General features: G+C 51.6%; 2 protein-coding genes and 2 long non-coding RNA genes across 4 annotated transcripts; 2 read left to right on the top strand and 2 right to left on the bottom strand.

Annotated features, from left to right (window-relative positions):
* Positions 1 to 2388: 2388 nt before the first annotated feature.
* LOC106628508 (uncharacterized) lies at positions 2389 to 15418 on the bottom strand. The gene is made up of 3 exons (XR_001331903.2): positions 12388 to 15418; positions 9791 to 9896; positions 2389 to 4902 (listed from the first exon to the last, which is right to left on the bottom strand). It is a non-coding gene; the product is annotated as an uncharacterized LOC106628508 (long non-coding RNA).
* LOC148182575 (uncharacterized) lies at positions 4913 to 12374 on the top strand. Its single transcript, XR_015774534.1, has 3 exons — positions 4913 to 9725; positions 10217 to 10476; positions 11879 to 12374. It is a non-coding gene; the product is annotated as an uncharacterized LOC148182575 (long non-coding RNA).
* Positions 15419 to 26577: 11159 nt separating the features above from the next.
* Positions 26578 to 27984, top strand: LOC148182576 (uncharacterized). The gene is made up of 2 exons (XM_088067214.1): positions 26578 to 27765; positions 27845 to 27984. Exon 1 carries the CDS (start codon positions 26578 to 26580, stop codon positions 27139 to 27141), a length of 564 nt encoding a protein of 187 aa, XP_087923340.1. The 3' UTR covers positions 27142 to 27765; positions 27845 to 27984.
* Positions 27985 to 32786: 4802 nt separating this feature from the next.
* On the bottom strand, positions 32787 to 47547 carry CD34 (CD34 molecule). Its single transcript, XM_005529293.3, has 8 exons — positions 47301 to 47547; positions 41962 to 42084; positions 40815 to 41104; positions 40150 to 40239; positions 38126 to 38273; positions 36323 to 36369; positions 35396 to 35560; positions 32787 to 34216 (listed from the first exon to the last, which is right to left on the bottom strand). Exons 1-8 carry the CDS (start codon positions 47350 to 47352, stop codon positions 34022 to 34024), a joined length of 1110 nt encoding a protein of 369 aa, XP_005529350.2. The 5' UTR covers positions 47353 to 47547; the 3' UTR covers positions 32787 to 34021.
* Positions 47548 to 54967: the final 7420 nt, after the last annotated feature.

Genomic DNA, 54967 nt, shown 5'->3' on the forward strand with positions numbered 1-54967 from the left:
ATAATGTGAAGTGACAGTGCTTGGTGGGTTCTTGGCGTCACACTTAAAATCAGTATAAATTAAACCCTGCCCATGGCAGGGGTTGGAACTGGATGATTTTAAGGTCCCTTCCAAGCCAAACCATTCTGATTCTCTGAATCTAAATATTTCTGAGGGTGGTGAGAATGGAGCTGGGGGCTGAAATGAAGAGACTTGCAGCACTTGGGTGTTGTCCAGCAGGGAATCAAATGATTTCTCTACCTGAGACAGAGCCCAGGAGCACAGAGCACACAGTTTTATTTGAAAGGAAAAAATAAAGTATCTGTGTAAAGAACAGGTCAAGGCAAGCAAACAGCCCATGGAGTAGGAGTGCTCAGAAGGTTGGGTGGCTGTGTTGTCACACCCAGGCCCTGGCTTGCTTGAGTTGAAGAAGCTGAGTTATGTTTGAGGAGATGCTCCTCTGTGTCTGGAAGCATCCCATCCCCACTTGAAGGGACTGTCCTCCTTTTGTGCAGGATGCTTGGCCTGTTGGGGGGAGTTCAGGTCAGGGAACAGCAAAGCTGTTTGAATGGCCAGCTCGTGCTCTGGATGGTGTTTGGGAGGCCAGGTCATGCTCTGGATGGTGTTTGGGAGGCCAGGTCACGCTCTGGATGGTGTTTGGGAGGCCAGGTCATGCTCTGGATGGTGTTTGGGAGGCCAGGTCATGCTCTGGATGGTGTTTGGGAGGCCAGGTCACGCTCTGGATGGTGTTTGGGAGGCCAGGTCATGCTCTGGATGGTGTTTGGGAGGCCAGCTCGTGCTCTGGATGGTGTTTGGGAGGCCAGGTCACGCTCTGGATGGTGTTTGGGAGGCCAGCTCGTGCTCTGGATGGTGTTTGAGAGGCCAGCTCGTGCTCTGGATGGTGTTTAAGAGGCCAGGTCACGCTCTGGATGGTGTTTGGGAGGCCAGGTCACACTCTGGATGGTGTTTGAGAGGCCAGCTCGTGCTCTGGGTGGTGTTTGGGAGGCCAGGCCATGCTCTCGATCATGTTTGGGAGGCCAGCTCGTGCTCTGGATGGTGTTTGGGAGGCCAGCTCGTGCTCTGGATGGTGTTTGGGAGGCCAGCTCGTGCTCTGGGTGGTGTTTGAGTGGCCAGGTCACGCTCTGGATGGTGTTTGGGAGGCCAGGCCATGCTCTCGATCATGTTTGGGAGGCCAGCTCGTGCTCTGGATGTTTGTTTGTGACTTGGGGGGTGAGGGAAGGAAGTTTCCCATTACTGTTGCTTTTCCCCCTACATCATAACCGATTTCAAATGGTGCTAGACAAAAACTGAGACTCTGAACACCAAGAGAAATCGGTCAGCCTGTGTAAGAGATGTTTTCCTGGCTCAGAGAAGGATCCTCTTGTAGATGACAGCTATGCATTCTTTAGAGGTGACTACTCAGTGCTCTGGTCAAACCTTCATCCACACCAGGATCGGCTTTTCCATGTCTGGGAACACGCTGGACATCAGGGAGGGCAAAAAAAGAGTTCAGCTTCAGTTTTAGTGGTTGGGATGCAGGGCTGGAGAAGTGAAATATTGCTAGGAGGTACCAGCAGCAAGCTGGAAAGCGATTCTACAAAAAGGAGTGGGTTCTGTGCGTGCTGGAAAATGGTTCTGGAGAAAGGAGTGGGTTCTGTGCGTGCTGTGAGGCATCTTGATGATGCCCGTGGCAGGGGCTTGGTACAGGATGATCTTTAAGGTCCTTTCCAACCCCAGCCAGTCTGGATTCTGTGATTGCTGGAGGCACTTCTGTGTTTGACTGCTGAGGTGAAATTGTTGGAGGGAATTCCTGTTTGCAGAGCTATGGAGTGAGAATCCTGTGGTGATGGAGTCCCCAAGCAGAGAGTGGAAATCCTTTTGCTCTGAGGCAATAAATAAAGTGTTGATCGTGGTTTTTGGGTGCCTGTCAAGGTACAAGAGGTACCACGTTGGTTTTCATGCAACTTGTGGATCACTTTACTCTGGAAAAGTTGAACTCATATCCACTGTTTATTAGGCAGAAGTACACGAGCAGGAGGCTGTGCTGCTGTGGCCCTGGCTTGGGAGGGTGCATACAGTGGTTGGAGAAGTCTCTAGAAATCAGATGATGTTACAAAGTGGATGGCTGGCAATACAAAACAACAACAACAAAAAAAAGACCTTTGGGAAAGGGGCTGCTTTGAGGAGCAGAGGATGTTGCTGAAGTGAGCAGGTGCTTGGTCTCCTCCCACGCTGTAATTCTTGCTCCTAGAACACTGATTTCAAATGGTGCTAGATACAAAGTGGGAAAATCTAAGCCACCATGTGAAACCAGCTTCCAGAGGAAGACACATCTTGTGCATGGCTGCAGGCTGAGGGAGAAAATCCTTCATCTCCACTGTACCTAGAGAAAAATTCATTTATTTAGTTTTATTAGACAGCAAGACAGTTACCTTGGGCTTAGCTACTTTATGGATAACGCTTTTTTTGTGGCATCTTGTGGATGGTTGAGGCTGGTGTAGGAGAAATGAAATTTATGTGGTGAGGAAAGCCCCCAGCCTGGCAGTGAGTGTTGTTTCCTGCCCTAGCCAGGTGGAATGCGCTCAAGTTCTTCCCAGCAAGTGATGATTAAGGTTTTATTTCTTGCTAGTGCCGAGCATGATGCTGATGGGGTGAGTGTGGGAAGTTTGTGTGGTACAGGAAGACTTTTTCCATTTCACTGCAGATGAAACCAGGCTATAAACCTCATTCTGTCCAAGACACAGAGAGTTCTGGCTTTGTGTCACTCACTGATCAGAGAGCACAGGACACATCAGCTGCTTTTTGTGACAGGGAAAGGAAATGTGAGTGTCCTGATGGAACTTCCTCTATCAGCAATCCCTGGGCTGTAAATAAGCCAGGACTCGCAGATTTTTGTGAGACAACTTTTAAATTCTGCAGGCAGGATGAAAACAAATTGGATTGCAAGTCCTTTGAGTGTGGGTCAGAACAGAAAGGTTGATAAATTGAGGTGTAAGCGGTTCAGTGGAAGTTGTCGAGGAAGGGGAGTGTGAAAATGAGTGGCTGATGGTTCCTGGAACTGCAGCAGGGCTGAGCAGTGCACTTAACCTGCAGTGGCTCGGAGCAGAGGGAATGGAGGGGGTGTTGAGAAGCCTCTGAACTGCTCCACACATGCATAATTCAGGAGCTATCAACCCTTGGATAAGTGTCTGACCTGTGCTGGAGCAGAGGCCGATGTGAAATGGAACAAAGCACAACTGGAGGCAGCAGTTTCACTTATGGATGGCCTGGCTTTTTGGCAACCCTGTGTATTCCTGTTGTAACCACATCCAAAACCCTGCTCCAGTGCCTCCATCCTAATGCACACTCCCAGGCAGCAGAGGGAAAGCTCAGAGACAAGAGCTCGTCCTTCCAAGAAAGAGGGGTGGAGGAAAGGGGAATAACTGGACTAGATTCCTGTGTCTGGATATTTACTGTCGTTTCTAAATCCATTATCTGGGGCAACAGGGTGAAAGACGAGTGGAAAGCAGGTTCCCTCCCCAGTGCCTGCCGTGCTGGCACAGTTATTGTGAGGCACCCTCTATTACCAGGTGAGAATTACTCCTGAAAAGATGCACAAGAGTTGCTGCTGAGGAGAGGCAGGTGCAGCACAGATCCCAGAACCTGAGAAACAGGCTCACAGTGAGGTTTGCTCTGCTTTCTCCTTGCCTCAAGTAGGAAGCACTACACAGAAATCTTCATTAGGGTTTTGGAAAACAGTTGGAGGAAATGACACTTGATTTTCTTCTGCTGAAAATGGGAACTTGTGTTCAAAGTATGAGACTTAGAAGGGCTGAACACCTCTGCACATCTTCCCCTCTGCAAAGGAGACCAGCCTTTCCAGAAATATCATGCAGCAGATGAAGACCAATGGCTCATTTATTATTTATAGTTTTGATAAAACCGGGTTTCACTTCAGCATAATTAAGATGCTGCTGCCCCTCCTCCAGGCTACCTGGAGTTTGTCCTGTTGCCTTCACAAGCTCACCAGAAGGTGTCAGCCCTTCTTGGCAGGGTGCAGGTTTTGGGAAGGGTGCATCTGTGCTCTCCTTTCCAAGGCTCCCAGTGTGTCTGGGCATGAGGGAGGAGCAGTTCAGGATGCTGAGATCCACAAAGCAGGAGCACAGGATGGTTTGGGTCGGAAGGGACCTTAAAGCTCACCCCTGCCATGGGCAGGGACATCTCCTGCTGTCCCAGGCTGCTCCAGCCTGGCCTTGGGCACTGCCAGGGATGGGGCAGCCACAGCTTCCCTGGGAATTCCATCCCAGCCCCTCCCCACCCTCACAGGGAAGGAAAGGAAGCAGTGCTGGTCTCAAACATTTGCTGTGTGGAGACCAGCAAATGCTGTCACCTGTCCTCGGCCTTGTCACAGTGGTCTGGACTTCCCAATAAAGAGCAGTAGGGAAAGTACAATGTCATTCTGTGGTTTTCCTCCTTTTCAGATGTTTTAGTGGCAGTGCTGTTCTGTAGCTTCTTCCAGAGGAACAACTCAAAGCCTTTCATGGACTTCACACTGCTTTATACATTCCATAGGAGACAAAGACAAAAAGGGAATCCCTGGCTTTCCCGAGAAAGGGAATTTCCTCTTTACCCTGAGACTTTCAGTCTGCAAGGAGCAAGGCAAGCCTGGATGCCACAGACCTGGTTTTTCACAACCTACACCTTCTGTATAGAAAGGCTTTTACAGAAAGCCAAACAGAGCTCAGTGTGCATCATAAATGTTTTTCTCCATTTTCACATCACGGGGTGAAGGTCGTGGTTCATCAGGCTCTGGTCTCCCCTGGAGAAAATAATCCCTGTTTTACATGCTGAGAATCTGAGCTTGATGCATCATCCTCCCAGTGAAGGAATGAATCAGCCCAGGGCCAGGTGCAGGACAAGGGGTGTGACAGTACAAGTGGTGACCTGTAAGGGGAATGGAAATGAGTGAACTTCTAAGGTTTCAAAAAAAGCCTCCTCGGCGTGGGGAGCCTGTAACTGCATCTCTTTGTTGTGCAGGTCTGGTGCTGCGTGGGTCAGCTATGGACAAATGTGCTCTGGCTTGCACTGGGAGCCAGTCTGGAGCCCTCGGTGTGTCAGCAGCATTGCCTGGGGGCACGCAGGGTGGGGGCTGCACTGCTTAGGAAAATTGATATTTGTGCCTAGGAGATGGCTCTGGAGATGCCACTGGCAGCAGAAACAGGTACTTCCTTCACGAGTTTAAAGCATAAGGGAGATTTTTTTTTTTTTTCCTTTATTAAGACCACAATAAAAACTCCACATTACAATCCTGAATTGAACACAGCCTGTTCCTTCAGTCCTGCTCTGGCAGCCTTACAGCTGCAGCACAAATGGAGTTAAAAGCCAGACACTCTGTGTCTGAAACCCCCCAAAACCCCAAGGCAGGCTGAACACTGGGACAGGATGGGGGTGAAAGCCTGTGGAGCTTTGTGTGCCATTGAACTGTGAGCAATGGGACGGTCAGGCTTGATTTGAGTCACTGATTTCAATTCCTGTTGGGGGGAATCTGTCAGAGCACTCTGCAGTGTCTGTTTTAGCATGGTGACCATTAGAGGTGTGCTCAGATATTCCTGCTGTGGTTCCCCCGCCTGTGATCCCCCTCTGCTCGGCTGAAATTGCTTTCACTTGCCTGGAGTCACCCAGTTTTCCTCCACCTTTGCTCCCAGGAGAGTTCCTGGGCCAAGCCCCAGCCTGTTTGTGGGGCACAGGAACTGCTGAAGGCCTGGATCCTATGGGGGGTTCCAGATTTCACAGGGAACAGTGGGGTGAAGCTGGGCAAACTCCCACAGGGGAAGAAAAGCTCTGCATTTACGTGGCTGAGGTCAGGGAAGGGCAGTAGGAACAAAAACTCCTCAGATTTAGCGAGCAGCACATTGCAAAACTCGCTCCACTCGAACAAATGATCCACCTAAGCAGCTGCAACCTGAAAGGCCATTTTCTGTTCCTAACTCCTGTACCTAAGCATCCCTTTAGAATGTAAAGTACTGATTGCAGGGCTGGAAAGCTCTCACAGGGAGATGATTGTTGTGATTTGTACAGTCAGTTCAGGAACACGGTGTTCCCCCAACACCACCGCTCCAGCTCCTCCAGGTAATGGCAAGGGAAGCCATATTTTCCTTTTGTGTCATTCAAGAGACAAAAGAATGTCCTGAGCCAGGGAGGAGCATGAGGAAACAAACCCAGCCAGATGTTCACTGAAGTATAACCTGCCTTTAAACCAGACAAACCAACAAACCTTGGGTTTAACACTACCTGCAGTACAAGGACCTGGCAAAACAGGCTGGAATAAAAACACTGACCAAGCACTTCTGGCTGGCTCCCCCAGGCACACGAGCTGCTGGTCTGTCCCTGTTCCCAGGATTTCCATCATCCCATCCCTGGAACACCACTGTGTGTCCAAGAGCCACTGCCAGTGTTTGGGAAGGCTTTGAGCTGGGTTCCCAAATGCAAACCCAGGGGCTGCTGTCGGACTCCTGAGCACCCTGTTTGTGGGGGGAGCTGGAGAGATGAGCTTCCCTCAGAAATAGCTCTTCCTTGGAAAGCTGGAGGGCTGAATCACAGTGTGTTGGCTCGGTTCTGAGCAGACGAGCCATCACATCTGCCTCCCTGCAGGCGAGGAGGTGGCACTGGCATGGGGATTGGCAGCCAGGCTCTGTCCCTTTGGGAGAGCAGGGAATGATGATGATGATGATGATGGGGGAAGGTGAACAGGGTCAGGCTGCCCAGGGCTGGGGGCTCTGGCTCTGCTCTCCCTGTGGACACAGAACATGCCCCAAGCTTTGGGGACTGAATAAGTTCTTTTGCTCAGAGGCATTAACCACTGCCAGAGCCAGCCCAGAGCATTTCCGTGGCTGGGCTTGTCCTGAGACAGCTGAAAATACCGGTGAGATGGGCAAAGAGGAGCACCAGGGGAAAATGGGGAAACCTGGGAGGGGACAAGGCAGCTCCTGAGCTGAGCTATCTGAAACTGAAAGCACCTGAGAGACAGCCCTGGCTTGACAGGCCCTGGGGAGCCTGCAGAGTCCACCTGATAGCTACAGAAATGCAAATATTCACAGAGGTTTTCTTCCTAGAACAGAGTGTGAGTCCTTAAATACACATTCCTAGCAGTCCAGAGGAAGTCTTGGGGGAAAAGGGGATGAGGGAACTAGTGGAAAGTTTTTGGAGCCAGCAAGGAAACAAATGATGGATTTTAAAATTATTTCAGAGACACAGGATTTTTTTGGAGCTGCAGTTTTGGGCTCAGTGCCCCCGCTGCTGCAGTAATGTTAATTCTCAAGCCTCCCCTCCAGGTTCAGGCATGGGCACAGTTGCAAGAGAAGTAGATTGGGAGTTCCTGAACCAACTGGTTGCTGACCATGAGTCAGGGGAATGACCTTGCAGCAGGCGGCTCGCGGTGCCGCTCTCGGAGCCGAGCCAGGATAAACGGCACTGGCATCTCTGAGTGCTGGTGGAACCATTTTGTGACATTCCAGCTTGGCCTTTTCTACTGCTGCCTTTGCACCGAAATTGTTTGGGTGGGTGGGAATGGGATAGAGTATTCCCTTTTTTCCTCACAGCCTGGGCTTGGGTCTGTCTGTAAACAGAGATAAAGGGGCTGTGGACAACTCCTATCTCTTGCCTTCATCCTTGTCCATTAAAATCAGCATTACAGATATTTAACCAAATTAAATCTTACTCTCCCCCCCCAGCCATACCCATATTAAACTGTAAGAAAACACCATGATAAAGTTTTAAAAATCCTAACCAGCAGCACTGAATTTTCTGGATAGGTCTGGGAGAGATTTGTCGGAGGAGAGAGGGTAGAACACTTGGCATTTTGACGTTTTAATGAATGTTCCCAAATAAGAAAAGAAAAACATTTGCTTGTAGACTTTAAGCTTCTCACAGCACCAGAAAGCTCCTGACACAGAGCCCAATGCTGTATTTGTATAACATGGAAATGAACAGCAGCAGCAGCAGCAGCGCTGCAGGCTCCGAGTCTGCTCTGCGAGCAGCAAAATGGCCAGGGGTGCTGGGGCTCATCCGAATTCCTTCATCATTTGGGGAGGTCACTAGGTGGATCTGATACCCCTGACCCTCCAGGTGTGGTTCAAACTCTAACATCAATGTGAAATGAATGTTTCTAACCATATTCAAGCTTGTGCTCCCATCAGCTCCACTCCCTAAAGCACCGACAGGAACCAACAGCAAAATTCGTCTGCGTCACAGATGTAACATGACCATCGGCAAAACAAGTGCAGGGGGAGATCACGGCTGTCTCGTCCCTCACAGAGCCTTCCTTCTCCAGCAGACAACAAGAGGTAATGCTTTCAAATTTATATTATGGGCATGTGAAATCCTACCCTTCCTTCCCCGAGTGCCACGGTCCCCGGAACGCCCGAGAAAACTGCGCGTGTTTTGTCGGCGTGGTAGCGAACGCTGCGTCACGATGCTGCACCAAGGCCGAGGCAGAGCAAACCCCACTCCCCAGAGCAGGGAAACCCAGATACAGGAAAATGAATCAGCTCACACGGTGTCACACACATACAAGTGGCAGAAGGAGGGAGAAATCACAGCTTTCCCCAGTCCTTTTGCGGCACCGTGCAGGAAACGAGCCCGGAGCAGTTACCCAGGTACAGCTCACAGTGACAGTGGCACCCCTGTGCACACAAGCACTGCTGTCCTACAGAAATATGCCATGTCCCCTTCTTAGCCTTGTTTCCTGCCAGTTCTGCAGATTTACCTGCTGCCAGTAACCTCAATTCCTGAGTAATGAGATTTACAGCTGAAGTTTAACATTGAAATAACTCCTCTTTTATCCGTCTCCTTACCCTCCCTGCGTTTGGGCGCAGTTTGGCCAAAACATGGTGGCAAAAGGAATCAAATCCATGCTGAACACGTTCAGCAGCCAGTGGCACCTCCTTGAAAGCCATGAAACAGCACTAGCTTTACAAAGTAAGGGCTTCTCCACCCCAGAGCTGTGGTGGGGAAAACTGCAAAGAGCTGTCCACACAACCAACGCTCAGGAAAACAGACACAACCCACCCATCATCCGCACAACCCAGCACCGTGCCTTAGTCCAGCTCCTGGCTGTACAAAACCCCCTCCACAGCTGCCTGGGACTGTTCTCATGTGTGTGTGTGTGTGTATTTATGCCTGTCTGTCTGGCTGCAGGGACCACCTTCGTCGCTGCTGTTCCCGTTGTTCCCCTGCTCTGCGGATCTGGCGCTGCGGGAGGCGAGGATGCTCCGAGGGAGCCAGCCACAGCCAGCGGAGGCTCAGTGAGTCAGGAGGGGTTGTGATGACTGCAGTAAGAGGCTGAAATTCCCTATGGAATCTGGCAGCAAAGGAGGGGAAGGAGGAGAGATGGAGATGGGAAAGAGGGAAAGAAAGTGGGGAGTGGCACGTACAGTCTGTTGGGTTCTTCCCTGCACCGCACTGCCGGTGGAAATGGCGGCCCTGCGCAAAGGACGGAGTCGTGAAAAATCCGCAGCGCCTGCGGCCTTCGCGACCAAAGCACCGAAATTCCGTCCAGGGTGTGAATCCAGCCCTTTCCTCTCTCCCTGTCTCCCAGAGCACCCTGCAGAGGCCAGGCTGCAGCCCAGGCGATGGGGACGGTGGCCACGCTGTGCCCGAGCCGGTGCTGAGCCCAGCGGTTGTTGCTAAACAACCAGCCCTGACTCTGGAGATGTCAGCCAGCGAGTAACAGAGATTAAACACTCCTGCTAGCACATCCTGAAACTTGGGTAAGCCTCAGAATGATGAAAGACTATGGAATAATGGTCCCTGTTGTATGAGAAAGCAAAGTTACCACTCCACTGCATAATCGGGAGACTTCCTCGGCCAGAAGGACCAAGCTCAAGGCTGGCTGTGTCCTCAGCACTTCCCGGCAGAGCTGCCATCTTCATTGCTGGTCGCTTTAAGAAGAGAGGTGAAAAAATAGTATAGTGAATGGTTAAGAGGGAAAAGTGTTCTCCACTTCCCCATCCTCTCTCTGGAGCTGATCTCTGCCCTCAGTCTCCCGTTTATCCTTAACCAGTCCTTCCCAATCCTTCCGTCCGTGCTTTCTAGCGCTGTTACTCCATTGCAAACCTTTACAGACCCATCACCGAGGGCAGTCTCCATCTCTCTGTGAGGTTACAGAGCCCGTGGCAAACTCACACTTGTGCCAACAAAAGCTGAGTTTGGGTAAGAGTCAATTTCATTTCTTTAACTATTCCCACAACACAATTTCCAGGTGCAGTCCCTGCCCCAAGCAGCTCACAGTGCTGCCAACACTCCAGCACCTCACAAGGGAGGAGGAAGCGAGGAGAAAAGCCCCGAAGGCCAGTGCTGTCCCCCGCACCGAGAGCTGCAGCTCTGACACGTCATCGTCACGACCGGACGGCGGAACGAGACCCCCCGTGAGCACCCATGGGCCAGGGGCTGCACCCAGCACAGGCAGCAGGGACCAGCTCCTGTCCTGCCCGAGGGACGCCTGGCATCCCGGGATCCCAGGTGGGCACGGAGCGAGCGGCGGGCAGGGAGGGGCAGGCAGGGAACGGAGTGGGAAGGGAGCAGGGAGCAGGCAGGGAACAGGCCGTGGAATGGGCAGGGAGAACTTAGGGAACGGGCAGGGAGCAGGCAGAGAAGGGCAGGGAGCAGGGAAACACACAGGGAACAGACAAGGAGGAGGCAGGGAATAGGCAGCAGTGGGCAGAGGGCAGCTCAGTGCTGGCAATGCCACATGCACACTCTGGCTGACACCCCCAGGCAGGGAGCAGGCAGGGAACAGGGAGCAGGCAGGGAACAGGGAGCAGGCAGGGAACAGGGAGCAGGCAGGGAACAGGGAGCAGGCAGGGAACAGGGAGCAGGCAGTGGCAGAGGGCAGCCTGGCGCTCACACGACCCCTGTGCTGACACTTGCAGGCAGGGAATGGGAAGCAGGGAATAGGGAGCAGGCAGTGGCAGTGGCAGTGGCAGTGGCAGTGGCAGTATCACGGGCAGGAGAAGGGGCAGTGGCAGTGTCACGGGCAGTAGCAGCAGCAAGGCCAGCCCTGCTCACACAGTCACAGCTGACACCTGAGAGCAGGGAGCAGTGTCAGGGGCAGAAGGGGCAGTGCCCCTGTCACTATCACGGGCAGTGTCAGGAGCAGGAGAAGGAGCAGTGTCCCTGTCCCTGTCAGTGCCAGGCCAGCCCCGCTGACACCCACGGGCAGGGAGCAGGGGCAGTGTCAGGAGCAGTGTCCCTGTCCCTGTCAGTGTCACGGGCAGTGTCAGGAGCAGGAGAAGGGGCAGTGTCCCTGTCAGGGGCAGTGTCAGGGGCAGTGTCAGGGGCAATGTCCCTGTTCCTGTCAGTGTCACAGGCAGTGTCCCTGTCCCAGGCAGTGTCACGGGCAGTGTCAGGAGCAGGAGAAGGGGCAGTGTCCCTGTCCCTGTCAGTGTCACAGGCAGTGTCCCTGTCCCAGGCAGTGTCACAGGCAGTGTCCCTGTCACGGGCAGTGTCCCTGTCCCTGTCAGTGTCACAGGCAGTGTCCCTGTCCCAGGCAGTGTCACGGGCAGTGTCAGGAGCAGGAGAAGGGGCAGTGTCCCTGTCAGGGGCAGTGTCCCTGTCCCTGTCAGTGCCAGGCCAGCCTCCTGGCACCCTGTCACGGCCAATGGGCTCTGGCGCTCCACCTGCCATCCCCGGCGCGCCCAATGGTGGCGCGGCCCCGGCGCTGCGCCCTCCCCGGCCAATGGGAGCCGGCGCTGGCTCTCGTTAATGATGCAGCAGTCCAGGGAAGACTATCACATGTGAGCTGGCCGCCTGCCAGCATGGAGACACCGAGAGAGCAAGGTAAACAACTTTCCAACGCCAAAATGATGACATTTAATCCCTAAATGCTCGCTTCCCGGCTCGACTCATCTTTAACCCCTTTCAGCTGGCGTGGAAGCGTCTGGAAGGCACCCGTCTACCTGTCCCCAGTGCTTTTAAAAACTGGACGACGTGCCCTGCAATGATCACTGCGTCACCGTTTGCCACTTTGCGAACTACGCAGTGACAGAGCTGCGAGCTCCGGATCTCAGGGTGCCCGTTAACCCCTGCACCGACCCCTCGCTGGCATGCCAGCCCCCAGGGACACGGGGGGGGATAAAAAGCTCAGACAAACCGGGAAAACAGCAGTCTTTGCAAAGTTGTCATCTCTCTCCCACGGCTACTACCCTCCTCTGCAGTACAGCAATGCCGGCAGGAGTGACATTAGTACAACCTGTGCTGTCGCTCCATTGAGAAAACAGCTCTGACGCAGAACAGAGCAATCCTGCCCAGCCAAAATAATAATAAAGGCACTTTGGGATCCCAACTTAGGGACGCCGGGGGAAAGGGACGCCCTGCAAATAATCCGAATACGCGGCCGCAGCTCCAGCCCCATCCTGATCAAAGGGTACGTACGTGAGGGAGACGAACCGGACCGAGGAGCCGTGCCCGTGCACCATCTGCGCAGTCCTCAGCCCTCCGCTCGCTCTGGAGCGCCGCAGAAGAGAAGCTTCCAGAAATTTCCTTCCCGTTAACCCTTTCGGTGTCTGCCCACTCTCCCTCCCCGTGGGATTAAGCGCGCAGGGTCTCCGGCATCGTCAATGGGCGAAGCCTCCTACGCCGAGCGAGCCCGAGTACGGGGTACAAATGGCAGTGGATGGTGGCAGGAGCCCAGTCTTGGTGTTGGTGCCACTTCTCTTCCTGGAGCCCTCTCTGCCTCTCTTGCTGCCTCTCTCCCCTCTTGCTGCAGCAGGGCTGTTGCTGGTAGACCTATCGACGGAGCTTGCTCTCTCACTCTCTCGCTGAGCTCTGTGACGCAGCTCTAAATTCTCCAGCCTGCTCCTTGTGTTATAAGAGCGGAACTGCAGCTTTCCAGGGAGCCCGTGCCAGCGGTGCCAGGGCCAGGCAGACCGGAGGGAACGTCACTCCTGGACTCTGCACCTTTTTTTGGCAGTTATTCTGTTCCTCACCTCTGTTTCTGCGCTTCCTCCCCGGCTCTCAGCCTCGCATCTCCTTCTCTGCTTCTGAGTCATACTTACCAGGTTAACTCTTTTAGGATTGCTAGTCAGCAGTACAAATCTCCAGCGATAGCAGCTGAAGCCACAGCCAACTTTTTTGGTGTTTTCTGCTTTAAAAAAGCCAAAGCAAATCTTGCTGGCTCTAAAAAACAAAAACACGTGCACACACACACACGTTGCAGTAGAGAGTTGGTGCTTTCTGATTAACTGTTTCGGTGACGGGAACCACTGCTTGACTTCCTGAAATAAAATATTTTAGGCCCAGGTCCTGCAAATCCTCAGCAGGCAGATCCCCTGAAGCACAAGGCAGCTTAAGAGGAGCTGCTGCTGTGAGCAAATGCAGGACTTCTGGCCACGGGGCTACTGCTGGCCCCTGCTCTGCTGGCCACAGGACACTGATCTGAGCGTGGTTCAGCTGCTGGGCAGGTGCGTGGTGTGAGATAAGGTGCTGAAAGTGCTGGAAAGCCATAGGATCTTCTTAATCTGAGCAGCATTAATAAGTGTTATCACACACACGGATTCAAAACGCTCGGCGTAGGCAGGGGAACTAATAACCGCGCTCCTGGAGTCCCCAGAATCCAATAATCCCCGACAGAGACGGTCCACAGGCAGCTCTGCATTTCAGCACAGCAGGCATCATCCCCAGGCAAGCAGCCTTTTGCAGCTGCTCGCTCTCTCCTCGCCTCTGCCCCCCAAATCCCTGGAATAACTCCGGTGCCTCCGGCCGGCCCCGGCACCCGGCAGGGGAAGCAGAGCTCTGCCGGCACCGGGAAGTGTGGAGGAGGATCCGTGGTAGGTGCAGCTCCTGGGAATCAGGGGAGCTGCTGGAGAGGCAGCAGTGTGAGGGAGTTGATGTGCACACACGGAGCAGCGAGGAGCAGTCCGTCAGGAAACGGGGAATGCAGAGAGAGCCCTGCTCCGCTCCTCCGTCTGCCATTTTAATTCCGACTCCAGAGCCGGCTGCCGGCGTTGGGTTTTTCACTACAACCAAAGCTGAAGTAACCACGATTTTTTTCTCCTCGCAGCGTCTGAAGAGCCTGAGCTATTTTGGGATTTGTCTGTACTACACTGAAAATGACACCTGTTACGCACAGACACAAATGAGAAAAATTACAAGTTCCTCTTCCAGGATCCTACAAAAAATGGGGTGAGATCCCGTGGGTCAGGGCGGGGTGAGCAGCACAGGCTCTGCTGTGGGGTGAAGGGGATGACCCCGATGAACTGAGCAAATAGCTGTACCAGAAATGTAAAAAGTCTGTAGTAGCTGATGCAAGGGGAAATCAAGCCTCCATGTGACCAGAAGAAGTAGTGCATGATCAACTAAATGCCACAATACATGGTTTCTTATGCAATCGAGCCCATGGGACTCCAGGCCTTACACATCCACTTTGTGGCCAAAGCTGCAGGGATTAACTCCTTCCTTAATGACTGGGAGCGAGCTCAGGCTCCCGAAATGAGTCATCCCCCCGAAGCAGGCCGGGTTTTGCTGAGACACGGAGCTGCCTGTGCTGCTTTCAGTCCCCCCCGTTCTCTCGGGAGCCCCGGCACGCGGCACCGGGGCGGATTTTCCGCGTTCCCGCTTTTCCCCGGCGGTTTGCGCCGCGCCGTGCAGGCAGCAGAGGCCACCTCGAGATCCACGGAGCTCCAGAGCGAGATGAAACGCTGGGAGCCTCAGAAATGGGGCAGTTCACCGATGCTTTCAGCTCACACCGCTTCTGTCCTGCGGTGCGTTAAGGAGGTGAAACCAACTTTGATTTATTTCAAATGACTCGTTCTGGTTGCTTTCAGGGGAAATGCAGCGTTTATTTGATGGTTTGCTTTCCTTTGAAAATCAGCAGCCCTGGAATGTTTCTATCTTTACCTGTCTCTAGGTTCTTGCTGGTGACACTCAGGCTCCCAAGAGCTCAGAGCTGTGCTGCTCTGGGGAACAATCAACCGTGTAAGAAATCTTGGGGCAATGGAAAACTTCAGCTCTCAGGCCTGAGTGAAGAGGCCTAAAAACATAAAGTCATTTTCTGACACTCTTGGCCAGGATTCGGCATTTTCTGGTTCAAACATCTTTGACATTCCATATATTTCCATATAAAAATCTAGGCTGCATTTCTGGTTTCACTGGAGCCCATTTCCATGTGTTGCTACTGGTTTGAATTTGGTTTTTTTTATTTTTCTTTTCCTCACAGAATTTGAAAGTAGGAGACAGAGCTGTGGTTTTGTAAGAACCAACTATGAGGGTGTGAAGTCCTGGGCTAGAAAGAAGGCTTGGAAAATAATGGTGAATAATGGAGAATAATCCATGGCCATGGTCTGAGACAGGGGAGATGGGTGTCACCATCGGAATGGCAGGGCAGGAATCTCTTCCCAAACTGGATGTGAGCCTGTGGCTGATCACAGCTGGGCTCTGAGTGCTTACTGTGCTGATTAATAAAATAAACAGTTTTTACAGTGCTGGACATTGTAACAAGATCTCAGGACTTGCAACTGGGCTGCTTTGGGCTGGATGTTTGGGGAAAATACCAGTTTTTGAGGAGGGAGGGAGGGGATTGACCCTCCACTGGCAGTTCCCCCAGCACCACGAAAGGGTCAGGGAGTGATTCCTCAACCTCCAGAGGAAGCCTAAAGGTTCATCCTCGGTTCTCCAGCGTCTCCCGTGCGAGTTTCTGCTGCCATGACCTGAACAGCGACAGCATATGGAGCCTGACACCCCCCAAATCTCACCCTCATGCCCATCATTATTGCTGCTGGGGGTGATAAAATAACCTGAGAGAGGCCCTTGGTGTTTTGAGTGCTGAAGGAAGCCCTCGTGGTTCTGCCGGGGAAGCCTTGGCTCAGCTTTGGGTTTAAATGCCATCGGCCACACCTTCCCCCAGCGCAGGAAGCACGATTGTTAAAATCAGGGCATGTTCCTGTTGAGCTGAAAGGCTGAGATAAATAATCCAAAGGCCTCGTTTATGCCAAGTGAATTCCTGCCCGGGCCGGAGCAAGTCCGGGCAGCTGTAAATCTGTAACCCCTCGACCTCGGCAGCCTCGCGAGGGGAGGCTTGGCACATCCCCTCGGGAGTGGCTGGGCACAAACGGAAGGAGCAAAGAATCGGGCAAAGGTGGACAGGGCAATGGAAAAGTTTCTTCACTTTACCGACCCAGAGGCTTAAAAGCTGCTTTAAAATGCAGAATAGTCAGGTTTTCGAGTGCTGATGTGGGGTAGGGATACCTCATCCTTACAAAGGATCATCCCTCACTGAGGGACAGAGTCACAACAAATATTCAGCTTTTGGTTTTTTTCCAAAAGCTTTATTGTTTTCCAGAGAAGCTTCTTTAGTGAATTCCAGAGAAATTGCCAGTGAGTCCTTTCTTTACCAGCCCAGCAGAATCCCAGAATGGTTTGGGTTAGAAGGGACCTTAGAGCTCACCGTGTGCCACCCCTGCCATGGCAGGGACACCTCCCGCTGCCCCAGGCTGCTCCAAACCCCATCCAAGCTGGCCTGGGACACTTCCAGGGATCCAGGGGCAGCCCCAGCTGCTCTGGGCACCCCGTTATATCTGGAACACCCTGCTGCTCTCCCTGGAGTCCCAAGAAAGCAGGAGGAAGAGCAGCAGGCAGGTGAAGAGCAATAAACCCCTTGGCAAACAGTTTTAAAGGCGATTCCGTGCGTCTGTTTGGGTGTGCACAGCTGGCAGTCCCACAGAGAGCGGGCTGGGGGGCTCAGGGTTCCCCTCGGGAATTGTTGAAGGGAATTGTGTGGAGCAGCTGGTGCCGAGATCCAAAGCCGGCAGTGCCAGAGGTGCGGGGTCCTCGCCGGGAGCTGTCGGGGATGTGTTGGCTGTGCTGGCACTGGGCAGTCACATTGGCATTCTCGGTGCGAGCCCAGCCCGCGGCACAGAGCAGGCACCGAACTGGGAGCCCGCAGGTGAAAACCTGCCCCTCCCTCTGGAAACCTGCAATTTTTCCTGTGCAGTCTAAGAAACCCAGCCGGGAGAGCCGGGATCCTTTTCCAAAAGGAGCATGAACATCCCAGCTGCTTCAGAGAGCCTCGCTGGACGGGCCGTGGTGGGGTCGGGCTGCGATGTTTGGGATGCCCGACCAAGAGCAGAATTCCCGGCTGGCACAGGGACCCCTCACCCCCGGGACCCCCAGCGCTGGCAGCGGCTGCGGGGGCAGCTTTAGCTCGGCTCCCGATCCGAGGAGCCAACAAAAGGAATTATTTCAGCTATTAGCTGCTAAGAATAGAGCGGCGGGGGTGCTGAGGTGCCCGAGAGCGCAGCCGGAGGAGCGGGGATTGCAGGGGAACAGCTCGTGAGTCAGGAGCCAAAGCCGGGCAGAACCGGCCTCGGGCTGCGCTTTGCTTCTCCATCCTCCTGCTTTTCCCTGCGGAGCATCTTCCCAATCCTCTGCGGGAGGAAAAGCCCGCAGAGCCGCGGTGCCTGCCCCGGGTCCCGCTCTGGCACGGCCGGGGGGATTTGGGAGAGGCAAACATTCCCGGCCCGGAGCAGTCCCTTGATGTCGGGCCAGCGGTGTTCAGGGTGTTTTCCCAAGTGCTAATCTCGAAGTTCCCTTTGCAAATACCTCATAAAAGGTTAAAGACACGCAGGTATTTAAATGCGGGGTCAGTAAGTGGTGAGGTGCTCAGGGATGGCTTTAACACCTTGTCCTGCTGCTGTTTAACAAAAATCCTTTTGCTATCGCCGCGTGTTTTTATCCAAGATAGCTTGGAAGAGGCAATTTTCCTTCTGTGCTGTTTGTGCAGCGCAGGGTACAACACATTCCTGATCCATGACGAGGTTTCCAAACTCCATAGTAAAATGAATAATAATGATAGTAAACGTTGTATAACTTCTTTTTTGTTTTTTTTTTCTTTAATACAACAACCTTTGTATTACTTCAGTGCTGGATTTTCCAGTTATTGTACGTGGGGGGGAAAAGAGTTTTTTAAAAAAAAGAAACAAAAAAAAAGAATAACAATGAAATGGGGAAAAAAAAACCCAAACAAATAAATTCAAGGTTTGTAAGAAGAGAAAAATCAGTCCTGGGTGCCGCTGCAGAAAGAGTTGAGCTGGACAGAATTAAAGATCTCAGCTGGAGCGTGGACAGGGCAGCAGACAGCCTGCTAAAAATAGAATAATCCCAATTACAGCCACACTCCTGCTTTCCCCGGGTCCCCGCTGCCCGGGGGCACAGGAGGCGCTGAATGCCGAGGGGATGGGGACACTCGGTGCCCGTCCTGGCATTCCCGGGGGCTCGGGGGGTGACACTGAGGGTGACAGTGAGGGTGACAGGGTGACAGTGAGGGTGACAGTGAGGGTGACAGTGCCAGTGAGGGTTACAGCAGTGTCAGTGAATGTGACAGTGCGAGTGACTGACAGTGCCAGCGAGGGTGACAGTGCCAGTGAGGGTGACAGTGCCAGTGAGGGTGACAGTGCCAGTGAGGGTGGCAGCAGTGGCACTGAGGGTGGCAGCAGTGCCAGTGAGGGTGACAGGGTCCGTGAGGGTGGCAGTGGCACTGAGGGTGACAGCAGTGTCACTGAGGGTGACAGTGTCAGTGAGGGTGACAGCAGTGTCACTGAGGGTGGCAGCAGTGGCACTGAGGGTGGCAGCAGTGGCACTGAGGGTGACAGTGGCACTGAGGGTGGCAGTGCCAGTGAGGGTGACAGTGGCACTGAGGGTGACAGCAGTGTCACTGAAGGTGGCAGCAGTGTCACTGAGGGTGACAGCAGTGCCAGTGAGGGTGACAGTGTCACTGAGGGTGGCAGCAGTGTCACTGAGGGTGACAGTGGCACTGAGGGTGGCAGCAGTGTCACTGAGGGTGGCAGTGTCACTGAGGGTGACAGCAGTGCCAGTGAGGGTGACAGTGTCACTGAGGGTGGCAGCAGTGTCACTGAAGGTGACAGTGGCACTGAGGGTGGCAGCAGTGTCACTGAGGGTGGCAGCAGTGGCACTGAGGGTGACAGCAGTGGCACTGAGGGTGACAGTGTCACTGAGGGTGACAGCAGTGCCAGTGAGGGTGACAGGGTCCGTGAGGGTGTCAGTGTCACTGAGGGTGGCAGCAGTGGCACTGAGGGTGACAGTGTCACTGAGGGTGGCAGCAGTGGCACTGAGGGTGGCAGCAGTGGCACTGAGGGTGGCAGCAGTGTCACTGAGGGTGACAGTGTCACTGAGGGTGACAGCAGTGTCCCCACTGCCGCCCTTGGCCGCGGCTCAGCTCCGCTCCCTGCCCCAAATCCGCTCTGTCCCCACCCAAACCCTGCCGGGCAGGGCTCCCGTGACCTCTCCGCTTAAAGATTGACCCCTGGCCCTGCTCAGCCCGTGCCAGGCTCTGCCTAAACCCCCCTGGCCGTGCCAGAAATCCCTCCTGCCTTCATTTCCTCCTCCTGCCTCTCAGCAGCGGCGCTGCAAAATGTTCACTGTGAAATAAACAGATGAAAGCCTCTGTTTTCCCAAGCCTGGTAAGTTTATTTGTCCCATCCAGTCCAGGCAAACAATATCCAAAGGGATGGATATTAATTACCAATTTAAATATTTAGCCAGAAAATGAATCCCTTCAGCTATAACAACTTTGTTTTGTTTAATCAGAAACCAGGAGAGAATACTCTGAGGTTTCTTTTAGTTTCTCTCACAGAAATCAAACTTAAGTATCTTGAATTTAGTTGAGGAGCAACTCCAGCAAGTACAGGGAGAACAGCATGGGTCATGTAAATGTCCAGATGAGCCTGATGTGATTTAAATAAAATTTAAAAGCGTTTTTAAATGCTTTATTTAAAAATCCAAGTCCTGGTGGATGGCAGGACACAGCCCTGAGAGAGGCAGGATCGTGTCCAGGGCCTGCAGGTAGCTCTGAGTGGGGATAAAGGTTCGGATGTGCTGGTGAGCAGAAATATTTCTGCTTAGAGCTGACCAGAAAATACTCCAACTCACATTTTTAGGGTTCATTTTCCCTTTGCACTGAAATGCAGATTCGGGATTTGGCTTTTTTTTTTGGTTTGTTTTTAATTAAATGAGGAAGATTCAGTGCAGAGCAGTCGGTACCTGTGGGCTGCTGGGCTGACAGAAGTTCTCCTGTTTGATTCCCCAAAGCACAGCCCCACAGAACCAGTCTCCTGTAGCCCAGCTGATGCCAGAGCAGAGTTTTGGGGAGATCTGGGGAGGTTTTTGTCCCTTCTGCTGTCACCTCCCACCTCCCTGGAGCTGCACCCTGGGGACACAAAAACCTCCCATTAAAATTTCCGCCAACCTCATCATAACAAATCAACATTTTCCCATCGGGAAGCCAACAAGCAAGGGAAGAAAAAAATCTGTTTTGGCATTCCCGAGCAGCTGGGCCAGGAGCAGCCAGGAGCAGCCAGGATCATCTAGGATCAGTCAGGAGCAGCCAGGAAGAGCCAGGAACAGCCAGGATCTGCCAGGAGCATCCAGGATCTGCCAGGATCAACCAGGAGCAGCCAGGAGCAGCCAGGAACAGCCAGGAGCATCCAGGATCTGCCAGGAACAGCCAGGAGCATCCAGGATCAGCCAGGATCAGCCAGGAACAGCCAGGAAGAGCCAGGATCAACCAGGAGCATCCAGGATCAGTCAGGAACAGCCAGGATCAACCAGGAGCGGATCTGCCAGGAGCATCCAGGAACAGCCAGGAGCAGCCAGGATCTGCCAGGAACAGCCAGGAACAGCCAGGAGCAGCCAGGAGCATCCAGGATCTGCCAGGATCAGCCAGGAGCAGCCAGGATCAGCCAGGAACAGCCAGGAACAGCCAGGATCAGCCAAGATCAGTCAGGAGCAGCCAGGAGCAGCCAGGATCCGTCAGGATCAGCCAGGAACAGCCAGGATCTGCCAGGATCAACCAGGAGCAGCCAGGATCTGCCAGGATCTGCCAGGATCAACCAGGAGCAGCCAGGAGCAGCCAGGATCTGCCAGGATCAACCAGGAGCAGCCAGGAGCAGCCAGGAGCAGCCAGGAGCATCCAGGAAGAGCCAGGATCTGCCAGGATCTGCCAGGATAAACCAGGAGCAGCCAGGATCAGTCAGGATCAGCCAGGAACAGCCAGGAACAGCCAGAAGCATCCCTGGGGCTGTGCCCGCTGCTCCCGGCCTCACCTGCGCCAGGTGAGCGCGGAGCTGTGCGGATGGAGGACACATCCCGCTGTCCCTGTGCGTGTCTGCCCGGAGCTGCTGCTTTTCCAGGCACAGCAGGGATTGGGAAATGTGGGCAGGGATTGGGAAATGTGCCGTGATTCATCCCAGCCGCTGCAGCCGCGCTCCCACCCCGGCTCAGCACCCACGGGCGCTCGGCAGCCGCCAGACGCACACGGAGCCAGAACCTCGCTGCCACTCAAATCCTTTATTCTCCTCTGAGAGGAGACCAAAAAATAATAATAATAATAATAAAAAAAAAAAAAATCCTGAAGTGCTTTTTATTACCGAAAATTATCATATTTGGGATTATCATATTCATCAGCTTGGCTGGCGGCGCTGACCGCGGCGTTGTGCTGGAAACTGGGATTGCAAATTGCTCTGGCCGGGGATAAACCGACCTCAATAATTCACTTGTACAGCTCTGGGTCTCAGCTGAGCCTTCTGGAACCTTCTAAAAATAAGGAGTTCTAAGCTGTTATCTTTTAAAATACTTGGGAAAAAAGAGGGGGAAAGGAGAGGAGCCTTTCACAGCTGTTTTGGCCTCAAACTGCCAAGATTTATATTTTTTAAAAATGAGTTTTCTTGATCAGTTCTCTCCATTGCCTTTCGTAAAACAAGGGCCCACAGATTTAGGACATGTTGGTATTTTGTACTTCTGTAGTAAAAATGATTTGAAAACCGCTAGTAGCTTCCAAAATCCAAGCTACCACTAATAAAATGAAAATTAATCCTAAAGCAGTATTTTTATGCATGAGTTGATTACTCTTCCCAGCCTGGAATTATTTTGCAAACAAAGCTCAATTAGAGAATTAACTTTTCTATTTATTTTTTTTTTTTCCCCCAAAAAATACGGATATTTTTCAAGATATTTTGGATTTTTTCTTGCTTAGCCAATTCTCATTAATCTCGTTAGTCCCAGCACAGATTTCTTATTTTTTTCCCCCATACCAGAATGGGAGAACTTTGTTTTGAGTAATTCCTTTGTATAACTCGTAAAGTAGAAAAAAAAACATTAAACATTACAAAGCAAAACATGAAAATACTTTCAGCTTTGCTCATGTACCTACCAATTATTTTCCTGTTAAAAGAACCTCTCATAAACCAGATCCTTCCCAGATTTTTCCCCTTTAAAGGAGTTAAAGTTTTAACTCCTTTAAAGGGGAAAAAAAGCTGAGGATTCTCATTTTTCCTATAGGAAGGGTCAGCACCTGGGGAATGGCAAGGGCTGGGTTTAAACCTCTAAGCCAGCACCTAATGCTGATCCTTCCCTAAAAAAAACCCAAGAAAATAAGAATAAATTATCCAAAAAAACCATCAAGAAAATAGGAATAAATTATAAAAAAACCCAACAAGAAAATAAGAGTAAATTATCCAAAGAAACCCAAGAAAATAAGAGTAAATTATCCAAAAAATCCCAAGAAAATAAGAACAAACTATCAAAAAAACACCAGAAAATGAGAATAAATTATCCAAAAACCCCTCAAGAAAATAAGACTAAATTATCCAAAAAATGGCAAGAAAATAAGAGTAAATTATTCAAAAAAACCCAAGAAAATAAGAATAAATTATCCAAAAAACCCCTTCCAACCCAAATCTTTCCCTAAATCCTTTTCACAGACATGAGACAGGGAAATCCATCCCACTGGCATTGGGAGGGGATGCTTGGAATGTCCAGGGGTATTTCCAAGCTGGAGCTGGGAGATGGAGAAGGAGATGGAGAAGGAGATGGAGAAGGAGATGGAGAAGGAGATGGAGAAGATGGAGAAGGAGATGGAGAAGGAGATGGAGAAGATGGAGAAGATGGAGAAGATGGAGAAGGAGATGGAGAAGGAGATGGAGAAGGAGATGGAGAAGGAGATGGAGAAGATGGAGAAGGAGATGGAGAAGGAGATGGAGAAGATGGAGAAGATGGAGAAGATGGAGAAGGAGATGGAGAAGGAGATGGAGAAGGAGATGGAGAAGGAGATGGAGAAGATGGAGAAGGAGATGGAGAAGGAGATGGAGAAGGAGATGGAGAAGGAGATGGAGAAGGAGATGGAGAAGGAGATGGAGAAGGAGAAGGAGAAGGAGATGAAGAAGGAGATGAAGAAGGAGATGGAGAAGGAGATGGAGAAGATGGAGAAGGAGATGGAGAAGGAGATGGAGAAGATGGAGAAGGAGATGGAGAAGGAGATGGAGAAGGAGATGGAGAAGATGGAGAAGGAGATGGAGAAGGAGATGAAGAAGGAGATGGAGAAGGAGATGGAGAAGATGGAGAAGGAGATGGAGAAGGAGATGGAGAAGATGGAGAAGGAGATGGAGAAGATGGAGAAGGAGATGGAGAAGGAGATGGAGAAGATGGAGAAGGAGATGGAGAAGGAGATGGAGAAGGAGATGGAGAAGATGGAGAAGGAGATGGAGAAGAAGATGGAGAAAATGGAGAAGATGGAGAAGGAGATGGAGAAGATGGAGAAGGAGATGGAGAAGGAGAAGGAGAAGGAGATGGAGAAGGAGATGGAGAAGGAGATGGAGAAGGAGATGGAGAAGGAGATGGAGAAGATGGAGAAGGAGATGGAGAAGGAGATGGAGACCACACAGGTTGGTTTGGGAAGGACCCACTGCCTCCTAATAACCCAAAATCAACGCACCCAGCTCCCCATCTCCATGGAAACTCCTTCCTTCCAAGCACTTTTATCACAATTTGCTTCCTGTTGCTGAATTCTCTGCTGGTTTTGGAGCAGAGCAGTGGAGGCTGAAGGAGAGAAGGTGAGAACCCAGCTCTGCCCTTGGCAGCAGAGCCTCTGTCCCCTGCCAGGAGCCACCTGTGGCACCTTCACCGTGCAGGGGACAGGAAAAAGGAGCAGCCTCTGGTGCTCCCTGTGCAGGGTCCAGGTGAAAACCCCTCCTAAACCCCAGCCCCAGCCTGACAGAGCCACGCTGAGACACAGAGAGAGCCCAAAACAGGCATTAAATGGACCATGAACACAGCACAGAACACTGAATAATTTATTCTGATTTTCTTGGTTTTTTGGATAATTTATTCTTATTTTCTTGGGGTTTTTTGGATAATTTATTCTTATTTTCTTGGGGTTTTTTGGATAATTTATTCTTATTTTCTTGTTGGTTTTTTGGATAATTTATTCTTATTTTCTTGGGTTTTTTTGGATATTTTATTCTTGGTTTTTTGGATAATTTCTTCTTATTTTCTTGGGATTTTTTGGATAATTTATTCTTATTTTCTTGGGGGTTTTTTTGATATTTTATTCTTGTTTTTTTGGATAATTTATTCTTATTTTCTTGGGGGTTTTTGGATAATTTATTTTTGTTTTTTTGGATAATTTATTCTTATTTTCTTGATGGTTTTTTTTTTTTTTGGATAATTTATTCTTATTTTCTTGGGTTTTTATGGATAATTTATACTTGGTTTTTTTGATAATTTATTATTTTCTTGGGGTTTTTAGTGACTGATAATGGGGCTGAGAAGAGTTTTGCCAGCCAGGCCCTGAGTGAGAGCAGGCAGAGGAAACCTAACCCGGGAAATATTGAAGTTCCAAAATTAAACCCTGGTTTAAATAACCCTGGGGTCAGTGCTGCTGTGGAAAGGGGCATTTTGAACCAAAAATGGTTCAGGAGCTCTGATGGTCCCGTGGGGCCTTTCCAGCTCAGGATATTCCGTGATTCAATGGGTTTTCCTCTTTAAAATAACGAATAAAACTGTCTGCAGCCTCCACAGAAAGCAGTGAAATGTCCTTGCTGCCTCAGCCTGGCTAATTGCAAATATAACAACACACTAAAAATAAGAAAATTTAAATGCACAATATAAAAAAAGATCTTTATGGAGCTTCCCCCCTGCAGTGTCTTTAAAAAGCCTTCTAAAAAGCCTTTTACCACATGGCTAAACACACCTTTATTTATTATTTTTTGAGAAAAGGGCATGAAAGAACTTAATCCAGACTAAATATTTAAGCAAACAGCAATTAACTAACAATGATGAATGGTAAACACTCCCAGTCCCACGCTAGACCAGGACTTTAAAGCTCGTTTATCTAAGCTAAAGCTGCTCAAGAGGAAAAGCAAGTTTATTGAGTAAACTTTGTCTCAGGCACCTTGCTATTAAAACAATCCACAAACAGAACCTGCACCGTATATTCTGGGTGGAAAAATCAAAAAAAAAGGAGCAAGAACATAAAGAATGTGGAAGTTACATTTCTGTGTGGAGCAATTATCCCTAAATAGAAAAACAGGGAAAATACGAAGCTGTAAAGCAGCTCCTTCCACCCCCGTGGCCTTGGGTTAAAGCAGGAAGAAGTGAGAGAACCCTTAAATCCCACCTGGGGCTGTCATTCCCACTTATCCACTGGGAAGGAGGGAGATTTTATTTTATCCACATGGATCCTTTAATTTAAATGTAACATTATTATTATTATTATTATTATTGTTGTTGTTGTTGTTGTTGTTGTTGTTATTGTTATTGTTATTGTTATAGTTATTGTTATTGTTATTATCATTATCATTATTGTCATTATTATTATCATTATTATCATCATCATCATTATTATTGTTGTTGTTGTTAGCATTATTTTAATAATAATAATAATAATAATGTTATTATTTGAATGTAACATAAATATGATATTATCATTATCACTATTAACATGATAATTAGCATTACCACCGTTATCATTATTGTTACTATTATTTCTAGTATTCCTAGTAATTATTATTCCTGTTGATATTATTATAATAATGCATTATCAGCATTTTTATGATTTTAGATCGTGCTCTGGAGAGGGGGGGCCCGTGCCGGGTCCCGGGCCCGCCCCTCCCCGGGGGCCGGGGCTGCCGAGGGGGTCCCGAGCGAGGGGCAGGGGGACGAGGAGGGGGAACGGGAGCGGGGGGCGTGCAGGGGATGCGGGAGGTGAGGAGGGGATTCGGGGGATGCGGGAGGTGAGGAGGGGATTCGGGGGATGCAGGAGGTGAGGAGGGGATTCGGGGGATGCGGGAGGTGAGGAGGGGATTCGGGGGATGCGGGAGGTGAGGAGGGGATTCGGGGGATGCGGGAGGTGAGGAGGGGATTCGGGGGATGCGGGAGGTGAGGAGGGGATTCGGGGGATGCGGGAGGTGAGGAGGGGATGCGGATGGCGGGATGCGGGAGGTGAGGAGGGGATTCGGGGGATGCGGGAGGTGAGGAGGGGATTCGGGGGATGGCGGGATGCGGGCAGGGGATGCCCGGGGATCTGAGCGGGATGTGCGAGGGGATGTGCGGGGATGAGCGCGGGGATGCGCGCAGGATGTGAGCGGGATGTGAGAGGGGTGTGCGGGGGATGTGCGCAGGATGTGAGCGGGGGATGAGCGCGGGGATGTGCGGGGATGAGCGCGGGGATGTGCGCAGGATGTGAGAGGGATCTGAGCGGGATGTGAGCGGGATGTGCGCAGGATGTGAGCGGGGGATGAGCGGAATGTGAGAGGGATGTGCGGGGATGCGCGCACGATGCGCGCAGGATGTGAGAGGGGTGTGAGCGGGATGTGCGCAGGATGTGAGCGGGGGATGAGCGCGGGGATGCAGCGCGATGTGAGCGGGGATGCAGCGGGGGCGCGGCGGGATGAGGGCGGGGACGCGGCGGGACGAGCGCGGGGATGCGGCGGGACCAGCGCGGAGATCCAGCGGGACGTGCGCGCCATGTGCGCGGGGATGCAGCGGGACGTGCGCGGGATGTGCGCGGGGATCGAGCGCGACGTGCGCGGGATGAGCCCGGAGATCCAGCGGGATGTGCGCGGGATGTGCGCGGGGATTGAGCGCGATGTGCGCGGGATGTGCTCGGGCTGCGCTCGGGCCGTGCCCGGCCCCGCTCTCCCCGCTCCCCGGCCCCGGAACTCGCCTGGCGGAGCATCCCCGGCCCGGCCCCCGGGCACCGCAGCGGGCTCGGCCCGAGATCCATCCTGGATCCCTCGCAGAGGCGGCGGCCGAGGGGCCAAGGTCACCCCGCAGCGACTACAATTCCCAGGAGGCAGCGAGATCCCGGGAAAAGGCCCGGGGGGAGCGGAGGAGGAGTGAGGGGTTCGCTCCAGACCCCTCCGAGCTGCCTTCCCCCAGCATTTTCCACTTCCCCATCGGAGCTGGGATGTCCCATCCTAGGGGATGGCTGAGAATCCGGCACAAACGGACGCGAATCTATTTCGGGATTTACCTCAGTCATGGGAAAACAAACAAACAAACAAACAAAAAAGCAGCAGCATGAAGAGAAATAAATGCCTGACGGTCGGGTTTGAAGTGCTGCGTGCTCCTTGCAGGGCTGCAGCCCCTGCACATCTCCGGGACCACCTTCCAGGACCTCCACGGTCATTAGCGGGTATTATCCTCGCTCTCTCTGAGGAAGAGGTGGGATAATCATTCCCCATTTAACGCCTGGGAAGCTTGGCACGGCGCACATTAAGTGATTTGCTGACAGGCACACAAGAAAATTGCGCTAGTCAAGCGTTCTCCCAATTATGCCATCCTTGGAACTGCATAATTTCCCTGCGTGATTCCAAACACGGCTGAGACTCCCTGGGCAGGGCTTCATCTCTGCAGAGCTCAAAGCAGCCGGCAGGACCCGTCCGTGCCCGTGTCCCCACCGCGGGGCTCCTCGGGCCACAAGCGCTCGGCTCCGCTGCCCCTCTCGGCGGGCAGGACGTGCAGGTACAACCTGGGGGGGACACGAGAGGTCTGGGGGGGCTCGGGGGGTGCCGCACAAACCCCGGCTCCGACCTTCCCAAAGCGCCGCTTCACCCCCGCTCCCGGCGGAATTCCGCAGCCCAGTGGAAATTCCCCAGCGCTGGGGCCTCCAGGGGCCGGCAGAACCTCCCCGGAGCCGAGCGGGGCCCTGGGACGGTGAGCAGAGGGACCCGGGGGGAGCAGGAATCGGGGGGAGCGGGGACGGGACTGCGGGGAAGCCGGGATGGGGCTGCGGGGCTGCGGGGATGAGGAGCGGGGATGGGGAGTGGAGAGGGGGCTGTGGGGATGGGGCTGCAGGGATGGGGATAGGGAACGAGGATGGGGCTGTGGGGGCAGCGGGGATGGGGAACGGGGATGGAGAGTGGGGAGGGGGATGCGGGGATGGGGATGCGGGGATGGGGATGGGGCTGTGGGGATGGGGATGCGGGGATGGGGATGGGGCTGCGGGGATGGGGATGGGGATGGGGCTGCGGGGATGGGGATGGGGCTGCGGGGATGGGGCTGCCGGGATGGGGATGCGGGGATGGAGAGCGAGGATGGGGCTGTGGGGCTGCGGGGATGGGGATGCGGGGATGGGGAGCGGGGATGGGGCTGCGGGGCTGCGGAGATAGGGATGCGGGGATGGGGCTGCGGGGCTGCGGCTCCCCCGCGGCGCTGCCCGCGCTGCTCTCCGGACTCCCCTGCCCTCATTGCGATGGGCCCGGCCTGCCCAGCCTCCTAATCTGCGCTAAGTGGGACTGCCGATGAACGCCGCGATAAATTTAGAAAGAAATCTTTGTGTGGGTCAGAGGAAAAACACGGGGAAGCCGAGCTGCGGCGGCGCGCTCTGATTTCCCCGGGCTCGCTCCCAGCAGGATTTCTCACGGCTGCCGCTCTCGCCAGAGGCAGCCACGGAGCTCAGAGGTGGGCCAGACTCTGCTGGACTTTGTGAGCCATAAAATAAAAGATTTTTAAGTAATTTAGCGGGGGAGCAGAGGGAGGAGGCAGCGGGGGCTGCGCTGCCCCGGCTCCGACCGCGGGCTGACATTTCAGCCGGAGCCTCTTAAAGAGCAACTTTGCCTTCCCCAGGATTTGTTTATAAGCACGAGCAGGGAGAGCAGTTGTGCTTAATTCCTCTCTCAGGCTCTTGCTTGCACTGCCTGCTCCTGCCCAATCGCTTTTGTTAATCTCTTAAATTGTTTTAAAACAACAACAACAACAAAATAATGGCATTAGCGGTGCCAAATCCCCCGTGAAATCACCAGCGCAGCCCCACACCCCTCTCTAAAATCAGAACGTTTCAAACTATTTTATCATTTGCTGGTAAATTATATTGTACCAGAGCGAGGAGAGGAAAAGAATTTTCTGAATGTATTTCCTTTAATAAGCTATTAAGACGTTGTACTGCTAATTAAACTATTAATTAGACGTCTTATCGTTCCTAAACACGTTAGCATGTTGCCAAAGCAGCAAGAAGCCTCTGGGGCAGGCAGGAGATAAGGAAAGAAGGAAGATGCAAACATGAAGATTAAAAAAATATGAAGGAATAAAAAAAAAAAAAATCAAAAGAACAAGAAATAGCAAATAAAAAAATTAAGAGTCAGAAGGGTGATGTATTGGTTAATTTATAGGAATAAAAAATAAATAACATGAGAATGAATTTCCTGTGTAGGAGCCCTTGGGGCACCTGTGTCTTACGCAGGACAAAAAGGGGCAGGACTTTTCAGACCTTCATTTTTCTGCAGCAGTGGAACCAGAAGTGGAACCCATCTTCCCCAACACCAGGAATTAGGAAATTAAAAGGAAAAAAAAAAAGTGGGGGTTTTTTATTCTGCAGAGGAAAAACATCAGGAATTTTCAATAGGAAGATCTTAATTAAAGGAGTTTCTGCATCTGGCTCCGCACTGACCCCAGGCAGCACCCCAGGCTCACCCAGACTTGTTTTTCTGAAGTTAAGAAAGAAAATTCCCAGCCTGAAGCACGCTCTGAAGGTTTTTCCTCCTGCTCCTGTGGCTCCTTCAGGAATGAGGAGTTGGGAAACTCAGGGACAGCTCTGAACCACCCCGAGCTGCTGCTCTCACAGCCTTTGGGACCTTTGAGTCCCGGCTCTCCCTGATCTCTGCCCATCTCAGGGTTTGCAACACATTCCAACAATTGGGGTTTTTAGACCCCAATTCCTCAGCTCAGTGGCTCTCAGGGGATGGATAATCTCATTTGTGTCGGTTACTACAAATCAGCAGCAAATTAAATGGATCTGAAGGCCAGAATTAAAGGCTCCAAGCACATGGGAAGTGCCTGTAATGCAAAGAGCTGTAAATATAATTTATTTTAGGGGGGTGGATGGGAAAGCCCTACACAGATGCTCTTACCTGGGAAACAAAGACAGAATCATGGAAGTATTAAGGCTGGGAAAGACCTCTAAGATCAAGTCCAACCACTAATGCACCACCATGGCTGGAAAAGGAGGAAAAAAACCAAAATGAGCTTGGTTGTCACCCTTTTGCAGCTCTGGGAAATGCCTTTGTGGCCTTCTGATGGTGGCTGAGGTTCAGGCTGGCCCAAAGCTGCTGCTCAGGACACTGCTGGATCCCTGGCTGGGATTTCAGGGATGTCCCAGCCTCAGGACAAATTCTGGGAAAATTCTGGATTCCCTGGGTTGGATTTCAGGGATGAGGAAGTTCTCCAGCTTCTTCTGCACCAGCCCCTGAGGTGGGGCACGGGATGTCACCAGAGCCCTCCTGTGCCACTCAATTCCCTGTGTGGCCTTGCAGGGGATGGGGCAGCAGAAATGGGAGAATTCCCACAGGGGTTTTTGCAGGATCCGACACTGAGCAAGCAGAAAAAGGGAAAAAAACAACAAAAAGAAAGAAAAAGGAAAGAAAGTGATGTGAAATCCGGGTTAGAAATGCCATTGTGGGTGTTCCCCGTGCCTGGAACACGAGCTGTCACTCTGTTATCCCTGGCATATCCCTGTCACAGCTCTCTTATTCCCCGTGATTCCATAATTCCATGGTTTCACTGATCCAGGGCTGGATTTCAGCACCGCTGGCCGGGGCTGGAGCTGTTTTTGGGAGCAGCTCTGCCAGGGCCCCATTCCCGAGTCACAGCCGCCCTCTGGAGCCCGGGCCGGAGTTCTGGCAGAGCTCAGCCGGCAGGCAGCAGCATTGCAGCACAAATAAATAATCCTGCACCTGATCCTGCAGCTAATGCTGCAATAATGCTGAAATAGTGCTGAAATAACCCTGCATCTGATCCTGCAACTAATGCTGGAATAATGCTGAAATAATGCTGGAATAATCCTGCATCTGATCCTGCAACTAATGCGGAATAATGCTGAAATAGTGCTGCAAATAATGCTGCAATAGTGCTGAAATAATGCTGGAATAATGCTGAAATAATGCTGGAATAATGCTGAAATAATGCTCAAATAATTCTGAAATAGTGCTGCAAATAATCCTGCAACTGATCCTGCAACTAATGCTGGAATAATGCTGCAATAGTGCTGAAATAATGCTGCAATAGTGCTGAAATAATGCTGCAATAGTGCTGAAATAATGCTGAAATAATGCTCAAATAATGCTCAAATAATGCTGCAATAGTGCTGAAAATAATGCTGAAATAATGCTCAAATAATGCTCAAATAATGCTGCAAATAATGCTGAAATAACCCTGCATCTGATCCTGCAACTAATGCTGGAATAATGCTGCAATAATGCTGAACTAATGCTGAACTAATGCTGCAACTAATGCTGCAAATAATGCTGGAATAATGCTGAACTAATGCTGCAACTAATGCTGCAAATAATGCTGGAATAATGCTGGAATAATAGTGCAGATAATGCTGGAATAATGCTGGAAAAATGCTGGAATAACACTGGAATAATGCTGCAATAATGCTGCAATAATGCTGCAATAATGCTGGAATAATGCTGGAATAATGCTGGAATAATGCTGCAATAATGCTGCAATAATGCTGCAATAATGCTGCAATAATGCTGCAATAATGCTGCAACAATGCTGCTGCCCCTCAGCATCCTCACCTGGGCAGAGCGAGCTCTCACTGCTGTGCTGTGCTCGGTTCCCCTGGGCTGCCCCAAAACACAGGGGCAGGAGCCTGGGGAGGGTCCCTGGGGAGCTGCTGAGGGAATCAGCCCTGGGAAGAGCCAGACATCCCGGAGAGGAGAGGGAATCAGCCCTGGGAAGAGCCAGACATCCCGGAGAGGAGAGGGAATCAGCCCTGGGAAGAGCCAGACATCCCGGAGAGGAGAGGGAATCAGCCCTGGGAAGAGCCAGACATCCCGGAGAGGAGAGGGAATCAGGAGAGATCCCCATTCCCAGAGCTCCTGCCTTCAGCACAGCTCCATGGGACAAGCCCTGAAGGGCTCCCCAGTGTCCCCCTGTGAATTTTTGGGGCAGGGAACGTTGCTGGTTATTTCAGAGTGCCCAGAGCGAGGGAACCCTCACACAATCCCAGGATTTAGGCTGGAAAATCCCTCTGGGATCAGTGAGCCCGATGCCCACCCTGAGCCCCGGGTGCCACCTCCAGGGATGGGGACTCCAAACCCCCCTGGGCACTTCCAAGGCCCTTTCCATGAGGAAATTCCTGCTGCTGCCCAAGCTGAGCTCCAGCTCAGGCCAAGCCCAGCCCTGCACATCACTCTGGAATCTCATCCATTTTTCCAGGAACTAACTGGGTGTCGTAAACATCAAAAAACCGCCAACAAATCAAACCAACGAGGTGTGTCTGCTGCACGTCACTCATCCTGCAGAGGTTTTTTTGGGAGAGGAATGTGCTCAGAGCCTTTATTCATGGGATTTCTGCTGGGAAAGAACCTCTCTGTGAGGCGTTGTCCTCCCATCCTGCTGGCAGCAGCCAGAGCCACGCATCCCACGGGGATAAACACGCTGGACAAGGCGGAGAAGCCGCTTTTAGTACTTCATTATTTTTCTTTTTCGACCGGGATTATTTACAATGAGATCTGGGAGAAGCAATTCACACCAAAGCAAACAGCCTGGAATATTTTAATTGTGTTTAAGTGACTCTTGCACCCACAAATAAAACCAGCCCCAGGTGGTGATGGATGGTGCTGTCATTGCTTTGAGCACTGTACCAGAAAAAAATCCCTTCTCCTCAGGGGTTCAGCACCGAGAGAAATCTGGGATGAATTCACTTGTGAGAGGGTAGATCAGCTTCAAGGGCCGTTTTTGGGCTTCTTTGGGGTGTGGAGGTCGCTGCTGGTGCTCGTGTTGAACCACAACTCGTCCTGTCTGGCACAATCAGGGCTTTGGCTCCCTAAAAACGTGTTTGGGGTGGGGAACAAACCTGCCCTGGGTCCCACCGAGCTCCAGCAGCGCCTCCCTGGAGTGGGATCAGCACGGAGAGGGGTCAGACCTGCTCCTGCTCCTGGGATTTGGTACTTCCCAAAGTGAAAATCCTGCTCTTTGCTCATGGCCCTGCTGCTGGCGCAGAGAGAGGAATTCCCACTGCAGAGCTGCGGTTTTGTCTCCCTCCCATCCCTCCGGGAGCCCTTTGGCACCTCCCATTCCCAAATTCCTGCCCCAGACACCCACAGAGCCCAGCCTCGCGTTCTCCATCTCACCCAAGGGATAAACTGCTGGCTCTGCCTGCCACAGCCCCCAGCCCTGGCAGGAGGAGGCTGTGGCAGGACTCAGAGAAAAAGAAGTTGACATTTCAGCCTTGAATTCCACGTGGAAAGTTTTACAGAGCTTCAGCAAATTCTGCTGGAGTAGGAAAGAGTAGAGGAGCCCTAAAGCACAGGAAGGGGTTAAATGCCTGATGGTCTCAGAAGAGGAAGAAATCCTGCACTGAAACATAAAGATGAGATTATAAACAACTCTGTTAACCAAAACTATCTGAAACCTGAGAGGTTTTTGTCACTGCAGTCCCAATTTAACTACTTTAGTCAGCCTAACATATTGCTACCAGAAATCCGGGCTGCTGGAGCCCAGCTCTGCCTCTGCTTTAAAGCTGTGGAGGGGCTGAGGGCCCTGGGATGTGTCCTGATGTTCTTCTAACAACAAAAACACAGAACAGCTGCAGAGAGGAGTCCTGTGTGCTCAGCAGGAGGAGGAGGAGGAGGCAGAGGAGCCGCTCTTGGGCAGCTCAACGTGCTTCAGGCTGGTTTTGAAGCTCTCCACAGAGGCAATAATAAAGGTACAGAAGGTCTGCAATTCCTTGTGTGTGCAGAGAAATCTCCTGCCCTGCCCTGGGGGCTCCTGCTCACATCTGGGTGTCGGCAGGGCTCTGCTGCCGGCCCGAGCGGCCGCTCTTGGAGGACGCCTGGCCCGTCCCGTTCTCCTGGGTGCCCCCGTTGAGGTTTGGGAGGTTTGGCTTCTCCTGCAGCTCCGCTGGCTCCTGGGACGGGCTCATCAGCATGGTGTTCCCCTGGCTCTCCGTGTAGTAGGGGTCTTCAGCCTGGCAGGGACACAAGGGACACGGTCAGGGAAGGGTGAGGGCTGCTGGGTCCTGGCAGGGAGGACAAACAGCCCCAGGTCAGGGCACTGCTCTCGCTGACAAGGAGGGGAGCAGAGGGCCTGAACCAACAAGCAGCGAGAAAATCACCCAGAACTGCAGCCTTTCCTCCAGCACCTGCCAGAGAAGCTGTTGGGGTTTGTTGTTTCCTCCCAAGCAGGTTTTGGAGCTGGCCTTGCCTTGGGACAGAATCTCTTTGGCCAAGGCAGAACCAGCACGGAATGGAAATGGTGGGAATTGTCTCTTTTGCTTCCCTTGCCCTTCCTGTGGAGCTGTGGCAGAGCTGCACCTCTGCAGGGCCGGGCACTGCCTGTGAGGAGCATCCAGAGCTGCCTCCATCCCCTCACAAGAGCTCCCCAGACGTTGTGCAGCCCTGGAATTGGCAGTGGCGGCAATTCCCAGCTGGAATTCCCTCAGCAGCACCCAGCACTCCCCTGGCTGGAGCTGGCTCAGTCTCCTTTCCATGGGTGGGCTGGAATCCTCAGCTGGGATAGGGATTGGCACTGCCAGGGGTTTCCAGGGACACTGAGGCAATGTGACACTGGCATTTCCCAGCTCTGTGCTCTGGGGACATCCTCAAATGTCCTGGGGGCTCCCAGGCCACGGCTGCTCTCGCTGGGCAGTGATGGGGAATCATCGCTTTACACAGGGTCACATCCCCCAAAAGTCACCAAAAGGTGGGGAGGAGTCCTCAGGGTCAGCCTGCCTGGAGAGGGGAGAATGGAAATAGGAAATTTCTGCCTCTTTCTTTCTTTCTTGATATGTTTTATTGCCATGCCTGGTGGGGGGAAATTGCCTTTATTACAGCACGGGTACAGACACGGGGCTCACACAAAGGAATGGAAATTAAAGGGCGTCACTTTTAATGACACATTCATCAGGTTTCAGTGGCTCTGGAGGGGTCTCGCTGGATGAGTTCTTACTGCTGAGCAAAAATAAGTGTTAGAGCTGGAACTGGGTGCGGGAAAGGGGCGATGCTGCTGCTGCAGGAGTTGATTTTGGAAGAGGAGAGAGGCTCCCTCTCCCCCTGTGCAGTGAGCACAGAGCACAGGGGTGTCCATCCCCCTGTTCTCCCCCCTGGGCTCCTCTCTACCTGCGGCTCTGCCACCTGTAAGCACTGACCAGCCTTTCTCCCGCGGGGCTCCAGCTGCGCCGCTTCATCAGGAAATATCCAGCCAGGCCCAGGAAGGCCAGCAGCAGCCCAGATGTGACCAGCGCGATCAGCGTCTTCTGAGAAGAGTCCCTCTGGCTCCTCCTGCTCTCCTTTTTAAGGGATTCTATTCCAAACTGGAAAAAAGAAAACAAAAAACAAACCCCAAAACACCAAAGAGAGCCGGGAGTGGGACAAACAGGAAACGTTTGCATCTGCTGCACAGGCTTCAAACAATGGTGCTCCTCACCTCGGGAAACAGAGCTGGGCTGTGCTGCCCCGGCCCTGGGAGCCCTCACGTCCTCACAGCCTCATTCCCAGCCTCCTGTGGCACTGGGAATTTTGTCCTCTGGAGCACAGCCCAGGGGAGATCTGAGTGCTGCAGCTCTGCCATTTATACCCCGAGAGCCAGTGGCAGCCGCAGGGCATTAATGATCATCATTAATTAGCATTAATATCAGCCTGGGCCCCTGGAGAAGCTGAGAGTGGCTGTTGGGGTCTCACCTTTGCTAAGAAAGTGCTTTTACACTTTTACACTTTTTTCCTTTTTCTTTTTTTTTTTGCTAAGAAAGCATTTTACAGATCCTTTTCAGGCATTTCTGCCCCCATGGGTTGTGCTGGGTCCCTTGTGCTGCATCAGCCACAGCATCCCAGGATGGTTTGGGCTGGAAGGGACCTTAAAAATCACCCAGTGCCACCCTGCCATGGGCAGGGACACCTGCCACTGTCCCAGGGTGCTCTGAGCCCACCCAGCCTGGACTGGGATCTCCTCAGGCACCTCCAAACTGGAGCAGGTCCAAGTCTGAGCATCTCCCCCAGCCCAGCTGAGCTGGGTTTAACTAAACCTCCCACCCCTCCTGGCCAGGATTTCTGCAGCTGAATTCGCTTCAGGGATTTACCTTTTCCCAGTGAGACTTCTGGAGGGCGTTCAGAAGGTTGTCAGGATCTGCAAGGTTGAAAGCAGGAGAGGACACGACACTTATTGATCACAAATTGATCACTTATTGATCACACATTGATCACATCACACACTGATCACACACTGATCATACACTGATCACATCATACACTGATCACTTATTGATCACACATTGATCACACATTAATCACACACTGATCACACACTGATCACACACTGATCATACACTGATCACTTATTGATCACACACTGATCACACACTGATCACATCATACACTGATCACACATTGATCACACCACACACACTGATCACACACTGATCACTTATTGATCACACATTGATCACACATTGATCACACACTGATCACACATTGATCACTTATTGATCACACACTGATCACTTATTGATCACACACTGATCACACACTGATCACATCACACACTGATCACATCATACACTGATCACTTATTGATCACACATTGATCACACATTAATCACACACTGATCACACATTGATCACTTATTGATCACACACTGATCACTTATTGATCACACACTGATCACACACTGATCACATCATACACTGATCACTTATTGATCACACACTGATCACACACTGATCACATCATACACTGATCACACATTGATCACATCACACACACTGATCACACACTGATCACTTATTGATCACACACTGATCACACATTGATCACACATTGATCACACACTGATCACACACTGATCACACACTGATCACACACTGATCACTTATTGATCACACACTGATCACACACTGATCACTTATTGATCACACATTGATCACACACTGATCACACACTGATCACACACTGATCACTTATTGATCACACATTGATCACACACTGATCACATCATACACTGATCACACATTGATCACAGCACACACACTGATCACACACTGATCACTTATTGATCACATCACACACACTGATCACACCACACACACTGATCACACACATTGATCACACATTGATTATACCACACCCACTGATCACACACTGATCACCTCACACACACTGATCACACACTGATCACTTATTGATCACCCATTGATCACATCACACACTCTGATCACACACATTGATCACACATTGATCACAGCACACACACTGATCACACACATTGATCACACATTGATTATACCACACACACTGATCACACACTGATCACTTATTGATCACACACTGATCACATCACACACACTGATCACACCACACACACTGATCACACACATTGATCACACATTGATTATACCACACCCACTGATCACACACATTGATCACACATTGATCACAGCACACACACTGATCACACACATTGATCACACATTGATCACAGCACACACACTGATCACACACTGATCACTTATTGATCACACACTGATCACATCACACACACTGATCACACCACACACACTGATCACACACATTGATCACACATTGATTATACCACACCCACTGATCACACACTGATCACACCACACACGTTGCACACACCACATCCGCACACTCCCTACATGAACCCCACACCCTGCAGCTCGTGGCACACCCAAGGGCCTGGCTGTGCACAGCCAGGGTGGCTCCTGGAGGTGGCTCCACGGCCCCAGGGATGCAGCAGGACCCCAGAAGAAAGAGCAGAATTGCAGAGAGGTTTCTCCTCCCCGGACCTGCCTGCCAGCCCTTCCCTGTCCCGCTGCCCACACCGTTATCTGTGGATCACAGCCAAGGAATCAGCTCCACTGACCTTTCTCTCCTTTGAGGATGAGGAGCAAGCAGTCCCTGTCCAGGCTGGACGGAGTGAGTTTGATCTCGCAGGGGGAGTCCAAGGTGTGGGTTCTATTTTCACATACTGCTTGCCACAAATCCCATCCCTTCCTCTCTAAGAAGTTTTCCTGCAAACATTTCAGCAAGAACAGCCATTAAACCAAGCAAAGTGAGCAATCCTCTGCCTCAGCCACGCTGGTGGAGGTGTTGTGCTTTCCCCTTTGAATTTTGGGGAAAGCTGAGCTGGGTGTCAGACCCTCCTCTCCCACCCCAACACCTTGGAGGTGCTCATTTCTCATGTCTTAACTTAATGAGAATTAATAAAACAGAGATATTCTTAGCAACTCTTGAAAATGGCATTTAAACAAAGCTAAATTTAGGCCCTGAATCTCATGGCAAGTCTCCCCAGTTTTTGGGCTGGAACAACTGAAGAGCCCTATTGTTTCAGAGTCCCAGGCAGGGGCTGGGAAAGGAGGGAAATAACAAAGAAGCATTGAGCCTTCCTGTTTAGGAAATGTCTTCAATGTTTTTGCTAGGTTGCTGATCAAAGGCTAGGTAAAAAAAACACAAATTTCTCACATTTTAGAGCTGAACTGACTCTGGGCTGGAAGAGGAAGAGGAGTGAGGAGCTGCAGCCTTTGTGGGCCAGTTTCTGGATCAGACAGGATGGGTTTTCTCCTGGGGGCTGTTTCCAGGCTCACAGGCAGAGCCTGGCCTTGCTAAAACCCTTCCTGAGCCCTGTCCTGGGCCCAAGCCCACGCTGGGGCTGTGTGAGAGCCCCCTTGTCCTGGCAAGGGCTCGGTGCCCTCCTCCCTGTGCCCCGGAGCTGCCCCGGGCTCGGCTCCCTCCATCCTCCATGTGAAACTCCTCCACTGGAGAACAACAAACAAATCATTCTCAGCTGTTTCTATAGAGCTTGGCTCGGGCACAGGAAGGCCAAGATGGAACAAGAGACCCAAGTGAGTATTTTCCTTTCTCTGCTGTGGAAAGAACTCATCGGAGTGTCAGAGTTTCCCTTCGCAATTAGCGGCGCCGGGTGCCAGCTGATTGCTCATTTGCCTCGGGAAAGGCCAGCAGGAGAGAGGGACAGGAGGTCCCTGCTGGCTGCTGCCCTCCAGGACTGCTCTAATCTGGTTCCCAGCTCCAGCCTGAGCCGCCTGCTCGCACCGCAGCGCCGGGAGGGTGCTGGAATTGGGGATGTTTGGGTGTTTTTTTGGGTGTGTGAGCTGTGCCTGTGTGGCAGGCTCTGGATGCGCTGCCTGCATCCCCAGGGCAGCACAAACCCTGTGCCCGGACGGGATCAGAGCCCACTAGATGGCATCTGAGATCGGGATCCCGCAGGATATTCCCTGTGAATTCCTGCTCCTGTAAACAGGAACGAGCCTAAATGACATTTAATCACTCATCCGCACAGGAAAGCCAAGCCAGACTCGCTCATCCTAAGTGGCAGCAGCACGGCTCAGTGACAAATTGTACATTTATAATAATATATAAAACATAAACAACATAAATCGTACATTTTAGATATATTTCACACCCTCTTTCCACTTCCCACCCTCTGGGGCAGGCTGTGCCTCCAGTGGGAATGGTTTCTGCCTCCCACCCACAGCAGATCCCCCTCTGCTGCTAAAAATGTCTCATTTTTGGTGCACAAGGCCAAGGACGGTCACAGAGAGCCCTGGGTCCCTCAGGAGCTCTTGGGGACACTGGGCAGCCCCTTCCAATGCCCTGTTTTCTTTCCTAGGGCACTTGGCAAGACAAAAAAGGGCACTTTTGTTCCCAACAGGGAAGAGGAAGAAGAAGAACAAAGGCAGCTTCCCGTTGGACGCGGTGGGAGATGCTTCAGGAGCTGAGCTGACCCCGCAGCTCAGGGCAAGGAGAGGGATTGATGGGGTTGGGAGGTTGCATTTCCCACTTTGGGATGCAGCCCTTGGGGACCATCCCCTCCTGCAGGCCACGGCACCTCCCCAGCCCGGCCAGCCCCGCGGCCCCCGGGGCACTCACGCAGCTCCGGGACTCGTTGAGCCGCAGGCAGATGGCTCCGGTGTCCCCCTCGTCTCTGGCACGGTGGCACCCGATGGCAGCGGGGGCAGGCTGGCAGGGAGAGCACACAGCGCTGCTGTCAGTGGGGCTGGGGGTCAGTGCAGCCCCCAGGCAGCCCCATCCTCAATATCCTCAGCATCCTCAGCATCCTCATCCTCAGCATCCTCAGCATCCTCAGCATCCTCAGCATCCTCATCCTCGTCATCCTCACCATCCCCACCATCCTCACTATCCTCATCCTCAGCATCCTCAGCATCCTCTCCACCCTCATCATCCTCGTCATCCTCACTGTCCTCATCCTCAGCATCCTCAGCATCCTCAGCATCCTCACCATCCTCATCCTCAACATCCTCAGCATCCTCAGCATCCTCAGCATCCTCAGCATCCTCAGCATCCTCATCCTCAACATCCTCAGCATCCTCACCACCCTCATCATCCTCGTCATCCTCACCGTCCTCATCCTCAACATCCTCAGCATCCTCAGCATCCTCACCATCCTCAGTATCCTCACCATCCTCATCCTCATCGTCCTCACCATCCTCACCATCCTCACCATCCTCACCATCCTCACCATCCTCACCATCCTCAGCATCCTCATCCTCCCCATCCTCCCCACCCTCACTCACCTCAGGGCTCAGGGCCAGCTGTGGGGCCGTGGTGGCCGTTGGCACCCGGGGATGCTCCGAGGTGACCGCAGAGCTGCTCCCGGTCACCGTGGAGGCCGCGGTGTCTGTCCCTGTGTCCCTGGGCTGTGTCGGGGGGTCCTGGGCTGTGGAGACCCCTGGGCTCCCGTGTGGCCCCGCCGAGGTGTCCGGCAGTGAGGTGGGGGCCGGGCTGGGCTGGGGGCTCGTCCTCAGCTGCTCTGGGAGCCCTGTCAATGTCGGGCTGGTGGCCACGGACCCGGCCACGGTTCCAGCTTGGAGGAAACGCGAGGAGAAGGACTCAGGAGGGGGCTGGAGCCCCGTGAGCCCGGTGGCTGAGGCACAGGGGGGGTCTCTGGCTGGAGCCCCATGAGCCCGGTGGCTGAGACACAGGGGGGTCCCTGGCTCTCTGGGGAGCGCTCGCTGGCCCTGGGGCTGCTGCTGGATTGTTACACCCCCCTGGGGACATTTCCCAGCCACAGGGCAGAGGTGCCACCCCCAGCATTGCCCCCAGCTCCTTCTTGGCCCCGCGGCTTCCAGAGGAGGCACCGATCTCAAACTGCAGCGGGGAAAGGCTCCCTGCGCCCTCTGATCCTCTCAGAGCCTGAGCTGGCCCAACCACCATGGAATCCCGGACTGGGTTGGGTTGGAGGGACCTCAAAGCCCACCCAGGGCCACCCCAGCCATGGCAGGGACACCTCCTGCTGTCCCAGGCTGCTCCAAACCCATCCAGCCTGGCCCTGGGCACTGCCAGGGATCCAGGGCTGCTCTGGGCACCCTGTGCCAGGGCCTGCCCACCCTGCCAAGGAACAATTCCTTCCCAATATCTAATTTAAATCTCCCCTCCTGCAGCTTGAAGCCATTCCCCCTTGTCCTCTCCTCCCAAAGGCTCTCTTCCCACGTGTGGTGAGATAAACATCACTGAGCTTTTTGTTTTGAGCAGGATGGGGCTGAGCCGCCTGGGTTGGGCGTCCCCAAGTGGGATTTTTTGGGGTGGAATTAAAGCTTTTCACCACACTCAGCCTCTCTTTTTTTCGAGAGCACAAACCATGGCGAGCCCACACACTTCATAAATCTAATTATTCCCACCAACTCTACCAGGAACCAGAGAGGGAAGCAAGGGAGGGGTTACCAGAGGTTGGTTTGGCGGTGCTGGCGTGTCCCGTGGCTGTGCTGGCGGCGCTGGCTGTCCCACTGCTGCCGTCCCTCGCTGCCGTCGGTGTGGGGGTGTCTGCCGTGCTCCTGGCAGCGCAGCCTGGGGGAACACACAGCTCTCAGGGGCTGCTGAGCCCCCAGCCCAGCCCTCAGCCCCTGTGGGAAAGCAGGAAAGCTTTAGCTGCTCTCCCAAATTCGCTTTTTCTCGCCCCAAACTGGCAGGAAGGCTCGGGGCGCATCTGGGAGAGGCTCAGGGGTGGAACTTTGCATTTGGGTGACACCAGACTCTGGTGCAGCCCTTGCAGGGCTCGTTCCTACCCTCACCCCATCCTCAGCTCACTGGTGGATGCACAGAGCTCTGCACAAAGCTGGATTTCAGAGTAGGTTGGGTTTATAATCCTGGGAGGAAAGAATCAAGCCTTGGAAGAGATCACTTGTGTGCCTCAGGACAGATAAGTTGGATTTACAGTTGCAGGCACAATCTCAAAGTAAATAGAAACATTCCCATTGGCTTGGGATCAGCCCTGACTCATGAGCGAAAACATCTTTGGAGGTAAAGCAGAATGTTTGGAGAGCGGTTTGCTGCTCTAACTTAAAGTTTATATATTGCTTCCTGCTGCGTTACAGAGATGACACTTCCAGCTTTTCCTGCTGAAATGAGCTGTGTGAGTCAGTGAAAATGCATTTTCCCCCATTCCTTAACCTTCTCTCTCCCTAAGATCTATTCCCACTTTTAACAAACAGCTTCAGTCTCTACCCCAGGGCTCTTGGTGTTTAAGATTCTTATCCAGGCACTGAAGAGAAAATCATACAGAATGTGTTGTTTCATTTGTAGCTCTGCCCAGGGGAGCCCCAGCTCCAAGAAAAGTTACTTCATCCTCCCAAACCACCCTGAGAGATGGAGCAGCTCTGGCAGGTCCTGAGCAGCGCCAGCCCCACTGGGAGCTGGAGCACTGGGCACTGGCAGGGGGCTGGCAGGAGCTGCTCTGTGCCCCCACGCCAGGACTTGGCTCCCAGAGCCTGGGGGTTTGTGAGGAGCAGAGCCCGAGCTCACCGGGGCTCGTTTTGGCCACGGGTGCTGGGGCAGGGCTGGTCCTGAGGGCAAAGAGGGGCCCAGGCTGGTCCTGTGGGGCTGCCCCCACTGGGGCTGCCCATCCTGATCCATCCTATCCATCTTCATCCATCCTATCCATCCTATCCATGCCATGCCATGCCATGCCATGCCATGGATCCCATCCCATCCCATCCCATCCCATCCCATCCCATCCCATCCCATCCCATCCCATCCCATCCCATCCCATTATCCCATTATCCCATTATCCCATGGATCCCATCCCATCCCTCCCACCCCATCCCATCCCATTATCCCATGGATCCCATCCCATCCCTCCCACCCCATCCTGGGCTGCAGCTGCTCGGGGGCCCTGCTGAGGGCTCAGTGCAGGTGTCTGGAGCTGGAGTTCAGGTTCTGGCACAGCTTTTGTTTCAGGGGGAGAAGTTCCTTCTCCTCCAAGACAATTCCAGCTGGTTAGGTCACTGAGTTTTCCTGCTGGCTTTTAACAAATCCAGAGCAGAGGAACCTCTGCGTGCCCGGAGCCAGGAGCAGCACAGGGCCAGGGCCAGGCTTTAGGCACAGCTCCGTGTCCTCGTGGCCACCAGCAGGAAACTTCAGCAGCAGCAGAACAATGCAGCGCCTGGGCTTGACCTCCCCGAGTGCCACAGCCACCCAAGCACCTCTGAGCTCTTCCAGATGTTCCTAGAGCACCCCAGGTAGTTCTGATCAAAGCCTTTTCAGCACTGGATGTTGCAGTGGAAGCCTGGCTGTTGCTCAGGGTCATCTGGGAGAGGAGCTGTCACTTTGGATTTCTTTTTCTTGCCTTTCTTGGAGCATGTGCAGGAGCTTTTCCACAAAACATGGATCAGGTTTGGTTTTGAAATCTTTGGGCTCATGAGCTAGATAATGATCCAGATGTGGGCTGGATAATCCACGTGGTGCTCAGCTAAAGAGGGTTATTTATTGCACCATACATTTTTAATGGCTTTATTAAACTTTGTGAATTTGTTAGGATTGAGGGTTTAGAGTTTAAGCCAAGCTATTTATTAACCTGGGAGAAATCTTCACCTGGCAATGCAAGCACGTGCAGGAGCAAAACCATGCAGGGATGGGAAAGAAAATTGCACTTCCCAGCACCCATTGTGTTCACCCACCTAGGTTTTAAAAAGTAAATTATTTTTTAAAGATATTTTAATAATGTGGCTTAGGAAGGCTCTTAGATTGAATAAAGAAAAGGCAACAATATAAATGTTAAATTTGCTCCAAGACTCATCCCTGAGCACGAAGCCAGGGCCACAGAAAAGCTCTTCAGTGGCAAAGGTTCAGGAGAGAGGAAGAAAGTTTCCATCATTGGATCCCAATCCTGCACCCACAGCAAGCAAAACTGAGGGGGGTGAATCCCACTGGGAACCTCCGGGAACCTGCAGCTCCTGAGCTGATCCTGGCTCAGATCCCCTGGTTAATTCTGGCAACCCTTCTGCTCAACCCCTGGCTCCTTGTGCTGGTCAGGGGAGCATCTCCAGCCCTGGGTCAGGGGAGTTCCTCCAGCCCCTAACAGCTCCAGTCTCTAACTGAGCTCATTCCCAGGCTCCACGAGCGCTCCAGGAGCTCCAGGAGCTGCAAAGGGATGCTCTGGGCTGGCACAAGGGCACTGCTGGTCCCAGGGCTGCAGAGGAGGGTGAGGAACCACAGGATGTGGGAGAGGAGGGTAGAGGAACCATGGGATGCAGGAGAAGAGGGTAAAGGAATCACGGGATGCAGGAGAGGAGCTCTGGAGCCAGGGGATGCAGAGGAGGAGGGTAAAGGATCCATGGGATGCAGGAGAGGAGGGTAAAGGATCCATGGGATGCAGGAGAGGAGCGTAAAGGAACCACGGGATGCAGGAGAGGAGCTCTGGAGCCAGGGGATGCAGGAGAGGAGCTCTGGAGCCAGGGGATGCAGGAGAGGAGCTCTGGAGCCAGGGGATGCAGGAAAGGAGCTCTGGAGCCAGGGGATGCAGAGCCCTGGGGCTGGAGCCAGCCCCAGCTCCCCTCAGCAGCCCCTCCAAGGACTCCAGCCGGCATTATTCACTCCTTTCCAGCTCCACAGCTCTCAGCCATGTGGCAGGAATTCAAGCGGGTGGAGCCCTCTTCCCTCTGGAAATATCTGATAAAAATCCCTTCCCTCCCCCTTTTCCTTCGCTCAGACAGGATGTGGGTGTGGGGCTGGGGGGCTGGGGGAGCCCCCCGAGCTGCCACACCAAAGCCCAGCTGTTTCTCCAAGGTTTTCCTTGGGGTTGGGGCCTCTCGGGCAGCCCAGCACCTTCCCGGGGCTGAGATTTCTCCTGGCTGGAGCAGCAGCCTCTAAAGGATTTTAAACTCGAGCAGCTGGAAGTTTTAAAGTCTCTTTTCCCTCTCCTGATATTCAGAACTTCCATAAGCGTTGCAAAAGGAGTGGAGGAAAGGAAGAACGTGTGAAAACGGCAGGAAAAGAGATTTCTCTGAAAATCAAGCTTGGCGGAGATGAATGAAAAGTATATAAAAAAGAAAGATGAAAGGTTAAGTAAAAGAAATAAAGAGTTTTTATTAGGTACAAATACAATCCATGCTCCCTTTTCCAGCCCTGAGACAAGCACAGGACAGCTCTCCATGTGCTTTATCCATCCCCACTTTTCCAGGACATGCTCCCAGCATCCTCCCAGGAGCTTGGGAGGGTCTGGGAGCAGCAGCCCATTCTGCAGACCGGGGGTGGCTGTAAACCTCTCCCGTGCTCCTGGAAACTCAGGCAGAGCCCCAGAGATCGGGGCAGAGGCCAGGAGAGCATTTCCAGGGGATTTGCTGCCTTCCAGGTTGCGTTTCCCAGGGGATTCTCTCCTGTGGGGTCGGATCCCAGACCCCGAGCTCCGTCCTGCCCCACCACATCCACACCCCACATCTGTGGGACCCCTGCCCCTGTCCCAGTGGGGCACGAGGGGTTTTTCCTATAAAACACGTGGCCACAGCCGGAGGTGTCCTGGGAGCAGGAGGAGCCCGCTGCTCCCACCCTCGGCAGCGCTGCCAGGAGCAGCTTGAGCCCAAAGCCACAGGATCGGGATTTCCATGGGAATTGCACAACCGGAGCCTTTGATGGATTCTCTGGGACTCCCCACGGAGCTGAGGAACAGGCAGAGCCCCAGGGATGAGCTGCCTGACTTCTCCCAGCAGCTACAACCAACTCCTGCACTTCCCAGCCAGGAATATCCTGCAGGAATGACGGCCATGGGCTGTGCAAGGACATTAATTAATCCTGCAGCATCAAAGCCCCTGCTGCCCAATAGCTCTGCCCTTCCAAAATCTGAACTTTTTATCACTTTTCCACCACTTTTGTTTTGTACAAGGAGCTCAAGGTTTGGAACTCGAGGTTTGAGGCTCAAGGTTTGCCTCACGCCTTTGTCTCACACCCTCACAGCCCTGAATGTCATTTTACTCAAATAAAATTGGGTTTTTTTTTTCAATTCCTGTAAAATTAACACAGGCTGGAGGGTCAGCCAGCAGCTCAGGTGAGCAATTTACCTGGGCAGCCAGGGGAACACGAAAGGAGCTCTGTGAAACAGGAGAACAAAACCCAGTGAATTCCTGCAATAGATCTCGTCGCTCACATTTGTGTGAGTAAGAAAAAAATCACATTTGAGGAGACACCCGCAGGCTCCTGGCTCCTGTCCCAGCACACCAGGCAACACACAGAGCGCTGCTTCACTTTTTTAGTCCTTTTTTATTACCTCATGGCTGTTGGGTTTGGGACAAAAGTGATAATATTTCCCTAAAATATAACCCTTTAAAAAGTAGCACCTAGAGAAAAATCTCGGTGCTGTTATTCATTGCTTCATATGATGAATATTTGAAGAGCTGCAATAGGAGATTTTAATATTTATGGAGATTCATTTGATTTCCAGCAAATGTTTAGTTCCAACCACAAAACAAAAGCGTGGCTCATTTACACCAGCGAGACAACTTGAACTGCGGCTGCACTCTTTTCCTGCTGCATTCCCATCCCCTCTCCTTATCCAGGATTTTTTTAGGGAGTTCAGATCCCCATCCCTGCCCTTTCCAGAGCAGCAGTGAGTTTCTTCCCCCGGGGATGCCGATGCAAACGCTGCTCTGTAAATGTCACCGCAGGGTTTTTGGGTGGGAATCCCAAAAGTTCGGATCCCAAACTCCTGGAGGAGCCTCTTCCCCCGGAGCTGCTGCTGGCAGGAGCTGCCCCACGCCGCTGTCCCTGCTGTGACTTTGGGGGTCAGTACTCACCAGCCAGCTCCAGCACGCAGATGGTGATGCCCAGGAGCTGCCTCCACTTCATGGCTGTGGGAATTCCCAAAAGCGGCGTTCCCCGCTCCCAAAAAAGCGCCGCTTTTGGGGCCCGGGCTCCTCAGTCCTGCAGCAGCTCTGAGCTCATGCGGCTTTGCTTGGAGTTCAAGCCTTTGAGATCACTCACTTTGTGGGGTGGGTTTCTCTTCAGGGGTTGTGCTTGTGGTCCGGGACTGCGAGGTGGAGTTTCTCCGCTTTGATTTCCCAGTTTTATATAGTTCATGGCAAGCTCGCTATCACTTAGGTAATTTTCTCCTCCCCACTTTCCTGCCAGCAGCTTCAAAACAAACAAAAGATCAGCCCTCTCCCCAGCGAAGGATCCCAAAGGCTGGCCGGGATTAACTCTTTCCTGAGAGCTGCTGCTTTCCTGGCCGGGGGAGGGCAGGGACGGAGCCTGATCCAGCTGGATGCAGGGATTGAGCCTGGGCTTCCCTCCGAGCAGGGCAAGCACAGCCCGAGGAGCTCAGGGATGGGGGAAGCCCCAGGTGCAGCCCAGCAAACCCCAGGGGCGGTCCCAGCCCCGTGGAAAACAGGGGAATGCTCAAGATGGGCTTCAGGATCAGGGATTTTCTCAGCAAATGAAGCGAGGAGCTCAAGGATGTGGGATCATCGCTGACCTGAAGTCACTCCATTAACTCCACTGCACGAGTGAGATGGGTTGGAGGAGGGCTGGGACAGAGAAAAGCCACAGGCAAAATCTTTGGCATTAAAACTGGAGCAGGAGCAGGACAGGAGAGCAAGAACTTCCCCGAGCTCGTTAGGAAAGCGGTGTGGGAGCCCCGAGAGCGGCACAGAACACCGGCTGCAGCTCTGAGCTCAGCAAGGGGAGCTGGGCTCTCTGCTTCTGCACTGCACACACGTGGGACCAGCTCAGGAAGGGCAGGACCAGGGATGCTCTGCATCCTCACATGGGAATGGCCATCCCTGGGATGTTCCAGGCCACGCTGGATGGGATTTGGAGCAGCCTGGGGTAGTGGATGGGATTTGGAGCAGCCTGGGTTCCATGGCAGGGAGTGGAATGAGAGGATCCTTCAAACCCCGTCCAACCCAAACCAGTCTGGGGGTCAAACTTTGGCCTTTGGGTATAAAAAACCAGGAGATGAATACTTGGGAAACTCAACTCCAGTCTTAATTCCATCTTCTCTTTTACAGCTGGGTGTACTGAAGGAGTCATTGGGAACAGGAAATCGAAAAGTGAGGTGGACAGGAAAAAAAGCTGTGGAAAGAAGGATGAGGAAGCTCTTACTCAGTGTATTATCTTTTTGTGGGTGCTCCTCTGACACTCCTACAGTCACAGAATCACAGAAACTGGTTTGGGTTTGAAGGGAGCTAAAATCTCATTCCAAGCCCCTGCCCTGGGCAGGAATGGCCATCATTTGGTGACAGCCAGCAAAGGATTAAAAAGCACAAAAAACCCCAGGATGGTGTTACCTACAAAGAAATCCTCAAATAATATTTCCACATTTATTGTGGGACAAAACTCCAGTAGCTTTTGCCTTTAGCATGGTACAGGAGTTGGATGAGATGGTGTTTAAACGTCCCTTCCAACTCAAAGCATTCTGTGATTCTGTGGCAGGAAAATGTTTCTTGGAAGGAAACATCTGCAGCTCAGCAAAGGGCTCCGACATCTATATAAAGATTTCTATTATGTTCAGTAATCTATTACTGACTGACAGAGACACACAGCTCTATTAAAGGCCAAAATATCCCGGAAAAATGTGATTTAAAACCTGAGTGTGGGCACAGCCCTGCTGACTCCAACAGCTCCCACCAAGAATTTTCCCTTTTTTCCCTTTTTTCCCTTTTTTCCTCCCTCAAACAGACACGCACACATTGGGAAGCGCCTGACTCAGTGTGTAACCAGGTTTTACATTGCATATCAGCCCAGAAAATGAATTCAGAGATGAAATGTGAAAGGCAGAGTGAGACAAGAGTCTTATTTAAATAACAGATATGTTTTTGTCTATGAAAGTGAGAATTTGGGTTGAATAACATGACTGGAAATCAGAGTGATCGATTCATAGAGGAGTTTGGGTTGAAAAGGACATTAAAGACCATCCCATTCCCCCCCCTGCCTTGGACAGGGACACTTTCCATAGCCCAGGCTGCTCCTGGATGAAAGAAACCAACGGGATCATCCGGGTTTGGCTGCTGGGTTTGTCTCACCTTTCAAAACCAGACCAGAAATAGCGAGCTGGACTAAAATTAGGCCGTGGCTGGGTCTGGCAGACACCGTGCACGGGAAGCTCATGGGTTTGGTTTCCAGTGGAAGCTGGTTTGCATTGGAACGACGTTCCCTGTGTCAGAGATGTGGGATTTCATTCCTATTTATGCACTTCCCGTGTCAGAGCATCCCACAGAGCTCCTTTTGGGAGAGTGGCTCAGCTAAGCACAGGGAAATCCAACATTTCCTCAAAGGAAGAGCCACAAACCCACAAAATAAGTGACTTATTGAGATAATTCCCTAGCTGAATGCGCTGTCCTCAGAGGATTTCCATGGACTGACCCAGGGATGCTTCCCCCCATGAACCTCTCAGGTTTTTGAGCCTGCACATTCCCGTGCTGCAGGAATTGCTGTGCTGGACACGGGGCACGGGCTGCTGGCAGCGGGACCCTGCTTCCCCCCACAGCTGACAAAAATCTGACCCAGCCTAGCAAAGAGCAGGCCAGGCTTTGTTGTTGTGCACACACCTCCCAGCATATCCTGAATATCCCAAATATCCAGCTGTGACCAGGCCCTCCAGTTATTTCTGTTTATTCCATGAGTGGGAGGCACCACCTTTTTCTCATGGATACAACCCTCCCTTTAAACCCGTTCAAAGTGACTCCAGCAAACCCTGCAGGATTATTTCCTTTCTCTCAGAGCCCCAACACCTTTTTTATGGCCAGAAATGGCAAGACCACAATAAGGAACATGCCCTTGAATTATCTCGCAGCACTCAGCATCAGCTGTATCAGGTTAACAACGCCTGAGCCAATTCCAACCCAACATTTACGGGGTCGAGCGTCCAAATTCCGTCCGGCACGGCCGTGAGGGCTCGCTCACACGGGGCTGGGATTTTGTCCAAGTGTTTAAGGGTGATTGAATTTAATTGTGAGTGATGCAATAGACATATGGCTGGGAAGCTATATGCCAGGAAACATGTTTTCTATAAGTATTTTAGCAGGCAGATGGCACACAATGGTTTCGGTGCGGTCATTTCCTCACCTCCTAAAAGTTACTATTTGGGACAGATGAAGTAATCCCATTCCCACCGTCCTCCCAAGGCAGCAGCACTGCTGACCCAGAGGATGTGCAGTGTTCGAGGGCTATTTCTGTGCAAAATCAAATAAATCAACCTTGCACCCACCTCCCCCTTGCCATTCACGGGTTTCAAAGCAGTTTAATAACTTTCCTACTTAAACTGGAGCGAGTAATAACTCTCCACAGCACTCCCAAGGCACGGGGAGGCGCTTGGAGCAGGGCCACGCCACGGGGAAACCCCAAAAGACACAAATTCTGCATCCCAACCCTCAGCCCGAGCAAGCAGAGTGCCCCATTCCCAGACAGAGCAGCTCCCTCTCCTACCTCCAGCACGCTCAGCCCCCAAAAACTGCTGGTGGAGGAGGAGGAGATGCTGCAGGAGGAGATCCAGCTCTGGGGAATGGTGGACAGCCAGAGAAGAGCATGGAGCTGCAAATAAAATGGGATTTAGTGAAGTTTGGGTTGTTTCTCCTAGGAAGATGCTGTTGGGATCACTTCTGCTTTGGCACAGCATCAAATCCTGCCCAGGGCTGAGCAAGGACAGCTCCTGTCCCTGCAGGGGAGCACAAACTCTGCTCTGAGCAGGCAATTCCTGAGGGAAAAACTGATGGGGTTCAGCTCCTGAGGGATGGACTGATGGGGTTCAGTTCCTGAGGGATGGACTGATGGGGTTCAGTTCCTGAGGGATGGACTGATGGGGTTCAGCTCCTGAGGGAAAAACTGATGGGGGTCAGATCCTGAGGGATGGATGGATGGGGTTCAGTTCCTGAGGGAAAAACTGATGGGGTTCAGATCCTGAGGGATGGACTGATGGGGTTCAGCTCCTGAGGGAAAAACTGATGGGGTTCAGCTCCTGAGGGAAAAACTGATGGGGTTCAGCTCCTGAGGGAAAAACTGATGAGATTCTGTTCCTGAGGGAAAAACTGATGGGGTTCACCTAAAGAAGGTCAAAGAACCCCAAAGCTGCCCCTGATATCATCATCCTCATTGTGATCTCCTTAAGAACTTGTCATCCCTTTGTTTTATCGTGCTGGGATCTGCAGGGTGGTGTAATCATACAGTAACTGTCGGGGCAGGAAATGCTTCCTTCAGAAACTCCATCCCGAGCCTCCTGCAGGCCATCCTTTGTGGGAAGGCAGCTCTGGAGAGGCTGCTGCCTCAATTTCTGCACCAGAGTGTCCTGAAGGCCCTGGGAGCGCCCTGGGCACGCTGCCCTCCTGCACAGGGAGACTAAAAGCTCTCCCTGAATCCTTCCTTTTTTCTCCTCCAGGCATTCCCAGGCCTTCAGTGAGAGCCATTCCCCTCACAGCGCCAAAAACACAACTTGAGGAGAATTTGAGGGGCTTTTTGAGTTTCAGAGCTGCTGCTGGATTTCCTTGTTCCCTCTGCTGGCGCTTTTGCTGCGCTGGTGGGGAGATATCATCTCCATGGACCTCCTTCTTCCCGTCTCAAATCCAGGAGGGATTCCTTCCCAGCACAACAAAGGGCTTTATTTAGCCCTGCTGCTGGTGCTTTCCTGCCTGTGCTGCTCCATGTGCCACCAACTGTTTCCAGGTCACTCCAGGAAGGGAGCATCTCCCGGCCCTGTGCCCATCCTGTGCCAGAATTCCCTTTTTTCCCACCCAAAGGCCAATTCCTGCCGCTGGGAAAAGCTTCCCCTCCTTTTTGCCCCTTCTCGCCTTGTTTTTCGAGGCCATTCCTCCTGACTCGTTCCACCTCCGGTGTTGTCGCTGGAGAATATTCCTCTGGGGAAGAATTCCACGGAAAAACGCTGAAGTGCCTTGATTTCCATGGCAGCCTGCCCCTTACAGCGGGATTGAAGAGCGGGAATCACCCACGAAGCGCCGAGCACGCAGGAGGCGCTAAATGAGCATCGCCTCCGTTAGATCTGAACCAACAGAGTAAAACTTCCAGGCGTAAAAACTCCGCAGCAATCTCTCCAGCAGATGGTTTGCCCGCCTGGAGTCGTGTGTGCACTTCATATTTGCTTTATTATTTGAAGATATTGATTTTAGCAGAGTGATCAGACCCAGCAATTTGTTTTAATAGACCGCTTTTATTAACAGTGTGTTACACTTGCAGCAGCCATGCATCTTCTTTTTTCTTTTTTCTTTTTTTCTCCTTTTTTTAAAGATTTCCAAGAGCTTTTTGGAATAAAATATATGATGTGAAGAGCAGAAATCTGAGGTTCTGAGGGGTTTTTTTGCGGCTGTTTCTCTCCGAGAAATGATTCTGCTGTGTGTAAGTGGGTGAGAAGTAGCTGTGCAAGGGGGTGATAAATAGCAGAGCACAGTTAAATGCAGTTGGAAGGGTTATGAAGAGGCAAGAATTTGCTCAAGTTAAAAAAATAGATCTTGTGTATATATATATGTATATAAATATATTTATATTTATATTTATATTTATATTTATATTTATATTTATATTTATATTTATATTTATATTTATATTTATATTTATATTTATATTTATATTCATATTCATATTCATATTCATATTTATATTTATTCATATCTATATTTATATCTATATTTATATGATTTATATTTATTTATGTTTATGTTTATGTTTATGTTTATGTTTATATCTATATCTATATTTATATTCATATCTATATTTATATTTATATTTATATTTTTTCATACTCATATTCATATTATATTTATATTTATTTTATATTTCTATTTATATTATATTTCTATTTCTATTTCTATTTCTATTTCTATTTCTATTTCTATTTCTATCTATATCTATATTTATATTTATATTTATATTTATATTTATATTTATATTTATATTTATATTTATATTTATATATAAAAAACTTATATATTTATATAATTATATATTTATATATTTATGTATATATAAATCATATATATATATATATAAACCATTTATATATGGGTTTTAATTCTAAAACAATTTTAACTTTTAAACATTTTTAACATTTTTAACTTTTTAAAAACTATTTTAATTGCTATCCCATCCCTGGAAGTGTCCAAGGCCAGGCTGGAGAAGGCTTGGAGCAGCCTGAGAGAATGGAAGATGTCCCTGCCCATGGCAGGAGTGGAACTGGAGGATTTTTAAGGTTCCTTCCAGCCCAAACCATGCTGGAATTTTATGATAACCCCTTGGGAAGATTAAATAAGTGAATTTCCCATCTCTTCAGGGTGCAGCTGTATCCCTGTGTGCCATCAGGTGCACCAAGTGTGATTTTAGGCAGCTGCTCTCAGTGGGTTGAGGCACCAAGATACCCTCAAAATCTTTTTATTTTTTTTTTATTTTTCTGGAAATTTCCCCATTAGTTTGAATGTACCAAAACAAGTTGAATATCCCAGGAGCTGCAGGAATGTGAGAGGGCAGAGAGGAGAGGACAGAGCTGGACCAGTCACATTCCTGTCCCCATCCATCAGAGCCCCGGACAGTGTCAAATTCTCATTAACCCGATTTCATTGATTGCTTTCCACTGCTGCCCCCTCCAAAATGTTTAACTATAATAAACAGCAGCACCATGAAACACTGATAAAAATCATTAAAGCATAAGTCTGGTAATTCAGGGCGAAGATTGGCTCCTCCATCCAGACCTGCAGCTGCTAATTGCAATTTATTTCTCCCGTTTATGGATGTCACAGGAACGTGTGAGCTGGGGCTCCGCATCCATCGCCAGCACTGCAGCAAGTCCATCTTGTGGATGCCCCAAGCGAGCAGAATCCGATGTTTAATTTAAAATTTAACTCCAAACAACCACTGTTTGCAATGCTGCTCGTTCTAAATGCAGTTGTGGGATGGTGGAATCGTTTAGGTTGGAAAAGGGCTTTGAGTCCCCAGCACTGCCAATCCCACCCACGGCCCCAGGTGTCACATCCAAGCATCTTTTAAATCCCTCCAGGGATGGGGACTCCACCCTGGATCGCCTCTTCCAATTCTTGACCAATCTTTTGGTGAAAAAACGTCTCCTATTGGCTGCTTTTATGTGTTTAATTTATTGTCTTTACAAATATCCTTCAAATCCAACCACCTGATGGGTTGCCTTGTGGATCCCAAATTTCCACGTGCCAGAAGCCAGGCTGGCTCCTGCTGAGCATCCTCTCTGCCCAGAGAATTAGAGAAAGAGAAAAAAAATAATCTCAGTTCCACTGCCTTTGTTTCCAGGGAGATCCCCCCCACCTCCAGCTGTAATTCATGCAAAGGAAGCACATCCTTAAAAAAAAAAACAAACAACTTTGGTGGTGTTTCTGAGAGAGAAACCAAAACTGTAATTAGGAAATTAAGCAATGGCTTTGAGTAAGCAGCAGCTTAGTGCCAGGTGTTGCTGGGGCACCGGAGGAGATGTGAAAGCCGTCGGTGGCAGCGATGAAAA

The sequence above is a fragment of the Pseudopodoces humilis genome, chromosome 26, assembly GCF_049639895.1.
Source record: "Pseudopodoces humilis isolate 2021_Gansu_Grassland_sample_001 chromosome 26, ASM4963989v1, whole genome shotgun sequence".
Taxonomy (NCBI): Eukaryota; Metazoa; Chordata; class Aves; order Passeriformes; family Paridae; genus Pseudopodoces; species Pseudopodoces humilis.

Bases quoted from the DNA above. Each gene is read 5' to 3' on its own strand.
- LOC148182576 (XM_088067214.1), top strand. From the start codon at position 26,578: ATGCGCGCAGGATGTGAGAGGGGTGTGAGCGGGATGTGCGCAGGATGT.
- CD34 (XM_005529293.3), bottom strand. From the start codon at position 47,352: ATGAAGTGGAGGCAGCTCCTGGGCATCACCATCTGCGTGCTGGAGCTG. The intron at 35,561-36,322 runs GTAAATCCCTGA...TCTTTTTTCCAG, and splicing joins AGAAGTCTCACTGGGAAAAG to TTTGGAATAGAATCCCTTAA. The intron at 34,217-35,395 runs GTCAGTGCTTAC...TGTCCCTGCCAG, and splicing joins GCCCCGCGGGAGAAAGGCTG to GCTGAAGACCCCTACTACAC.